Source organism: Pteropus medius, unplaced genomic scaffold (assembly GCF_902729225.1).
Source record: "Pteropus medius unplaced genomic scaffold, Ma_sr-lr_union100, whole genome shotgun sequence".
NCBI classification, from domain to species: Eukaryota; Metazoa; Chordata; class Mammalia; order Chiroptera; family Pteropodidae; genus Pteropus; species Pteropus medius.
Window position 1 is genome coordinate 1,183,541 of NW_024340848.1, and position 72,089 is coordinate 1,255,629.

General features: G+C 30.6%; 1 pseudogene; it reads right to left on the bottom strand.

The window, feature by feature from the left end:
- Positions 1 to 19,533: 19,533 nt before the first annotated feature.
- On the bottom strand, positions 19,534 to 33,294 carry LOC120582563 (40S ribosomal protein S8-like; annotated as a pseudogene).
- Positions 33,295 to 72,089: the final 38,795 nt, after the last annotated feature.

The following is a 72,089-nucleotide window of genomic DNA, read 5'->3' on the forward strand; positions in this document are numbered from 1 at the left end:
TTCATAATTAGAATGTAACATAAAAGCAACAAGACACACCCCATTTCTTTGGCTTCATATATACTCTCACCCTATTCATTATTTAGTAGCTATTCTAGTTTTTCATGAAAATTAGGGTCAATTTTTGTATCAGCACACTGACATATCCACTGGCATGAGGAATCCAAAGTTGCTAGTTTAACATCACAGCTTCACTTCCACATCAGTAAAGTCTTAACTTTTTTACATGGACAGAAACACCCTGTGCTCCTCAAGGGACCAAGAAACATAATCTTAGTTTTCTAGGATGAGAAGCAAAATTTTTATAAGTAGGTCTCTGGGCATAATGGTGAGGAAAAAAAAAACTTTCTTTAACACCTTATTTCTAGACCTTGTATATTGTGGTACTTAAAACTCAACACCATATAGTGACTGATAATTCAGGACATATGTTGTAATTTGTAGCATCTGAATTTTCAAAGTATATTCTCTTTAATGAGCTATTATATATGCCTAGGTTCAATAGGCCTTTTGCTTTTTATTAGTATGATAAAAAGAAAGATCAGTGAACCACATAACTCTGATCTCACTCTTGTTCATTCTTTATGGTAAAATAGATCTTTTGATCTGAATAAAGCATTCTGTAAACTCTCAGATTGTGTTGCTTAAGAAGGCTTTCTGTGCTATTATTCTGTAAATTAGTGTCATGCTTAGAGCTCAGGAATAGTAATGTGATAAATTTAGTATTTATTAGTGGCATTGTTAAATAAGCTCGGATAAAATAGAGTGTATGTTAAGAAAATACATTGCCAACACCCATGCTATTATAGCCAATCTCTTCATTTGCGTATAGTCCAAACATTTGGGATATGGAGGAGAAAGGCTGGCTAACCTTATTAGGTCACTCATGCTGTCTACCTGATAGCATTCCCTATACAATGGTCTCTCGTATACATTAATGTGAAATACACATACCACAAGATTTTCATCATTCTCATCGGTCCATTCACATCTCTTTCCAAGTCCCTTTCCACCAAAATTCCAGGATTGTACCATCCAAGTCCTATGCTATCCAGGTCAAGCCATTATTTCCCCTCTAGTGAGATATAAAAGCTAAAGCATTCATTAGGCCACCTCTCCATCAAATTTGGGTGGGATAATGAGTATATTGCTCACAGCTCTGCCCATCAAGATTTTTTTTTATATACTACACTTTTTCAAAGGCTTAACCTTATGGAATGGAATGCAACTGCAATACACTTTGGGCTACCATTATTATATTTGATGATCTATATGTGAATTAGGTCCAAGTCTCTTCCTCCCCGTAGTCATAGAGAATATGCCATAAAGCAATAGATAAGAATTGAAGGACAGGACTTGGTACAAAAGAAATGTGACATGGAAGTCTGAGTCTCATTTTTCTACATCTGCTTAAGGCTAGTTTCCAATATGTCATTTTTATAATATAGTGGATTTCCACAATGCTTACCTAAAATTATATCACTGTATTCAATTATACCCAGTGTGCCTCATGGAAAGCTATAGTTACATACTCAGTAGGTGTCCTATGATCAAACACATAGTCTCAACCATTGTCATCCTAGAAGCTGCTTCTAAAGAGGACATTTGTTTTCTCCTACGGTGAGCATGATCTTGTTGCAACACACTAGGAACTTGTGAAACTACTCTCCTAATGGTCTATAACACAAAACCGCACAACTTACATATAAACAACATACATCTATTTCACCTTGGTTTTGATGGATCTATTGTCTAAAGCAAAAGAGCATGCTCTACGGCCTGTTCTTACTGTAAAAAACTTCTTGTTACAGAAATTCTACTGTAAAGAATTTCTACTCACTTATTAAATAGGTCAGAATAATAGCTCCATGTATGTCATATATTTTCCCCAAAATCCAAAGTGGTGCATCAAATATCTATTTCTCCATGATAGAAGTCAGTCTTTGCGGGATAGAAGGAGATTTACATGGTTGAGATTATTCAAATTCTGTACCCATAAAAACTTCACCAATTTTTAATCTTTTTAAATATCTGAGAGATTATCTTGACACTCGGGTAAGCATTTTTTTTTACTAGAGAATTTGGTGTTTTTACCACTTTCTACTCATCAGATCAAAAATTGCACAATATCATTAACACAGCATATCAGAATGATGAAGAACCCTACAGAATATGTTATGTCCCAGAGTAGAAGATGAAACAGCCCTGCAGCAGGACATTAAAGATGCAATACTGAATTTTGTCTTATAAAGATGAACTTTTTTTTTTATCTTCTTTCGTGTTAAGAAAAAAAAAAAATCAGCAAACTAAAAACTACATACAAAATGTCAGAAGCTGCATTGATCTGCTGTACCCGTTGATTAATGTTATGGTACTCTTCTGCTTTCCATACAAGTTCAGATAGTAAATTAAAAGGAGCAATAATAGATACAAGTCTCACTGAATCTTTAAAATGCTTGATTTTAATGTTTTCTCTGTAAATCTGTCAAGAATATGGTTTTGCTTTGGATATAGTGTCTTGGCCAGAGGATCTGTAGTTTCAGAGGCTTCCTTTTAGGGCTTCCTAACACAAAGGTACAATGTGAGAACCAATAGGAGGCTTTTTCCACATGCTAAGTATACATGTCTCATGTAGATATTAGAGAATTTTAAATAAACATAATGCGTCCAAGGACACATTAGATATCCTATGTGATAAACTTATCCCAAAACCTTTTATCACCTGGTGTTTATATATTAGTGGATTCAAATTATTTTAGCATTCGGGTGCAGTGTCAACTCAGACATTATATCGGAAAATAATCAAAAAGTTCTAGTGACTCCTTTCTCTGGTGCACAGTTGCATTGGCAAATTACAAAAGCCCCATCTGAAGAAGAATCAAAGGCATATAGAGTAGCACAAACAGATTCTTCCTCAAGAGGATCTTTCCACACTTCAAGCAATGGGAAATAACCTGGGTTGGGTAGCCATTGAAGCAGTATTATTTATCACATTGCAGCTTTGATCAGTCTTCTGTTTACCAGTTTTTCTAAGTTTCCATCTCACTGCTCAGAATACAGTTTTCTATTAGATACCTTTGGAACAAAGCATGCTGATTGCCACTCCTGCCTTGATAGCCATTATGGAAATATTCACTTTCCTTTGACAGTTATGTGCTGTTATCTGGACTTTGAAATTCCAGAATCCTGTCGCTCTCATTGTTTCATACGATATCTCTTAGTATTATTTAAAACTTATAGTAGAAAATTAGCATATAACTTCTCAAAGATGCTATATTATACCACAATTTACAGTATATTCCTTGTTGTCTTAATGAAGAAAATAACTTCTAGACTCTTCTAGAAAACACAGATTAGTAATGATCACATGTTATGAGGTGAATTGTCTCTCCTGAAAATTCATATATTAAAGTCTTAGCGTTTAATATCTCAGAATGTGACTGTATTTAGATATAGGGTCTTTAAAAGAGAAATAAATGAGATGATTAGGGTGGGCTTTAATCCAATATGACTTGTTTCTTTATAAAAAGAAGAAGTTTGAATACAAACAGTTAAAGAAGGAAGATCATGTAAAAACATAGGTAGAGGATGGTTATGTGCAATCCAAGGAAAAAGGCCTTTGAAAAATCGCCCTTCCAAAACCTTAACCTAAGACTTCTACCCTCCAAAACTATGAGAAAATAAATTTCTGTTGTTTAAGCCACCTAGTCTGTGGTACTTCATTATTGCAACCCTAAAAACTAATATGGCAGCCATATTTTAGTTAGAAATCTATTCTAAGAGGACCATTTATATTATATCTATATATGTATTTGAGCACCATTATCTCTCCACTCAGTTCCCGAGTCATATATCCACAGACCCATATGCAAACTCAGTATTTCCATTTAAAGGTTTAGATTTTCTTAAATTTAACATGTGACAAACTGAGCTCCTTATATATTACAAAAATGACATTATTGTGGTCTCCTGTTCTAAACTGTTGATGAATCAACCCTTCTAATTGTTCCAGAAAAAATCTCTCTGTCAAACTTGACTTCACTTTGGTAGGAGTAAAGTGAAGAAGGGGGAGTAAAATGGAAGATCAAGTCACTGAAATAGGAAATAGCATGAAACCAAATTTGTTGTGTAGTTTATAGGTCACCGTAATAACTACAGCGTGAAATGAGATGGGAAGACAGTAGATAATTACAAGCACAGGAGTGATATAATCTGCCTTAAATTTAAGAGGATTATACTAGCTACTGCATTAAGAAATGAAAGGGGAACAACCCAGAAGAAGAGTTACACTAAGAGGATTATTACAAAGTTACAGGATAAAAATGATGATGTGTTGGTGCAGGGTGGTAGTATTGAAAGTGATGTTGTTTAGATATTTTTAGATATATACCAACTGCTTTTCTTAACTTCTGCATTAATTATTACATACTATCAACAATATATTGAGAAGAATAATATTTAAATAATTTTATTAATTTTTATTTCCCTAAGTTCTTATGGAAATCATTATCAGTTTAACCACAATTAACACTAGAAGATAAATTATATGTACTTCATATATTTATACTCTTGGAATGAAAAGCTAGAATGCTATAAATAGCACAATCCAATTTCCTTAATATTAGTTTATGTGGGAATCTTACAGATCTAATGTCCAGATACATTTATTTTCACTGCTGACTTGTGAAATGTTATTTTTAATTATATTTTAATGCTTTTGAACTTTAATAATGTGAGTTTATTGATGCAAAATGGATGTCTATATATATATGATGTCCAAAATGTCTATATACATAATAGTTATTTTTCAGTTTCTTCATAGGAAAATATTTTTAAAGTTACGGATGTCATTAATACACATTTTGTTCAAAGTTTCTGGTAATTAAATAATTGTTTCTATATAGGTGAGTTTACTGTATAATAGAAACATGTTTCAGATACTCAGATTATATTCTAATAGCAATTGAACAAATTTCTAATTCCTTTGAAAACATATTAAAATGTATATGTAGATTTACTTATTTTTTTGATCACATTTGGAATCTCCATGTAAATTCAATAGTAATTCAGTAGATTTAGATTTTCATTTATTCTGCCTTTGTGTGTGTGTATGTGTGTGTGTTTGTATGTGTGTGTAAACATTTATATATAAATAAAATATTGTAAAATCCTCAATTTGCTATTTGTTCCAGCCTGCTAGTCATATAATATCCTATCCAGATGAGAAATTATCATTTAAATAGTCCAGTAGAAAATCTTAAACAAATTTTCCAGATCTGCTAAAAAAAGCCTTTGATAGTGGAGATGATTTAAATTAGTGGTTATTTAGAACACTTCCGAGAATATTTGCCTGTCAGCTCAGTCTTTAACATGAAGCTAACTAGAGCTATTTTGCCCATAAATGATGCCTGCTAAGTCCAGCAACAATATATACTGAATGATTATAGTGCTTCGAAAGCAAAAATAAAAATGCAGTTTTCATTAGGGGATTTTTTTTTTTCTGCTTTTGATTGCATAGATTAGGTTTTTTAAAGAATACTTCACCTCTTATTAAAGATCCTGGGTGGTATAAAATAACTGAATTGACTTCTAGAACTCAGATAATAATTGTGTATAGATGATATACACAATTATATAGATTATATATTTCTTAAATCATATACATTTGTATTTTATTGATAATTTATCATTGACATTTTAAGGGGAATGTAGCGATTACTTACTTTTTTTAACCACCTTGAATTTTTGTAACTCAGGTGAAATTCACATAATACACAATGAGTCATTTTAAAAAGGACGAATTAATGGTGTGTAGTACATTTGCAGTGTTATGCAATCACCATGTCCCTCTAGTTTCAGAACCTTTTCATCAATCCAGAAGAACATCTAGAACCATTAAGTAATCTTCAAAATGACTTTCTACATCCTAAGCTGAAGCTGCTATCTTTTGGATTTTTTAATTAGTGTTGTTTGCAAGAAATGGAGAACTTCTGTTAGTCGAAATGGACCTCATTTTTTTTGGTCCAGAATACAAAACAGAGTTATTCCTGGAGCTAAGGAAGAGCTTGGACTTTTGACAATTGCAAATCTGTGAATTTCTCATCTGTCTTGTGCTGCTTCTTTCTCTGTGCAGAAAAATTGTACCCCTTTTGTGTTCAGTTATATGCAGCAACATTTTCCTCTTGAATTACACATTCTTAAAGTTTTAGGAATTTTATACCATCAAGGTTTATTTGGATTAAGAAGGAATTTCAAATTGTATTAGTCCTATTTAGAAAACCTAGATTGAGATTCTGAGGCATATCTAAAAGAAGATAAATAGCCACATTTCTTATTTCTATGCCACCTCTGTGCCACTTCCTCTGCCACCTTTGACAATCGTAAATTTGGCTTCGAAATATTGCTTCACTTACCAATCCTGGAATATACAGCAAATTGAAGCTGCCAGTTTCTTCATTTAAAATAGGTTCCCACTTGCTATTTAGCTTTCTTTCTTCCCTTCGTTTTGACTTCAGTTTTCCATTCTTAAGCCTGCCCTTCAGGCTTCTACTTACTATATAGCTTCTTCACTTTTTATGTTATTTTACAGGATGAGAAATGGTATCTTATAATAATTGAAAGTTTTCAATTTTAGTTAAATCTAATTATGAATAAATTTTACTGTTAGTGCTTTTGTTTTATTCAATAAACCTTTCCCTATATGAGGTAATGGAGATATTTATTTGAATATAGTCACTTAAAACTATACATTACTAAATTCTTTATCTCCTAATTGAGAAGCAGTAAACATTAGAAGTGCTCACTGAAGAAACAGATTAATTTGTGATTCTTTTTCACTCAAGATAAGTAGACTGTATAAACTTTGTTGGATTCAGTTGAATAACCTGCAAAGCAGGTATAAAAACAAAATCAACTTATGAATTCATTGTGTATATTTAGTGGTTTAATGCATGTAAAATGCTTAGAACAATTAGTAGCACAACATGCCATTTTTATTACTAGAAAGATTCAACTTATTTTTCCTCATTGGAAGAAATGGTTGATTTATTTTAATGGCAATTATTTGCCTTGTGCACCTACTATACTTATTTAACTACTGACTACCATTAAATGTTTACATATATAATGCCTATACTTGTATAGCAAGATGAACCTATCTCTACTAAGATGCAATCTTTCTTATAATATACGTAATTTGTAAACAAAACTAGAGTTTTGTTTAATAATTCTGGTGCCAGGCCATAGTTAGTTTCCTTTTCCCTCCTTTCCTTATTATACATCCTTCTTAATATAAGAAAATCAAAATTCTCTTATGGATTATAAGATTAGATTTTATCATGAAGTTTCTTATAATACAGAATACAGCTATATATTTTAATACTTTATTTCAGTTATTGTTGAGCATATGTAGTATAATATTAACTGTTGCCTCTTTTAATGTAATATTTTTGTAGACTTTGAAAAAAGTAGCATTCTTTATTGAACAATTATTTTTATTTTACTTTTATTCAACAGTATTTTTACCAAATTTTATGATTTAAATAAAAAAGTTGAATGACTGAGAAAAATGAATTTTTATAGCTAATAGTGCATGCAATTTTTCTATTAAAATAGTTTTTATAAGATGAAGCACTATTAAATGGATACATTAAATTTTATGTGCACCAATTTATTCATCAGGAGCAAGTCATGCACTATATTTTTTAATTATTTAAGATGGCAATGTTAATGGAGTCATTCTTTTATCAAGATCATTCTATAAATACTTATTGACTAACCTTTATGTATAAAGATCTACACTAGATAAAAGCTTACATATTAGAAAACGCAAGCCTTTAATAACTAGAAACCTACATGCATATCGAATAATATGGGGGTGGAGTACAGGGTGGAAGAAATAGCAAAAGGCAAATTAATGTGAATGTGGCTATAATTTGCTTTTGGAAAACAAGATACTTTGTTAAACTTTTTATATTGCTCAGCTAGGTCTTAAGCATAGACCACTATGTAAACCAAGAAATACAGATGGGTAGATTGTGTATATGTTTGTATGTGTGTTGTTACTGTTGTCACTGTTGTTCTTATGGTTTTCTTTCAATCATTTCATAACATTCTTGGTGCATGTGCAACAATTTTATCTATAAATTGTGTAATTTTACTGAGAGTGAATATAATTTAGAAAAGTTCCCTCTTTCTATGAGAGATGCAGAGATAAAAAATTTGTTGATGAAAAAAAGCTGATTATGGTTGAACAAGGAATTCTATTTTACTACTGTCCTAGTGCTACTAACATGTGAATTGCAAATGGATGCAAATTTTACTCTCATTCAGTGTTTCTGTTTTAAATACTTACTTACATTTTTGAGTTATACATTTGCCCTGGCTTGTTGTACTTTTTCTAAATTTTTTCTATCACAAATGATAGTTATTAAAATATATGATTCTTGCTAAGCCAATTAATTCACCAGTGAGTTAAGATTAATAGCAAATAAGAGTGATGACAGTGGGTACTATTTCAAAAATTATTTTATTTAGCATTGTTATTTTTGGTGGTCATCTACATTTAGCGTAAACTATAGAAACTATTTTTAGTATATAGCCTATTTTCATTTTGTCAAGAAATGATCCCAGGCATGAGCAAGAAATTATTTCAAGGTCTGCCATTCCCTCGCTCCTTACCTCCGTTTCAAAACTGAGTGTTAACCACAGACTTATGCTTTGATTTTGTTTTTTTATATTAATTGTTGATTTCATATTCTCAATCATGTTTGGAGCTGTTTGAATGTTTTGATTTATAAATCTGTTTCATAATACACAGTTTATGTTGTACTCCAAGGGTGGAAATGCATACATTGGTAATGAAAAATATAATATTAATTGTATAACATAATTACTTTTCTAATTATAGTCATTAAGTTATGATTATTATTATTTTGCTAAATATACAAGGTTGATAAATTAGGGACAATACTGTGAGTTTTAATTTTCATGTGTTTTGATTCTCCATCTATAAAAATGTGTCCCTTCATTTGATCATTTATTTCACTGTGTTTTTTCTCAACAGTATATTTACTAGCTTCTTCACACTGAAACAATAATTATGTTGATGACCAACAGTATGTGAATGTGAGATGTTCAGACAATTTTTACACTTTCGCTTTTAAAAAAAGCACATAAGATTGCTTACTTTTGGTGTTACTGTACAAATGAAAATGAAAATAGCAAGCATATGTAGAAAACATTGTATTCCAGCCTCTTTTGAAAATACTTTTCAAATATTAGCTCAATAAATCCTCATAAAAATACAATATAATTTACCTCATGGTATTTATTTTAAATATTTTAAAAAAATGGGATAGAGAGGTCAAGTGTGTTGTTAAAATTCACACAATCAATGGCAGAATTGGAAGTAGAACCTTGAAAATCTGGCAAAAGAATTTTGAGCTAGTAACACTAAGCAATTGAGATAGCCAGCCTCCAAGATGGTCCAAATAATCATCGCCTTACATAGTAATAGCATTTTGTAGACTTTTCCTATACTGCATCATGGCTGGTGGTCCTGTTTGATCAATGTAGTATGAGGCTAGGTTATTAAAGCATTGAGACTTCCATTTTGGTTGCTTGAATCTCTTGCTCTGGAGATTGTTGGCTTCCATTCTGAGATGACACTCAATTAGTCCCATAAAGAGGCCCACATAAAGATGAAATAAGGCTCCTAGTCATTTGCCAGCACTAACTTGCCAAGTAGGTAAAGTTACTCTTGTGCGACTTCTGTGGAAATTAAATCTTCAGATGCATATATGCCTTAAGTAGACTGCAGTCCAGCTGATATCTACAGTCTCATGGATAACTGTAGCCAGAACCTCTTAGTAAGCCAAAACTAAAATTTCCTACCCATAGAAACTATATCAGACAATAAATAATTCTTGGTGTTTTAAGCCAGCATGTTTTGAGGTGCTTTGTTATACAACAATAAATATATAATGTACTCACTTCTTCTGAACCTTTCTTTTCAAACTCATTATGTTTTTAATTACATAGTAGGTATGTTTCTGCTGATACAATGGTAAAAGGCTGGAGACAAGTCTTCAGAAAATTTAATTCTCTTCTAATGACACAACTCACCTCCAGTTAGGAATGCATGCACTTCTTTCAAATAATTAGAACTCTAGGAATTTCAGTTTGAAAACCTCAGTTTTAACCAATTTATCTAACCAGCTTTAGTTAAATTGTAAAATATAACAGGAGTAAAATATGTACTAGATGAACATTATTGCATTTGCTTAATAGAAGTTACACAAAATGGTAAGAATGGCTACCTTTGATTTCTAAGACATTTAAATTGTGAATGCAAATTAAAGCGTTGTATGGAAAGTCCAAAATTAATAAAACAAAAATTATCAGAGAATGGAATCATGCATATTGCTTTTAGCTTAGTGGTAAGAGAAAAAAAGTTGCTATACTTGGACCATTTCTGCTGTTACTTTTTTAAATGTTATATTTATTTAAAAATATTGCATAACCATAAGCTGAAAAATATAAGTAATGGATCAAAATTCTATTGAAGTAAAACACAAAAACAACATTTTTGGAAGTAATCAGATTGTTCTACATAAAGCATGCTTAATTAAGGAGTACTCTTAATTGGGACTTTCCCATCTTATCAAACTGAGCTTAATATAACTCAACTGTAAAGACAGGTGCTTAATTGGGATAGTAATTCTAGATAATTGGGGTGCCTGTGGGTGATCAAAGGTTGCTTATATGTATCTGATTTCAGGATACTATGTCTTTTTAAGTATCTCCTGCTGTGCCTCTTTATATGCTCTCTAAGAATGACCTCTCTACTGTTTAAAAAATGTCTTTTAGCACTAGCTGCTACAATTTTTGGTTCCTATCTGTTTTTAATTACATTGTCATTCCAAAATTTTCTTTCTACTACAAAATAATATTTTAAATAGAATCACTTTATTATTACTTAGACTTTCCAACTGAATATTAAAGCAAATGATTAGTACATAAAAACTCATGAAATTTAAAATCACAAATTAAATATTCTCTAACACACTAAACTATGAGATAATTATCATCTCTGAATATCTGAAATGTAATAATTCATTATGTGTAAATAAATCACTTACCCTGAAAACCTTTTTTTATTTCTTTCTTAAAGAATCATTTTGAAATTGTCTAAATTTGAAAATATACAATTTATTATATTTAATTATTTGATTCTAATCAAATTATCACATCAATGCTAAATATAGAATTGCATTTTCCTTAGACAAAGAATAGAACTCATAGGACAAAATAACTTTTTCATAATTGAACTTCTACTTAAAGAAGATGTATTTCTTTACATCTTAGATTCTTTAGAATATATTTTTAATTGATATCCATGCTTTTCCTTTTAAATCAAGAGATACTTTCCAACTAAACTTGAAAATTTTTAAGTCTCATAGGAAAGACATACTGATTTATGGTAAATAAAAGTCCTGTACAATTAAAGCCCCTGGAATCTTTGTAGATAAATATTTATTATGCTATATTTAAATAAAAATTTTAATAAATTTCCAAAAGAAATTTTAGGTAGTACATTGTCTTAAGTAAGAACTATAATTAAAATAATAGCAACAACAACAACAACAATAACTTTAATAGCAGGCCATGGAACCCAACACAAATCCCTCTCAACTGCAGACCCCAGCATCAGCTCCCCCACCAATAGACCTGAAAATAAGCACCTCCAGAATCTCTACCTATGCTGGTGAAAGGCTTTTCCTACTGAAGTCAGTCTGTGAAGACTAGAAAAATTGACCACTTCTTCAAAAGCATAGACACCAGTGCAAGACTACAAGGAGCATGAAGATTCAGGAAAATACAAAACCATCAAAGGAACAAAATAAAGTTCCAGTAAATGAGCCTAAAGAAATGTAGATCTGTGACCTGCCTGGAAAATAATTCAAACAATCATATTAAATGAGCTCAGTGAGGTACAAGAGAAAACATTTAGATATCTAAAAATAATCAGAAAAAAAATACAGGTATAAAATAAGAACTTCCACAGAAAGAATCAAACAAATTCTGGAGCTGAAGAATGCAACGACTGAACTAAAATTTTAAATAGAAAGCTTCAACAGCAGACCTGAATAAAACAAAATCACTATCTGTAAGAGATATATGCACTCTAGTGTTTACTGCAGCATTATACGCAATAGCCAAGGCATGGAAGCAACCTAAGTGTCCATTGATGGATAAATGGATAAATGGATAAGAGAGTACAGTATATAAATACAATGGAATATTACTAAATCTTAAACAATAAGTAAATTCTGCCATTTTCAATGACATAGATGAACCTGGAGGATACTACGCTAAGTAAAATAAGTCAGACACAGAAGGACAAACTCTTTGTGGTACTATATATGTGTGTGTGTGTGTGTGTGTGTGTGTGTGTATACACTAAAATAGTCAAACTCATAGAAGCAAAAAGTGAAATTGTGATTGCTAGGGGCTAGAGAAAGAAAGAAATGGAGGAGGTATTAGTCAAGGGGTCCAAAGTTTTGGTTACAAGATGAATAAGTCATAAAGATTTACTGTCCAGCATAATTCCTACAGTTAAAAATACTCACTCTGTATTTAAAAATTTGTTACAAGAATAGATCTTATGTTATGTTCTTAAACACACACACAAAAGAGGGCCGAAGGAAACTTTTGGAAGTAATGGATATGTTTATGGTATAGATTGTAGTCGTTATTTCACAGGTATAAACTCATATCCAAGCTCATCAAGCTGTATACATTACATATGGACAGCTTTTTGTATGTCAATCATATCTCGAAAATAATTTAAAATTGTATCTGTATGTAATATGGTCAAAGTCATATAAAAATAAAACATTCTAGTAGAGAGCAATCTCCTACTGAGCTAAACTTAATTTATAATTTAAATATTATTTCAATTTTAATATTTGGGACTTTTTCTTTTTATTTTTAAGTTTAAAAAGTGAAGGTTTGATTCCAATGAAAATTAACCAGACAGCAACATGGAATTCTGGCAAGAATGTGGAGCAAAAGCAACCCTCATTCATTGCTGATAGAAATGCAAAGTGGTACAAACCACTTTGGAATATAGTTGGGTAGTTTGTTAGAAAATTAATCATAGTTTTTTAATAAGATTCATTTACCAGACTCAATAATGTATACCCATTTGAGTTGAAACTTTGTAAACTATGTTGGCATAAAAATGTGCACGTGAATGTTCATAGAAACTTTTCTTCATGATTGTCAAAAAATGGAAACAACTAAGATGCCCTCTTATAAGTGAGTGGATAAGCAAACTGTTGACATTCTTACAATCAAATTTTATTCGGTAATAAAAAATCTATCGACTCATGAAAATACATGCAAATATTTTAAATACACTTTCTTGTCTTATTAATTAGCAAGGACTTTCCAGTAAGATGTTGAAAAGGAGTGGTGAGAGGGTACATCTATCCTTGTCTTATACTTGAACTTAGTGGGAAAGCCTTGAGTTTTGCATTGCAAATATTTAGTTCTAGACTTATCATAAAAGAACTTACTAGTAAAATTCTTGACTAAGATTTTTTAAAGGTCTTTCCGGAATATATGAGAATTTCATTTTAATAAAAAACTAATTCAAATAAAATACATTCTTTTGTTCAATTAAAAGGCATGCAAAATATCAGTAATCCATGATGAGTAAACATTAAACAAAAAATGGCTAACTGGAAGTTGGAATAATGAAAGATAATGAAATTTTGATGTTTATGATATAACATATGGTATAAGAAAATTCTACATGAATGTTAAAATCAGATAATAAGAAATGAATGTTTTAAGCAGAATTTATACATAAAACTCTCAATCTCAAGTTTCACAAAGAATGTTAAGAAAATAATTTTAAAAGTCAATGCATAGACATATCCTAAAGGGACTTCAAACACACACATACATACAAACAAGCAAAAAAAACAGAAAAAATTAACTGTAGTCAAAGAGAAAAGTCTGAGTACCTAAGAAAGAAAAAAAAAATTTGACTGATAACTGATATTTTAGTCGCAAGAAGTCAAACACTTCTTTGAAGTGAGAAAAATAAAGCATATTATCAACCTATAACTTTATACTGAGGTAAATACAATTCGAATATTAACGAAGAACTTTATCAGATGAGAATTAATAAAATTATATTTTAGTATGTTATTAAAGTTATTATATTGGTTATATGCAACTTTGCAGAATTATAAAACTACTATTTTTGAGGAGCTGGAGCTTTGAGCCTGATTTTAAATTACGTAAAGAAAAAATTTGAAGGTTTTCTTCAGAAATTGAAATATCATATAAATATTCCTGCCAGACTAGGGTGTCACTTTAAGTTGAGACAATAAAGAAAGTTGTGGATGAGAATGAAGAACAATGATTCTTTAGGCTAATAAAAGTAGAGCTCATGATGGAGCAGTAGAATACTTATTTTATACGTAACTACATAATCCTCATGCTTTAGAAATTTGATTTTGACTTGACAATAGAACAACCAACATGCACTGAGAAAAATGTAGAAAATTATGTTTCTTCTAATTTTGTTTGAAAATAAATTATCTATATAATGTGAATAAACATTGACCTTATTATAAAGACAACAACTTATATATAAAGGTAGTGAGATTCAATATTAAGACTGGTTATTTCATATCTAAAATTGTCTGCTAAAGGCTTACCGGATTTATTTGTGCTACCTATTGATAGATGTATCATCCCTATAAGAGTAAATTGCTTAGAGTCTAGCCCAAATATTAAATAATTTATATATATATTAGTTTTGACTGTCATTGTACTAGGAATGTAAAACTTCTTCAGCTCAATTTGATAATTATTCGAAAGGAAGAAGGAAGAACAGAAGGAAGGAAAGCAGTAAGGAAATAAAGATGAGAAATAAGTAGAAAAGTAAGAATTGAAACATTGCTAGTGTTTGAAATGGTGAGATATTACAAATTGTTTGAAATGATCTGGCTTGTAAAGGATTTGAAGATTGGTACATTAAATTATTAAATAATAACTGAACAGTTATGTTAAATTTCAAAATATAATTTCAAGAATTTAACTTAATATATAGCTAAATCGAATAAAAGAAGAATTTAATAAAGATAACGAAGACTGGAAAGAAGGTAGGGAAAAGAAAAATGGTAGAAGGAAGAATAAAAAATGAAAGGATGGATGGATATATGCAACATTAAATCACATTACAATTTTGTTTTAATATAGTGACAGTTAATAAATGTTTGCATTTTTATTTAAAAGAAGTGTGTGTTTAGAAAAAAGATATGTTCCATGAGGTCTTTTAATCACTGTTGGCCAGATGACTAAATAACTGTTAGCACTTCTTTATATCATCCTCAAAAATACCAGAAAGAGAAACAAACATTCCTTCGAATGGATACTAGCAGTTTGGGTTTACTGTATAGAGACAAAAGAGGGGAAAGAGGAGAGAGGAAGGGGAGAAAAGGAGAGAAACAGGAAGTGGCGGGGAAGAGGGGCAGGGGGAAAGGGGAAGGTGGGAGAGAGACATAGAGAGATTGGTTCCTAGGCAGCTGTACCTGTCACAGCTAGCGGAGCTCATGCACCACACGTGTGAATGAAGAGGCCATCTTGCCTATCAGGCTGAATTATACCTTCAGGTGACTAGCTGCAACTGACATTTGATTGCAAGTTTGTGAGATCCCAAGAGAGAACTGTTCAACTGTGAATTGTCAACAATTTAACCCACTATGTTCTGTGGCAGTTTGTTACATGAAACTAGATACCAGAACAGTCTTCGAAGGGATGTCTAAGGTTAGGAAACTATAATAGTAAAATCCGTCAGCAAATATTTGTGATTTTTTTTATTAATAATCAGTAACTAAGGACAAGGAAAACAGGACATAAGATGTACTCTTTATACAAAAGGAAAACACTAAGAAAAATGTTTCAAACAGAAACTTAAACAATAGATAATATACTAAAGTTTTTCAGGGAAAGTCATTAATTTTGTTAGTGTGACAGGCAATTGAAAAGTACAAGAATCATAAAATATTTGAAGTATATAAAACAATTATGAGTTGAAAATAAAGGTAGGTAATTTTCAAATCATGCAATGAAAATACTCTTGTATTTTTCATGTTACGTGAATTGCTCAAAAATTGTAAATGTTTTCTTAAATATTCAGGTGATATTCATGAAAAGTCATGACAAATAATGCATGACTTCTGTGTTTCTAATACCCAGTTTAAAAAGAATTGGGAATCACAATATTTTACTTACAATTAAGGAATAATATGACTTCAAATCAAATATATGGATAGTAGAAATAAAACAAGTACATTTTTACATATTCTTGAGTCTTAAAATTAAATTCAAAATAATAAGCAATGACTGTTTTAAACCTTATTTGTTTTATACATTGTTTTAACAATGTTATAACATAATGTTTTTGAAATCACAGTGGAAAGGTTAGTGGAATTGTCAACATTATAAAATATTTTATTAAGTAGACTTAGAATTATAAAAGTTTTTTTTTATTGATACCTTTCAAGTATTTTAAGTCTTTGAAATCTTGAAAATATATTTAGCTTTTCAACATGCATATTCATATCTCTTTTAATAATTACTAATTTGGGTATGACTCATTTTCATGCCTAAATCAACCTTATTGGATTGGATCATGTGACTTGCAACATGTCAAATTTTATTCTCACACTTTCCTCAAAAAAGAAGTAGCATCTGCTAAGGATACATTAATAATTCCTTGGGTAGGAGTTTAACAATCATATATGCAAAATCTGTTTCAATATGTTTGTGCATATTGACTTGAAAAATTATTTGACACTTGAATTTTTCTACTGATACTAATTGAATTTCATGCATATAAAAATGGTTACATATAACAATAGCAGTTTTTATTTTTAAAAAGTACATTCTAACCAATAGAAAAAAGTCTTATATCTCATTTTACCTTTCAATAAATATCTTATTCTAAAACTTTGTATACTAATTGCATTTAATAGTAAAAGTATTAAATGTTATAAATCAGCGTATGAATTGCTGAATTAGAATAGCCTTGGTTGTTTTTTCTTTCCATCAAATTTCTATATTACTATGAAGGTAAATGTCTTCATTTGTATGATAGTTATTGTTAACATAAATTTTCTTAACATCTATTTAAGATGAAATTTACTCTTATTTAAACCTTGTAATAAAGTTATTATGTGTTACAGGTACTAGGATCCTTCTCACTAGTCCTTCCCTTATTTTTGCTCATAGTTTCCCAAGATAAAATGTACAGCTATTGAAATTTCCTTTTGTAAGTGATAATTCTAATTAGCTACACTATTTTGATGATACTGTTGAAGTCAGGGAACCTGCCAATCTAAACTAGACAGAAAAACAAAATCTTGACAAAGACACTTATATTATCTTTCTATTACAACATCTTTGAATTCTACAAAACTCATATTAACGTTAAAATACACATAGCAAGATGCAAGAAGAGGTAGAGTCAAATAATCCTTGTAATTTTGAGTTTAGGCAGATTATTTTGAATATTAAATATATCTACAAATCATTTGGCATCTGTAGGTTCAGGATTCTGAAATATAAATGTTATTTCTCATCAGTTCTAGTAATTAGTTTGAAAACTAATAAAAACTGAAATCAATACTCTTTATTTTTATTTTTTAAATGTCATTGTGTTCCTGGCCTTGCAGTAAAAAAAAAAAAAATGTAGCCATGTTGTTGGCTGATGTTTATGTTAACCATATACTTTGGATACTACTTAGACGACTAAAAACACTAAAATTAACACCTTCAAAAAAACAAGTACATGAGACTAGAACCAGCTAGTTTGTGAGGTAGCTAATACCAAACACGATGGTTATACACTGATATTTTTTATAAATAGCAAAGTATATTTTATACAACATTCTGAATGTTGCAAACTTTAATTAAAGTAATCTTCATAATTATCAATTTGAGAAAGAAAACATATAAATTGAAAAAAAATGTAGCTTTTCAGACATGACACAATTCTAATCAGTGACAGAATAAGAAATCCTAAGTGAATTTTATAATATAGACATTCATATGTTTCTTTTAACTAAGCTTGGAAATAATTTATTGTTAAAATAACCCTGGTAAGCCTATTATACATTATTAATCACTTTGATTTTGTTCAGTTATAAAGTGTATATTCACTGGCTTCAAGTTATATCTGGAATATATATTGATTCTAGAGGGCAGTTATAAAAGTTATTATTCAATTCAAAACATACATTAAGCACAGATTATATGATATGCTTATGTGAATGTAATGTTGATAAAGACATGAACTGGTTTTACAATGTTAAATCCCAGAGGCAGAAATAATCTAGTTGACAATGTTATGTGCAAATAACAATGGGAAAGAATAATTCCAATCTGATTAAATATATTGAGCTATTGGATGGTAGAGAATGGAGAAATCACATCCTTTTATTGGGAGAATTAACAGACAGCTTAAAAACTCGGCTTTAAATTTCATGGATTAAACAATTTTGCTTTTTTTAAATTACTTTTTTAATGTGTGCAAGAGGGATTTCCTATTTACTTATTTTGATAGCTACTACATGTATAAATCTACAGATATTTATTAGGACCTCACCTTGCACCAGACATAAATTATTCATTGGGTATTCTTTGAAAATCAAAACTTCAATTTTAAGAACTGACCTGCAAATATCAGTATATTTAAATAGTAAATTAAAAATTAAATTTTTCTATATGTACACCTAGATGCTTCTTTTAATCTGCAAGTCAAGCATAATTATCCCAAATAACCTAAGCACATTATATCACTTACCATGTCTCTTTTGTAATATACCTACAAATATGCACACACATAAGGATATATATGTATATACATATATATAGTTTTCTTTTAGTAACAGCATTTTCACAATTTTCTCTGTAGTTACAGGAGTAAAATTAATCACTGCTTAACATAATGTATGGTATTTTTTCCAAAAAGTAATTATTTATATATTCAAGCTTTATAATTATGGTTGTATTAGTTTCCCAGGACTCCCATAATAAATTACAACAAATGTGGTACCTTAAAACAACAGAAATTTATTGCTCACATTTCTGTAGGCAAGAATTCAGAAATCAGGTTGTCAGCAGAGTCATGCTCTCTGAAGGCTCTGGAGGAGAATATTACTTTGTCACTTTTAGGCTTCTGGTTGTTTCCAGCAGTCCTTAGTGTTCTTTGGTTTGTCATTGCATCACAATTCACCCCAATGCAGTTGTCAAAAGTTATATAAATACATGTGACAAAAGTTATAAAGTTATGTAAAAGACCCAGAACTCTCTCTAAATATTTCTCATATCATGGTAGTTTCTTACAACATGTATATATTTATATTGACCTAATTATCTATTGAAAATTATTATTTTTTCACCAATAAACATCTTTATTACATGAGCTAAGATGGGAGGCGGGAGGATTTATTTGCTTTTCTGGGCCTTGATTTTCCTCAGATAGAACTCCAGTTACTTGCCTCCTAGTACAAGTACATAGCCATCTGCTCGGCCGCACTGTCCTTGTCTTGAAGTGGTGCATGTAAGAGGCTTGCCCTGCCATAACTGCTCCCATAGAAGACTGTTAATTTGGGCATTCTTTTTTCCTTTCATCATATTTCTTCTGAATTTTCTTCATCATTTTTTGTTTAAATCCCTTCCTCCTCAAGAGTCAGCTTGGCTCGCTTCTTGGGGCCTGGGAACAGTGTATAGTGAGATGCTAGCACTGTCGGTAGGGCACGCTGTCAATGAGAATGATGTAGTTCTTTACTAGGGTCTTGGTGCAAGCCAGTTTGTTCTTGGATGCATTGTAGACAATGTCAATAATTCATATTTTGAGCATACAGCAATCAGAGCCCAGGTAGAAATTCTCCACCTTCAGCCTCAAGGCTGGGCACTTCTTCTGGCCTCCCCAAACATGAACTGTCTGTATGCAGTAGGGGCCAATCCATAGTTCCACGCCAGCTGCACAGAGGAAAAGATTATTTTTCTTAAGTAGTAGATTTCTGGTTAAACATAACAATGTATTCTGTTGTACTACCTTTCTTCAGTTTGATTTTATTTATTTTTTGACTATCATAAGTATCTGTTTTCTTATATATATATATATACACACATATATACATATATATGGTATGTAAACATTATTTATTACAGCATTTCCATGTAAAGTAAAATCAACTTTTAAAATAAGCTATTTAGAAATTGATTTTTTATGAAATTACTTTCATAATATTCAATATATAATTAATACTTGACTTTATAAAAGCCACAATGCACAGGAACTCAGAGATTGTAAAAAAAATTCTAGTTTTCTGGTTATCTATAAAAATATAGAACAACACCATGGTATATTTCATGAGTCACAGTTTATCCCATTGGTAAGCCATTACCAGTAACCTAAAGGAAAAGTTAAGGTTCAGTGAGTGCATAAAACCATGGATTTTTAAAGAGGAATTTTAATGAAAAGAGTAGACCATCTCTTTACTGAGCACTATGTTGCAAACTGAGCAGTTTACAAAATAAACCAAATCTAAACCATAATTCAACAGGGTCATTCAGCTTTATTCACGTTGCATCATAAAAAAGGATTCTTTTCTCTTGAAATTTTGAAAGTTATTATAGGGTAAAATCACAGATAAGTGGGGTACTTTTTCATTGTCCCAATTCCACAAAAAGGCCCAAACTCTTTAGACATCAGTAGAAACTATAAATATATCAGAAGTAGGTTTCAAAACAAAATTTTCTCTCTGAATGTATTACAATAAAACTGGTAAAGCAAAGGGCAGATATGCTTCTGTAAGATAAAATGGTTTATTTTTATCTATTTATTTTTGCTACAACATCCATCCATCTTCACTCTTCCACTCTCTCCACACCAAACATAAAATTATTTATGCCGCCAAGGCATTTATAGATAATTGAATCAGTGCTCTAAATGTTTGCATGTGCAAAATACTGAAAACTTGGAATTATAGTGGATCAGAGAGCAATTTTCCTAAATTTAAAACATTTTATTTTAGAGAAAATATATACTGATCATATTTCCCCATCTTTAATTCTTTGTTGAATGTTTCTGTTAACTCTATCAACTCTCCATTTTTCTGAGAGTAGAATTATCTCTTCTTTTAAGAACTACTACTCCCCTTTCCAACCCACTTCTCTATTCCAACCATAAATTTCTAACAGCGGCTTCTCAGTAGCTTACTAGGGGTCTCTGTCTATAGCAGATCATCCCAGAAGCAATTCTTAAAGGCATTCCCTTCTAAAAACTACTCGTGTCTGTCTGTGTTCAAACTATGTAAAAATAACTTGTCTGAAAAAAATAAATAAAGCTAACAGAACAAAAAAGACAAACTAAATCCTTTTTAATAGTTTTCTCTATTTGAATAAGGAGTTAAGACATTCTTAAAATGTTGTTTAGATTAATATGCATTAGGTGACAAATATAATGAGAGGGGTTTGTGAGCAATTAATTTTACTGGAAGTAGTTTCTTAACTGTTACTATCTCATTTAAAAGCAAATCAATGATAAACCAGTGCCCCTTACTTCAAATTATCAATGTTATTTTGATAATTCGATAATACATTTTGACCTTAATTAATATGAAAGTAAATTATAAATAGTAACTTATTGGTTATTTATAAACAATTAGTTTTCCTTAAGAGAGAGAGAGTGTTAGTATTGTATTATTGTATTGTATGTGTATTGTGTGTGTATTATTGTGTGTATTTTTTTTTTAACCAAAGGACTTGTTGAAAATATTCCTTGATTTAAGAAAACTATAATTTGCCTAGTTTTATTTGCTTCATTAATCAATATATAAAGTAATTATGAAATGCTTATTTTGTAAGGAAGCCAGAAAACCAATTCACTAAACTATTTCCTTTCCTTTTCTAATTTTCTCATTGGTTAACACCAAACTGGAGTCAAAAGATATGGGAACATATTGATGTGGTTCATACAAGTCAGTCTTTCAGGGAAGAGAGCAGAATCGAGAAGAATGAAAAGTGGATAAAAAAAGTCAAATGAAAAATATCTAGCATAATCATTCTCTTTTTTCTTTATTATCCACCTGTTTTTAGTTTAGGTTAATATAATGTATTCCCAATGAAAAGTAGTCACAAAGATAGGTGACTCCAAAGAGAGGTGAATAATAATCAAGTTTTGCTCTAATTTAAAAACTAACATATTAGCCATTACTGTATTCTTCAATAAGGTTAAATGAATGAATTAATGAATGAATGAATAGGAAAAATAAATAAATAAAGATAATTAAAGACGTAAAATGTGTTACATACCCATCTCAAAGCTTGTCACAACCCCCCCATGTTGATAATTACAACTGACTTCTTTCACCAGCCATTTTTATATTCTCCTGTTTTCGCTTGGCCCATCAAAAGAATCCACCTGCCACTAACAAAGTAACTTATCATCCTGGGGTATGGTGTCATACCAACAGCTTAGGATTTGACTCTGTTGTTAATGTGGTGAACATGCTGCTGTGACAGAAGTCCAATTTGCTTTGTTGATGGAAAGAGAATGTTTATCCATTTATGCTTTTTCCTTCACTATGGCTTTTTTTTGGTCTGGGCCCAATGATCAAGAATGGGGTAGTTAGGGAAGAAGTCTCATATATATCCACAGGGGAGGTTACTTTGTCTACTTAAGTATTCAAAAGCTATTCTGACATGTATGACAAGTTTGGGGCATTTACTTTAAATTGAATATCTTCATTTTGTGCTCATTCTCAGAGCCTCTTCCCCAAAACTTCTTGTAAAAAAAAAAAAATAGTTTTGTTCTTTCCTGCTCTCTGGAAAACTAGCTAATCCATAATTTCATGTGGATCTTAAACTCAGATAATTTCTCCAATCACACAAAGTAGAGAACCAGTAAAGTCAACTATCTGCTAGCTGGAGAATTCCTCTTTAACACTCATTTCAAAAACATTATTGAGATATTAGTTCAGCGACTATCCACAAGAAGCTGCTAACCAGCATACTTATTTGATCTATCTCTGAATCAGGATCATGAATTTTTTCCTACTTTATCTGTTAGTAGGGCCCTACCCCTTGAAGCCAAAGATTTCAATTAAGGGAGAGGTGAAGAATCAGCAAGAGAAACTAGTAAGGTAGTTTGAGACAATCCCAGGATCCTACTCAGGTGTTCTATTTTTTCAGTCCATTTCTGGTACCAGTAACTGTACTGCTTAGGTTCCTGATAAAAAAAAAAAATAGGTTTTCCTACTTAAGAGAAGGAAAATTGAGCAGAGTTTATTTAAAACAGATAATTTACAAAAACGTGGGTATAAATATTTCAGAGACAGGACAGTAATCCAAGAGGGTATTAGCAAAAGATCTGTTATAACCTCTATGTCCTGCAATGAAAGAAGAAGAATATTTTTTGAAGAATTCAGAGAAAATTTTCGGGTCGTCTTGGAAGAGCCATGACTCACCCAATTGACATAAACATCTCATGTGACCTTCCTGCGAGGGACATGTGAGGAAAATACACTGCTTTTATTTTTCCACTACTTTGTAAATTACTGCTAGTCCTCTCCATTATTATGGAAAAGCACAGAGAATAGGAAACAACAAATTTGGTTTCATAAAAGTTGTTTTTAATGTCAATACCATACGTACATGTGTGTGTATACAGGAACAGATAAAGATGCACAAAATACTATTCATGTGTACATAATTTTGTATGGCAAAGCCTCAAAAAAGAGAGTTGGTCATTTGCAATAATTTTCAGTTCAAAGAAAACTTTTCAAATATCTCATTCATGGCTTCTCAGAATTAAAATGTTTAGAGTAACATTTTTTGACCCCCAAATTGTAATTCAATTATTTTTCTATTATTGAAGATATTTTCTAAGTAAATAGCTACTACACTAAATAGACTTGATTTAAAAAACAATTTATATACAATCAGTATTAATGCAGCTATGTACTTATTTGACTATTGTAAAGTTTTAGATATGTATTGAATCAGAGATCTCATATTATGGCTTCCGTAATTCCAACCAGTTCTTGGCAATTTGTTATTATAAAAAGTATTAACAACTGAAACACCTTCCCAGTCCCATCAAAATATAATCTTAGAAACAGGATTCTTAAAGTAATATAGTTAAAGTCATATGTGTATGTGGAAGATGAATATGGACTACATATTTACATTTGATTTTCCTGTTTAGGAGCATATGACGTTTCACGATGGATTCTGATTTTATTATAAGTAATTCCCTCAATTTCTGTAGTTTATTATGTTTAGTTTCATATTCTTAGATGTACATTTTTGAGTGATGAATTATATTTTTTCTACCTGTGGTAACTACATATTTCATTCTATTTCCCATTAAAATATGAATATTTTACATTAATCTGCATATATTACTCTATGTTGAGACTCAATTTAAATAAATTAAAATAATACCATGAAGTATATTTTTTCATATGCATTTTTTCAATACATTTTCTGAATAATATACTGGTTAAATAATTAATAGATATTGTAACATTGAACTTTGTATTAAAAACTTTAACCTTCTATTTTATAAAATATAATTTTAAAGCATTAGATTTGGTTTATGTGTAGCTAATATTAGTATAAATATTTTTATGCTATTTTTCTAGGTCATTAGTTCTATGCTAGACAACTGCTTTCTTGTTTTGTATGTGTGTGTGTGCGTGTGTGTGTGTGTGTTTTAATTACTGAATCATCTGATACTGGCAGCTTTATTTTTGACAATTTTACCAATTTTTTTTCCCTATACTTATTTTTACACTAATTTATCTACAAATTACTAAAACTATATTAGTAATTTCTTCCCAGGAAATCATCACCTCAATAATTTTACTTAATAATTTGCCATGTAATTATTCTTGATTTTTTTCTTGTAAATTTTGGTAAACCTTTTTTTATTCATGCTTATATTCTCATTAGAACAATTCAGACTGAATTTCATGCTCCTAAAAATGAAATCCAATTTGAAAAATATATTTTAGATCACGTATTTATGAAAACATATTTCAGAGCATATTTATTTCCTACTTGGAAAAGAGAATGAATAAGGCCACTAGAGAAATATTATAGCTAAGTAGAGAAGTATCTGTACTGTATTACACTGAATTGTCCACATCCTTAAGATTTGTATTTAATCAAAATTCATTATTTATGTTATAGTAATAAAATTAAAAAGAATAAAATAAGTATATTCTTTGTTCATATACAAGTTCCACCTTAACAATTACATCATATTTGTTCTCTAAGTATGAGAGATATCCTTAAGAGACAATTAAAGCATCTTAAAATATATTTATACACTATTTTTCTCTATTAATGCTGCCATTTAAATTTTTAAAGATATTCTCTTTTTATGTGTATTTATTGGCATATAAAGTTCTTATGAAAAATATTTCCAATTTCAATACAATTATATTTTCAACATTCTTTATAAAAGATGTGTAGCAAGTAAATTCATTTTTAACACATGAGAGGGCACAGACTGTGTATACTGCAGGTAATGAGTCTTTTTCTGTATGAATATATGTATGAATTTGCCATTACTCAAGATTGAAAATTTTCTTTCAAATTATTGCTGGAAACTAGCAGACCATATAAGAATTAAGAAATAAATGTGTTTATTTTATGCATTTCCACATCAGCTATGTGCTAATAATGCTCTCTTTTCAAATGTGTTCATTTCCTACTTTATCTCTCACTTTTCTTTCTATCTATAGGTATGTTTTCATTTTTAATGTGAATGAATAATTATATAGGTAATAATGGAATACATGAGAAATTACATAGCAGTTGTAAAAAATGCTATTGATAAGGCTTAATATTTTTTTTTATAATACATAAGTTTTAATGTTATACTAGAAATGAAATTTAGTTTAGAGGATTTTTATTTTAGTATTTTAGGCTTTATTGTAAAACTATTCCTGGAAGAAAGATATTAACTATCCCATTTGCATAACATCTTTAATATTTTATCAATAACTGTATAAATTATGTCAGAATTTTCCAAATGTTCACCATGGGGTACTAGTCCTCTTTAAAAAACTCTGTTCTAATATTTATGCTAAAAAAATAGAGATTCTGACTATAATAATTTCATTCTTTCAAATTAACTCCCTACGTAGTTAAATGATCAAGATATCTTAATGTTTCTCGCAGATTAACTAAAGCTTAGTTAGGTTTCCTCCTGATTGTAGGCCTCTGACATTCCTTTTCTTAGAACTTTTACTTTAGAAAACTTGCAATTTACCATTGTCCCATTGGGTTGTAAATATTCTCTCAACCACTTGGCGGCTTTACACCTGAAGAATGTCTTTGTCCAGAACCTGGGAGACATGTTTTTGAAATGTATGTATCAAAAAAGTTGGGCCACTATCTCTCAATCTCTCTGGGAGAATAGGAGCCTGAATTGGTAAATGCTAATTTGCAAAGGCAGATGGTAGTCACATTGGCCAATCTTCCCACTTATATCTTTCTGTATTTTTTCACAAGCTCACCCTGATCTAAAAATCTCACGGCTGTCCTTTCGTTTCTAAGGAGTTCAGATCAACCTCTTCTTCCTATTGCAATAGTCTTCATTATAGTCTTCTTTGCCTGTTTATCTTGTTCAGTGCAATTTTTCTTGTTCAGTGCAAATGTGATATCTGGGAGGAACTATAAGAAATACATTTATTTAAGTCATATTTCTCAAAACATTAACACTGCGAAACTTGGGCTTTGTGAAAAATAATATCTGAAATTCAGATCGACGTATATATAAATTATATCTAATATGTGTTAAAAAAATTTTAACTGAGTAAATCTGAAGATCTAGTTGGTTTTATTAAGCAATTCATGAATCAAGCAGCATCCCATCTTGCAATTAGAAGGGTGATCTTAATTGTACAAAATGGAAAGTTTTTATAGGAATAAGGGGAGGGCAAGGGAGCTACTAACTAAAAAAAAGTCTTGTTTTTAAATCAGGACATCTTATGGGGGAGTGGGAAAGGTTTTTATCAGGCAGATTGCCTCTTCTTTCTATTGGGGTGGGGGAAGGAGGTGAAACAGGCCCACATGACGGATCACCTCACTGGTGTTGATCAGAAAATGTCAGACTGATTAAGATTATATTACAAAGAGAAGCTGAAATAGCAATTAGCTCAGGTATTTATTTAATCTAGATTATGGGCTTTAGCACAAGTGACACCATTTGGGGCCTGTAGTTTTCTCTTTAATGTATATAATACATCATTAAATACTGAGCACTCACTGTGGGCAAAACCTAGTTTCTAGTATCGGAATAATGCAAAAATAAACAAGACATTCTCTCTAACACAAATTATTGCACATTAGAAATTGAGATAAATACCTACATTTAAAAATTATAAAGTAAGACATAAAAATACACCTTGAAAAAATTATGAAATGTGTCTCAAATGAAATAGTCTAACAATATTCCAGGGAAAATGTCAATTCCGAAAACACCATTTCCTCCCCTTGTCCCTTCAGGTCTAAGGGTGTTACTGAATCTCCTGATGTTATTTGTTTTTGGAGTTTCACCATCTCTTTCACCTGTGGATCAATGCATATTTCTAGCAATTGTGCCTGAATGGATTAGAGGCTTTTGATAAGATCTGATGTATCAGAGTCCAATATGCTACAATGCAGTTGTTGTGATTGCCAAATAATAATTTATAATTTGCGTAGTAAATATAAAATAAAACGCTAAGAAGCTTACAGTGATGTCATAGGTAGTGCTTAGTTTCAGAAGACTTTTATTTTCTCCATTCAGTTATTAAGTAATTGATTTGGGGCAGATCTATTCTACTCTGTGGGTCTTATCATTTAAGATACAAAGAAATTGTTAGATTAAGTAACTTCTTAGTTCTCTTGTTACTAGTCCAAAGTCCATGTGCCTGACACTTCGATAGGCAAAAACTCAAAATATCAGAGTTTGGAGTAAAGAAAGTGTCGGGGCCGGTTGGAATTTGATGTCACCCCAACAGTAGAGGGGAGGAAGAGGGATAACAATGGCGCAGACGTGTAGTTAACATTTTTCCTCTGTTCTTCCTCAAATGACACTGATGAATCACAGATCGTTGAGATTTAATAGTTTTATTAAAAGTATATTTTAGAAAGACAAAGAATATCCCAAGGAGGCACGTGATCTCAGCACTGTAACCAACACAAAGGGGCCAAAATGGCTACAGAAGGGCAAAAAGGCCACAAAAGGTCACCAAAGAGGGAGGAGAGCCCCAAAGAGCAAAAAGAACCCAGACATAGGAAAGTCCACCTTATATTTTGGCTATGATGAGTGGTTCCAAAGGCATTCCTAGAGGATTGACAAGTGAGGTCATTTTGACTGACACCTGATTGACACTAGGCAATAACTTTGCCTAGTGCACATGTGTGCACCCAGATTTCAATCTGCTATAATTAAATTCATGAACTTCTAGGCATAGTCATGAAATTATAATGATGGTATAACGAAGCTGAAGTTATGGGCAGTACTTTCTGGGCATGCGTTTGTAACTGGTTTAAGCCAGCAGCTTTTATGGCCTTTTGTGCTCTAGAATTTGGAGTAATTTATAACTCTAAAAGAGAGGTATTTCTGGGAAGTCCTTAAGGAAGGTCTTCAAGGGAAGTTTCTATGGTTACTGAGCTGAGCCCCTATTTCTTTGTTCCTCTGTCACTCATGTCTGACTAGCTACCTAACAAAAGGTTTATTGATCAAGAATTTGACAACTGAAAAGATGGGAGTCTTACTAGTTCCTTAAATTCATCTTAGGAAAGTACAGAATACAGAATTAAAAAAAAATGAAAAAAAAAAAGACCTACAGAGTTCAGGTTTCTTTTATGTCAAGGGAAGGGTAAATGAGAAAGGTGCTTTTTGTAAAACTCAAGCCACAAGCAGAATTTCTTTAATGGTTAGCATGTCTGCATGCAAGACTAAGCAGAAGCTATTAGATGGAAGATGATGGGAACAATGCAGGATTGAACAAGATGAAGTCAAAGAGAAACCTAGCATTTCACTCTGTCACACTGTATTTCTTTGCATTATACATTTTATGATTGCATATGCTTTGACAAATTTTATAAGATACTTAATTAATATATATTAGAATTAGATATACTTAAGTTTTATTCTTAGATTCTTATACATTTTCTATTCTGCTTATTCTGTTCCAATAATTTTAATATCTTAGGCCATTCCAATACCACATTTTATATTACTATATTTGTATAGGCCAAGACATTTTAATGAGTCTTCATTAAAAAGAAAAAAAAATTAGTCTTTCCCAATATAAATGTTCTAATATGTTTTATAACCCAGAAAAGTAGCTTGTCTACATAGTTATCCATCTCTTATTTTATATACAATAGGAAAATATCACTAATTTACTCAAGCGATAAAACGTTTCTTGGTAATTTTCTTCTATGTACTTTATGTGCTTACCTTTTACTCAATTTGATTTTTCTTTGTGTAGCTGCTGGAGCTAAAAAAAATAATTCATTTCTTCCCATCTTGTACATTCTTATTAGGCTAATAATTAAATTAACAGAGACAGATTAACAGGGGAAAATCACAAGTTTAATACATGTTCATGGAAATTCACATAAGCATGAACATTCCAAAGACAGTGAGGCAATATTGGGTATATATGACAATTTTGATAAAGGAGAAAAGGAGGCAAGATGAGTCTTAGATTTTAGACATAAAAATGGATGATTTACAGGTAGTTGAGGGAAAGCAGGATACATGTAGCAAATTCTTACTGGTGAACTCTGAAACAATGGGACAGAAAGTGGGTATCCAGCTAGCAGGCCCTCACCTGAAGCCCTCCTATTCACCATACTTAATTCAAATTAGGCTAAAGAAACTTCCCAAGATTCCCTTTCTAGAGTAGGCCTCTGTATCTGAATGTCTTAGGGAAGAAGGGGAAGGATTAAAAGTTCTTTTTGAGTCTTATTTTTTAACAAATAGCTTAAAATCATTATCTGAAAAGGCAGCTTCAGGGTGGCAAAACTTTGGTTTTCTTCAAAGCAAAGGAAATAATAAAATAATAAATTCAGAAAAAAAAAATTCTTGTTTGCTTATTCTGGTGGTACATAACTAGAATTTTTTATCACAGTCATTTGTGGAGAACTATAAAATTATACTCATATATACCCTATTAAATAATGATTCTTAATAAATAGTTCTGAAATTAAGAAAGGTACACCACAATTCTACAGGAGTCTTTGTGTTTATCCTCTGTTTAAATAAACTGATGAATATAATAAAAATCCCAACAGCTAATATTTAAATGGAAGAACTGAGACTCAGTTGTACTTAAGCATTTCAAGACAGTATAAAGTTAGCAATTGCTTTCAGCTATGTGTAGCCAAAAATTTTACATGATAAAATATGAGGCCATAAATCTATGAATTCTAAAGAATTAGTGTTCTATAAACTCTTTCCTCACTGTAAAGTACAAGTAATTTAGAAGTAAATAATTATGAATTACTGGTAAATCATATTTCGAGATAGCTACAGTATTATAGACCATATTGCAGTTGGAAAGTTTAAAAATAAAATAAATGACTTTTAACATATCGAAATATGTTGCTGCTACAAGAATAACTGGGGAAAATATTACTAGCTTTAAATATTCCTAGAAAAGGAAAAATCTGAAGATACACAGAATAGTCGCCTTCCCTCTCGGACTGGTGAATACTGGGGTTTTACCTCCAAGGTGGTTCCACAGGGAATTAGCCAGATCATGACCAAAGGGATTTGACACCTGGTGAGTCTAGTACTAGTGGATTTCCACAGCTGCTAGGCATGGAGTGGCAGGAGAAAGCCATCACCTTTCACCTATACTAACTGTCCCTATAGTATGGGCACCAGTGAATGGAGCACAAGAATTTGGTAGTGGAGGATAGACGCCTATACCTGAGATTACACAGTGTAATTGTATTTTGTGCCCCCTTCCAACATCATCAGTACTTTAATATGATCTTCACTTAACAAGTACACATGTATATATTGATTATATTTTTGGTAGTAAATCAAGAGTTGAGGATTAATAGATTAGCATAGATTAACAAATTACAGAAGAAATGATAATCTAATATATATAGGAATGATGTTAAAAGATTATTAATACCTGTTTATAAAAAAACTCAGCAAACAAGAATAGAAAAGAATCACACGATTCATTAAATGCAATTATCAGAATGTTTTTTAATTAATAATTAGAATAATCAAGCAGAGTAATTATATCATGGAATCTTCACTGTATTGACAAGTTTAATAAGTTGTTTCATTAAGCAGAGTAAGTGATTTGAAAAATTAGCAAAAATAAGAATAAATAAATATTTTATAGATATAAATTATTAGAGTACCAAATAATGCCTCTACCGAAAAGTAAATACGTCTAAAAATGATGTAATATTATTGAGACCAAGAAAAAACAAAATAGTATGATTTTTTTATAAGGCTCACCTCATATAGAGTCTTACAACTTTTTTGTTGCTGTTGTTTTTTACAAAAAAAAAAAAGCAATAGCAGGCGGACTTTTAAAAGGAAAAATATTTAATCTGTTATAGAAAAACTATTCAGGCCACTTGAATATTCATCTCTTCTTTAGAACTCTATATTTTCTGACTGCAATATGTTTTATTATTTGTAGATCAAAAGATATTACATTTGAAATGCGTATCATTTTTATTGTTTATTTTTTCCTGTTTATATAACCAAAAACTTATTTTAAATTTTACTCTCTATTCAAAAATGGATAAGCTACACTATCCAATAATGTTAAAGAACCAAGGCAATCACATAAAACAAATCACACAAATCAGTACATTAGAGAACTGATTACATATCTTTGTTTGTTAAACATATGACTCCAGGGATCTAAGCATCACAATTATTTGACACATTAGTCATCTGGAGTTGTCATAAGATAACAAAATAAAAATTACCCGAGTTAATTTTATAAGCCTCAATAGTTTGGGAAATCTTGTCTTGTCATATTTTTATGCTTTTAACATTTATCACAGAATAAAATTATACCTGTTTATTCATTCAGGTAAAGTAGAACTTTAGAAGTTATGACCTGTAAAATTAAGAAACAAATGGTGTTTTGAATAAATTGACATGAGAATTTGATTTGCCTCAGTACCCACAGAGCATTTTTTAATCCATAAGCAACAACTGAGAATATAATAATTTTTCAACAGTTGCTACCCAGAAAGAATATCAAAGATTAAGAACACATAGAAAATAAAAATCTAAAACAAACGAGTATATACAAATTTGAATATTGTATAATACATAATAGACATGATGTTAATAAATAATATATCTCATGCAAAGTATTAAATATCTCTTTTGAAGGTAGGTTTTCTTGTAATCTTTTTTAGTAGGCAATAGACAATAGATATTTATATCATATTCATATAGCATGAAAATATAAAGGAGCAGAATACTGAATTCCTGTCATTTTCATTCTCATTCTCTTTCCTCCTTCTCTATTTTCCTTTTTCTAGCTAGATTTGATAATTTTAGTAAGATATCAAGTTGAGATTGAAATTTATATATTTACAGAAACCAGAACTTTCATTTGAAGGGATACTTTGATAAATAGATTGTAAAAGAAAGTAGATTATAAAGATATGATTGAAACAGCGAGAATGGTTGGGAAATCATTCTGATTATACAAGGGTAGCAAACAAATCAAACAAGAGCAACAAATAAGATAAAGTTTTCTTCTAAGAGGGAGAAAAAAGTACGAAGAGAGAGTGGAAAAAAAAAGCAAAAAAAAAAAATGGAGGCAGAAATGACGCAGAAACCACATAATTGACTATATACAAATCTCTCTAAAATTTCTGTAAATTTTAGTTATACCTGAATAGTTATTTAAATCAATGTGTAATTGAGTGTGTCAGTTTGTGTGGGTGTGTATGCTTGGCATTATTTCTATTTTAAACCTTTGCTGGAATTCAATAAAGTCATTTAGGCCTGATAGTTTACTGGAAAAATTTAACTACAAATTCAATTTCTTAAAAACTATAGGGCATCGTAAAAAAATAATTAATTAATTGATTAATTAAAAAAAGAAAAACTATAGGGCTATTCAGATTACCTGTTACTTCTTGGGAGAACTTGAGTAGCTTTTGTCCTTCAAGAAATTTGTCCATGTCACCTAAGTTCTTGAATTCATTTGTATGCATTAGTTAATATTATTTTAATAATACTTTTAATGTCTACAGGATTTGTATTGATGTTCACTCACTCAGTCCTGATGTTGGTAAAGTGTGTCTTCTCTCTTTTTCCTTCACAAGTCTGGCTAGAATGTGTGAAGTTTATCAATTTTCTCTAAGAACTTGCTTTTTGATTCATTGATCTTTTTCTATTAGATTTTTAAAAAATTTTCTATTTCATGTATTGTGTTCTTAATCATTTCTTTATTCTATTTGCTATGAATTTAATTTGTTCTTTTTATGTTTCTTAAGGAGGATGCTTATGTTATTGGCTTTGCATAATTTTTTATTTCCTAACATAGGAGTTTTGCACTATATCCTGTAAGAACTTTTTAGCTGCATCCCACAAACATTCATATGTGTTTGTCATTGATTTTTAGTTAAAAATTTATTCTAACTTGTTCTTATAATAATTTCCTTAATTTCTTATTTAACACATGTCATTTAGAAGTTGTTATTTTGCTTCTAAATATTTGAGAATTTTCTAGGTAACTTTCTGTTATTTATTTCTGATTAAATTTTATTGTAGAGAATACACTCTTAAAATGTGAAATATTTTATAATTATTGATATTTGATTAATGGCCGGAGTATAGTATATCTGGGTAAATATTTTTTATACATTGGAAAAGAATGCTTAGTTTTCTGTTCTTGAGTAGAGACATATATTAATTTCAATTAGAACAATTTGGCTAATATTATGGTTAATCTCTCCGATATTTTTTCTAACTTTCTTTTGAATATTGAGAGAGAGATTTTAAAGGAACTGACCAATGTCAACCAGATATTGCTTAATATAATATAAATACTATTAATGGTCTAAATGTTTATTATCATCATCTCTTCTTAATAATAATTTCCTTTATAGCTATATAACACTTATATTTTCTTTTTTTTTTCTGGAAATTATTTTGCTAGGCATATGAGTCTACATGAACAGATTTTTTTTTTAATTTTAAATATGTTGATCCACTATTTCCTAGATTGTAGTTTCCTGTAAAATTCATTGTTAATATTAATTTTGTTCTTTATATATCATATTTTTCCTTTGATTTTAAAACTTTCTCTATAGCAGTAGTTTTAAGCATTTTGATTGTAAAGTCCTTTTACCACCATTTGTTTGCTTGTTTTCACTTTTCTTTTGCTTAGAGTTTATTGAAATGATTTGACTTGTAGGTTTATGATTTTCACAGAATTTGAATTTTTAAAAATTATTTTCTGCACCTATTTTTCTGTTCCATCTCCTTTTACTTAGAGACCTCAATTACACACATATTTGGTTGCTTGAAATTATATCACAGCTTATAGATGCTCTATCCATTATTTCAGGCTTTTTTTGGTCACTATTATTTCATTATGGATTTCCTTTGGTTTATCTTTAAGTTCACTAAATTTTTCTTCTGTAACGTAATCTACTATTAACCCCACCTGCTAAAAATATTTATCTCAAACATCGTAGTTTTATTTTTAGAGGTTTTTTGTTTGTTTTTTGTTTGTTTGTTTGTTTGTTGTTTTTATTTGTTTTTGTTTTTTTTTTTGAGGGAGGCATGGGGCAGCAGTCTTTTTATTACTTTCTATATCTACCTAGGTCTTCCTATTTCTTGGAGTATAGCTATAACAACTGTTTTAATTTCCTTAGTCTACTAATTCTACCTTCTATGTCAGTTATAAGTCAGTTTTAATTGAATGCTATTTTTCTTATTATGACTGATATTTTTCTACTTTAAACATGCAGGATAATTTTTGACTGAATGTCAAACATTATAAATTTTCTCCTTATTAGGTTCTGGATATCTGTATATCTAGCTATCTACCTATCTAGCTATATCTATTTATATCTTATCTTTTTTTTTTTTTTTTTGACATACTCATGAGATTTTTCTTTGACTTGGTTAAGTTATTGGACAAACTTTGATTCTCATGGGATTGCTTTATGGATTTGCTACACAGAACAATCTTTCAGTAATAATTTTTCCCCATGAATAACACATTTTTTTCTGAGTATTTACTTGAAGGTCCTTGTATTATGAGGTTTTTCTGCTTGACTTGGTGAGAACATTATTTTATTCCTATGTGGACACCAGAATTGTTTCACCTACTTTTTTGTGTTATTCTTTTCATGAATTTGGCAATTTTTCTCACATACATATGCTGATCTCAAATGAATACTCAAGAAGGTCTTCTGAAAATCTCTATAAGACTCTTTTTTTGTGCATCCTTCTACCTTCTGGTTCTCTATTCTGTGAATTCTAGTCAACTTGGCCTCTCCAAAGCCTAACTGTTACTCTATAATACAAAAATACCACTGAGCTATGCCTTTTTTCTCTCTTCCCTGCCCCGCAACCTGTATTAATTTTAACAAGGTAGTATTTTGGTGATCATAAGGCTTACCTTGTTTATTTACCCATCTCAGTTAATTACTGCCCTGTGCTGCCTGTCATCCAATGTCTGGAAATGTTGATTATATATGAAAAATAAATATAAAATCAGCAGTTTGATATAGCTATATCTATATTCATACCTATATATTTCTGAAAGATTCTCCTCAGTGTTGATATTTGAACTGGGAGTAACTTTCAAAAAGTTTGAGTTCATAGGGCCCAGAGGCCTCACATATTTACTGCTTCTTCTGTCCCTGACCCATGAATTAACTCTCTCTCTCTCCAGTCAGCTGCTATTTTGTTTGGTTTTTCCATACTTACTAGAAGGAGCAATTATTTTCAATAGATGAAAATTGGTAGAAGCTAGGTTTTTCACTGTAGGAAAAAGAAAAGAGTAGATACTAAAATAATCTATTTAATCATGGATTAAAGTTTGATACATTAGTATATACTTCTCTTTAGGTTAATATATAGATGGTTATATAAATAATATTAATATGTGTATATACACAAGTTAAATTGTATACAAATTCCATAGCTCTGTCAGTTGAGAGTCTAGAAGCAACAACAATGCAATGGCAAAGAACACACCTAGCACCCAGATCTTAGGTTTTCATATCATTCTTTGTTCAGCCAACTGAAAAGGCTCATAGATCAGAAGCCACAGCTAGAGCAACAAAGTAAAAAAAGGTATTGGATTATATCCCAAAGTATAAAATAAGTAACAAAGTATAAAATAAATATCACAGTATCATTCATACTGCTATATCAGATGCATGTCTCACATTTCAAATAAATGTGTGTTTGTGGGGAAAAATAATTTAATGCAATTTAAATCAACATTGATTACAAATGTAAATAACACTATCAATGGGAAAGTACAAGAATTAGTCAAAATACTGTCATGTTTTCTAGGTAATTAATAAAACCACTAAAGAATTAATTGCTACCAATAGGCTTTTAAAATAAAACTTATTCTCATAATTCCTTTCACATGAATAATTAATATACCTGAGGAAACAAAGTCATCAAAGCTGCCATAAGCAAATTATGTTAATTTTAAAGAAAATATTCTTCTAGGTATCATAATACATTAAATATTTTATCAAAGTAACAATTGTTATGAATATGATTAATACTCAGTATAATTAAAAAAAATTACAGAGAATTTTATTTTTTGAAAAACTGAACAAAGAGAATATGATAATTTCTCATTACGTCAGTGTAGTAATTTAGGCATTTAGCTTTGTGCATTTAAAATTTTTTTACTGTTTTCTTCCATCAAGCTTCAAACAAATAAAAATATTTTCTTGGTGTGTATATATCCTCAGGAAGAGAGTAATAAATCTCTCTACCTCAAAAATTAGTATTTTCCTCTAAGTAGAGGCTACATATTTAAATATAAAATTAGTTAAGCAGAAAAAAAGAGATGGGGGAGTATTATAGAGAATGAAGTTCTGTTTAGTTTACTGTTAGTCAATTGCATTGTATGCACTATAAATACTCCATGTTATTTTTTACTTTTTTCATTTTTTAATATTTTTTAATTACAGTTGGCATACAATATTATGTTAGTTTCAGGTGTACAACATGTGAGTAGACATTTATATAACTTACGAAGTGATCACTCTAATAAATTTCGTACCTATCTGACATCACACATAGTTATTATAATATTATTGACTATATTCCTTATGCTGTACTTTACATCACCACGATTGTTTTTTAACTACCAATTTGTACTTCTTAATTTCTTCCCCTTTTCACCCACCTCCAAACCCCTTTCCATCTGGCAACCATCAGAATGTTCTCTGTATCTATGAGTTTGTTTCTGTTTTTTGTGTTAATTTTGTTCTTTAGATTCAACATGTAAGTGAAATCATATGGCATCTGTCTTTCTGAGCCTGACTTACTCCACTCAGGACCATAACCTCTAGATCCATCCATGCTGTTTCAGATGGCAAACTTTCATTCTTTTTTTTGACTGAGGAATATCTCATTGCGCGCGTGTGTGTGTGTGTGTACACACTTCTTTATCCATTCATACATTGATGAACACCCAGGTTGCCTCTATATCTCGACTATTGTAAATAATGCTGTAATGACATATGAATTCACATGTCCCTTCAAAGTATTCGAGGTTTGTTCAGATAAATACCCAGAAGTGGGATAACTGGGTCCTTCTTTGTCTCTTGTTACAGACTTTGTTTTAAAGTCTATTTTATCTGGTATGATTTTTGCTACCCTAGCTTTTTTTTTCTATTTTTAATGAAATATATTTTTCCATCCCTTTACTTTCAGTCTGTGTGTGTCTTTTGATCTGATGTCTCTTGTAGACAGCATATGTAAAAGTCTTGTTTTCTTACGCATTCGGCCACCCTACTTTTTGATTAAAGCATTTAATTCATTTATATTTTAGGTAATTCTTGATAGATAGGTAGTTATTGTCATTTTATTTTTCATATTTTTTATCTTTTTTTTTTTTTTTCTTCTTCTTTAAAAAGTCCCTCCAACATTTCCTGTAATACTGGCTTGGTGCTGATGAACTTCTTTAACATTTTTTACCTGGGCGGCTCTTTATCTATCCTTCAATTCTAAGTGATAGCTTTGCTGGGTAATCTCAGTTGTAAGTCTTTGCTTTTCATCACTTTGAGTATTTCATGTCAAACTTTTCTGGCTTTCAAAGTTTCTGTTAAGAAATCAGCTGACAGACTTATGGGAGCTCCCTTATAGGTAACTAACTAGATATTTTTCTCTTGTTGCTTTTAAGGTGCTCTCTTTGTCTTTATTTAAATAAAAGTTTTTATTAAATAAAATACATATATGAATTTCAACTTTGTTTTTAAAAGGTGTGGCATGCTTATTGATAACATTAAAATGTTGAAAGAAAAAAAAAAATGTTACCACAAAGTAATATCCTTGGAAGAAGAAAACACTGTTTTAGAAAACTGTTTTATTTCTGAATAAGTACTCCACTACAACAGCTAAATTATGTTGAAAATTGTAAAAATTATTGAAATCTTTTATACATTTAAGTTTCAGGTAACAGATTTTGTCACAAAGAGAAAAGAATTTGAACTTCTCTAGGATTCAATACCTCAAGTAGAATCAAAGATTTATACCTAAGAAAATAACACAATAAGACCAAAAGTGATATCTGTAAATATTTTAGAGTATAGAAATTGTAGTATCCAGCAAATCTCAACTCCCATTTCTACCTCTATAAAAGTTTGTCTTTTTTGAGGAAATGTTGAAATGTTAGACAGTATTCGATTTTTCAATTTACCTTGATTATTTCCAAGTTTCAATGAAGTAAAAAAAAAAAAAGAGATTAAGCATGATAAAATGACACCAAGAAAAAGAGAAATTTAAAATTAGATTTAAACCATTAGCTCTCACAATAATGTAGTTTCTAGTATTTGAGTAAAAGTGCAGATTTAGACTATGAAACAATTGTTTCAATACTATTTGAGATTGAGTTTGTTTTTTACTTAAGGGATTTGAAATATCTTATTAGTCTTGGTTTCATTAACTAAAATATATATGCATTTTACTATTAAAGATAACTGATAAAGAGGTAAAGCAGGCTCAAATTCATGAAAAGAGGCAGTGTGAAATGTATAATGGTTATTAAAATAACCTCCTTCAGGATTAGTTATTCTCCTTTCCCTTCTTATTGAGTTTAATGCCTCTAAATACTTTAAATATTGAACATCAGGTTATGCTGTAAAATAAGCAAACTCAATTTCTATAATACATTTAGTGCATTCAAATATAAGATTTCTTTGATAATAGGTTTATGTAGCAAATAATTTTCAGTGAATTCTCAGAAATAATTAATGCCTATTTTTGTTTTACCTTCTCTCTTTTCGCTACATACACTGTAGTAATAACAAAAGTATGACAAGAACATAGGAGAAAAATTTGTAATGAGTATTTAGAAATACGTTATAATTATTGCCAGACCTTAATGTAAACAAAAAATAACAAAGCAAAGACTGAGACACACTCAGAATAATAGATTAAGCTGTTGGAGAGAGTAAACACTTCTATCAGGTAACTAACATGAAATTGATTGTAATATCAAGAAGCAAATTGTAAATTCATTAATCAATCTAGGAATATAATTTAAACAAGAGTATCAGAGAGGCTAAAAGGAATTCATAAATATATTTTAAAATTAAACCAAATTTATATAAAATGAACAGGAAAGACTTATGAGAGAATAATATTTCAAAGAGTTGTAAGTGGGAGCCCAGATTAAGTCACTCAAAGATCTATATAAAAGTGATTTGATTATGATCATCTGTTTGGATATACAGCTCATGTTGCTCTTGATGGCATAAATAGTAGCTCAGGTTTATTCCCATTAAGTGGGTAGTTTTTTAGAGTATAATTTAATTATTCAATAGAAAGCTATAAAGCAATGAATACAAACAAGCAGCATCTTCAAACCAAAAAGTTCATTTCCATACATTCTACTAATAATAAATAAATTATACAGAAAAGATTAGTTACACATAATTTTATCTATAATAAACAGAAATACATGCATTTTTAAAGATAAATACATGCAAAATAGTCATAGGAACAATAGTCCTAATAACTCCAAGGTATAAAGACATCAATGCGCCCAAGGTTTTTAGATTTTTAGATTAAATATTAACCCAACCAATTTCTCAGGAGAAATTTTTGTGGAAAATAGGAAAGTCAATATAGTATTTATATGAAATTCAAAGGAACACTGATAGCCAGAAATGTCAAGTTGAAGAATGATTTAGAATATGTGTTATACCAACATATAATTTCAAGGAAAAAGAAAATCTAATTATGACAATATAGAAATTAAGAGATTGTGATATTGTGCAAGGATTGTCAAATTAACCAATGGAAATAATGCATGCATAAGAGAACTCTTTGATTTTTACTGTTGATACTGAAAAACAGTGATGAAATGAAAAACCATCAAATAAATTGTGTTGGGTCAATTGGGTTAGTATCAGAGAAATGAGCAACATGATGATAGCATTGTTCCCTAAAACAATCAATTTCAGGTAAATTGTAGATCAAAATGTAAAAGGTTAAAGAATAAAGATTCTGGAAATTAATATAGGAAAATATCTTCCTTATTTTACCATTTGATGAAATCGCCTAAATAGGGAATATAAAGTAATAACTACAAAAGTTAAAGAACACCTGTTTATTAAGAGATACCATTAAGATAATGACAGCACAACATATAATGTGGCTGAAGATATCTTTGAATATGTGAATAACGTAAAGGCAAAGAGCTTATATAAGAAAATATAATGTAATCCTAAAATAAATAGAAAAAATACAAACCTGTAGAAATGTCAAAGGAATCTTAAAATGATACTAAAATTTTAAAAAATACATTAAGTGCCAAATAAGCATAGGAATTAAAAAGGAAATCTATGTCACCAAAGACATAAAATTGTGATATAGGTAGAAAAAATGATACAGAAATGTGATGGTTAATTTTATGTGTCCACTTGACTAGGCTTTGGCACTTGGTTGAACACTAGTCTAGATGCTCCTATGAAGGTACATTTTACAATCAGTTGACTTTAAAACAGTTTACTCCTCATAATATAGGTAGATCTCATTCAATCTTTTGAAGGCCTTAAAAACAAAATGAAACAAAAACAGAAAAAATAGGATTTTCAAATAAAATAATCTGCCTAAAGGCTAATATAGAAACCCAGATTTCCAGCCTTCTATGCCTGTTCTACAGCTTTTTGGATCGCCAGTCCTTATAGCCATGTGACCTACTTTTTTAAAGTTTCTCTCTCTTTCTCTCTCTCTATATATATACTCTTTATCTCTCTCTCTCTCTCTCTCCTCTCTCTTTCTCTCTCTCTCTCTCTCTCTCTATATATATATACACACACACACACACATATATATACATACATCCATATATATATACATATACATATACATATACATATACATATACACACAGAGATAATTTCATTTTAAAAGTTCAGTGTCTGTAAGTGTTTACTTCCAGAATAGTCACGTGAGGAGCTACACAGACTACTCCCAGGAAAAAAAATCAGTTACCTTAAATTTTCATTACTCCCTGAAATGTATCAATCTATAATCCTTCACCTCATCATCATTCATCATCATCATTACATACATTATCTATCATTACCCATAGAAATGTTTTTCTATGTTCACATAAAAAAAAAAACAGTACAAAATGTAATTTCTAAACTGTTTCAAAATTACCATGTCTTTTTAATGAAATGGGGTGATTTTTTCTAAGCTGAGCTCTTTCCAAGCAAAAAAAAAATGTTAATTTTTTTGAAATGAAACCATAGATCTACTTGTTCTAGGCATTGGTGGTAATTCAATATAATTTTAAAATGTCAAACTGTTTTTGAGAATGGAATAAACATTATACTTACAATTTAAATGAAAGATTCTAAGGATCCAAACTCAGAAATCAAGTTTATTTATTAAAAGGTGCCATTTCAGCAGGTGGCATGGAATTCTCTTTGAGTCATTTGCTTCACTGGTGAAGCACTGGTGTTACATTAACAATCATCATCAAGACATGAAAAGTAAATGTATTCTTTATAGAGTTTTTTTTTTTAATTAACATAGAGTAAATTACTCCAGTTTTATTTAAAATAAACAGAATAAAAGTGTGATAGAAAAATGAAATGTTGTCACTAAAATGTATACTTCTGTTTCATCATGTTAGCTTTTCACTTTGATGCTTAGATTGAACTGTTTCACAAGTAAATATAACTGGTTAGCTCATATTTATTCATGGAGAGAAAACAACCCCCACTGAGTAGCTCCAAACAAGAATATTCCCCTAAACCTAAACCACTCTGAATCTTGAAGCCCAGAATTGAATAAAGCTCAGAGTGAGCCATGTGCAGAGATGGAGGGAATCGAAACCCACACTGGATGTTGTTTGTTCCTTTACAATCTGTAACTGCTGTAACTGCCTACTAATTCTCCCTGCCTAAGAGATTAAACTCAGTTACAACCCAAAACCTGTGTGATTTGCAAAAAATTTTTTTCATATTGACCTAGAAGTTTCTCTTTTATTTTGTTATTTTTCTATTATTTTTTTCAAAAACCTTCTAATGGTCATTGGTTACTGTTGTAGATTAAAAGCAGTTATAGAATAGCACTATTATTAAACTAAAATAGATAACACAATACTAATAATAAGGTCCATGCAACAAGGTAATTATTTTATTTGCTTTTGTTAATTAATCCACCGAAGAGGTAGTTAGTTATTTGTTACAGACACTGTTGTAAATGGTGATCATGTAGGCATAAAACCTAACATAGCTCTACTTTTCTTAACTTATGTACTAATAATGAACAAATTGTAATATTAAAAATGAAAGCAGCTTTAAATTGATGCTATTCATTCCATGATATTGAGAAAAATATTAAAATAAAGGATGGTAGTTTAAATTATAATGCTGAGCAAGGCTATAATATATTTCTTGTGTTTTATAAATTACTCAAAATTAAAGGATGGCATATAATTTATAAATTTTCATAAAAACGCATATTTAATTTTGTATGAAATAGATACGATATTCCTTCTTTTTATATGTAACCTTAAGGTAGATTTATTTAGGTAGATACATGTCTCAACATACATTTTTTTTCTCTTCTGTAATTGCACACACTTTCCTTCATCCCAATCTCTTTCTCTTTTAATCTCCTTAAATCTCTTGCTTCTGAGTAGGCCATTACATCTTAATGAGGCCATGGAAGAGCTTCAGAGAAGTTTCTGTTGCATTATAAAAGGGACAGACTTGAGCAGAAAGTGAGTTCTTGCTGCAATCACCTTCTTCTTCCTGTTTTTACTATAAATGAGATACTTAGAACAGGGGAAGATATCTCATGAAGACAAAGTTATGCAAAAAAAGAAAAAATACAGCCAACATTCAATGGATAAACAGAGAAAAATTTCCCAGACTTTTTTAAAGAAGTAACTGTTCTTTTTTTCAAGTTACTATTTACCAGACTCATCTAATTCATACAATTATACATTAGAATGTCCACATGATCCTTGTTCAAAATTTTTATTTACATTCTTTATTTTATTGGCATCTACATTTTACCACTTCTAGCTCCCATTACATTTTATGCTCAAAATAAAATATTGTCAATCTATTTGTTAGAGATGCAAACACTGCCTGCTATGTACTGGACACTAAATACATATCGATAATAATTTGAATAAATGAAATCTAATATGCATATTTTCTATGTGAGTACTCCTCAAAATATACATACATGTGACTATATAACCATTTGCATCAGACATTTAAATATACTTTGTAGAATTTATTCTCTGAAATAAGTAAGTAATAAAATAGATCAAATTTTCTTTTCAAAGTGAATTATGCTTATCCCAGCAAAATTTATGACTGATTACATATTTATGTACTTGAAATAATAAAAAATTAACAAAATATTTAAATAAACATTGGAATTGGTATAATTTGTGGTTTTTACCCTCAGAGTTGTGTGCCAATTTATCTTTTGTTTCTCTACTCGATGATTGTTACTTGATCATTGAATTTAATTTATTTAATAAAAAACAGCATCATTTTTATTTTAGATTAAATAAATTTGGAAAATATAGAATAAAAAGATGAAGTGTAAATTTACCAAATATTTGAGTAAAATAAAATGATTTGGCTACAAGTCCTTTTATGAGAGACCAGAGAATTAACAAGATAGAGATTATTTTTACCAACTAAAGTTTTACTATATTAAATGATTTTTAGTAGTCTCTGTCATATAGGTAAAATTAAGGCCATTTTTTTTTTCTGTGGAAATTCAATACATACTATTTAGAGTCGATATAATTCCATCGTATTATAGTTATGAATTGTATTGTACTTTTGGATATAGAATTTGTTTCCAATTTTTTGACATTACAAAAATTTAAACAAATTAATTGCATGATAGTTTCTAAGAAATGTTATCTTCTACTTATATAATAATCAATTGAATATGGTTATTTCTATGCATCTATGACACATAGAAATTTCTTCCATCTTCATTTTAATATATTTTTTTCTCATTATCTCTTTATGGAGCTTAGGTTTCATGAGTTTTTTTTTCTTTATTTTTCTAAAGTAGAGAATTTTAAAGCATAGTATGTAGATATCTATGGCATGACATTTATGCATTCTAATCATGATACAGGACAATTGACATTAACAAAAAAAGTATTTGTGTGTGTGTGTGTGTGTGTGTGTGTGTATTTAACTCAGCAGAATGTCATATCCCTTCTAATTATACATTAGGCCTGAAAGTTCTAAGGTCTCTCATGGTTGAAAGAGAGACAAAAGTGAGGTCTGATATGCGGTAGAAACCAAAGAACTAATTGAAGAGGACAAAGGGAGAAGAGACACGTTGATGTTCATTAAGTGGGGAAACTTTGTGACCTGAAAAGTTAGTCAGTAGAAGAACTCAATGAATGTTTGTAACATTTGAACTCTGTGTCTTACCTTGATATCCAATGTCTCACATCTAAACTGTACATCATGAAGAAAAGTCATCTGAGGAGAACATGGCCAGCCATTTAGTTGTTAACTGTAATCACATAAGTTACTATGTGTTTAACATAATTGCTATTACCCAGTTATCAACGAAATTGTATCACCTATTTCATGAGAAACATTTGGAGTTGCATTAGTAGTGAATACAATATCAAAGAAATAAGTAAAGATAGCAATATTGGAAATAATGACATCAGCAAAATGAGCTTTTCTGTTGTAGATGTGAGCTTTCTCCAAAGGCGTTTTTGAAATATTTCAAAAATATCAGGAATATTCACTAATTAACAGGTAACATATAGGATTCCATAGTGTCTCATAAATAAGTTGTTGTAGCATTTTGCCTCAGAAATACTTTTTGCATGTTCTAAAGTTGTTATTATGATATTTGAGGACCAACTAAGTTCTTTTAATGATCCAGGATACCTGTGGACACTCAGGGAAAAAATACAGAAAATCATTGCTCATTGTATTGATCTAATTAGAAATACTTTTGTGCAGCAAAACCTAGAAGAAGTATACTTTATATGTTTTCAATAGAAAGTGACAATACAAACAAAATTCTGCTAATAACATTATTTCACTCATTATATCTAGAACCAACTGGATGTAACATCGAATATGGTATGGCTCATGTGAAAAGCTAATTTTTCATATATTTCATGTAAAGTTCCATTATGAGGAATAGAACTATTTGAAAGCCTGTTTTAAAGCAAGTGTTTTAAGTAGGAAGAAACGAAGTGTCATCAAATAACCCCTTCATTCCCAATGGGAATTCCTTTCTGAGTGAGTTAACTCCATGAAACATGCTGATAACCTTCTGCTTGGAACAGAAAGACTGTTACACTCTATGTGGCCTTCCTGGCCCATGCATATAGATCAGTTTATTGAATGAGCTGAACTACATAGGGGACCAGCATAAAGCAACTTTATCGTCCTCCAAAATTGTCTTGCCACCTACTCTTTCATCTTGTTTTTCTCATCTAGGATAAACTATCTGTTTTTGTCAGTCAATAGAAGATGATTGTTTATTGTTCACATAACAAAATAGAGTACAAAAAAATATGAAAGCACTGAACTCAATTTAATTTAAATAAAGTTCAAGGCTATCCCTAGCAAGAAAAATCACCATGGGAAGAAAACATATTTAGTCTTTTCTCTTTCCTCACTTAAGCTCATCCTTTTTCCTCATTCTGACTGTTGTTTTAGGCTTCAGCACATTTTGGACAAAAGAACCAAGATAGGTAAGGGACATAACTTACAGAGATAGTCGACTCTTCACTGGTTATTTCTAGCTATGGCATGCTTCAAATAATGAATTATTTTTCTTTTGTGGATTATTTGCTATAGGTATTTCAGAGAACCTCCAACAGTATGACATCTCATAATTTCCTTGATATTAGTAATGGCCCACACAAATGGGTAACTTTTTTAAGAGGCATGTACTACAGTTTCTTGTCACAGTTTCTCATATGGCCCACTGGGAACATATAATCTCTGCTCTGTTGCAATCTAGGATGACCAGAAGGCTAACATGCACTTTCATTTTAACATTCTAGATTTCTCATTTATGAATAAATCGTACAGAACAAAATAGTAAAAAAACTTTATTGAACAGATAAATTGATTTATCTTTATTAAAAACTTTATTCAACAAATATATTACTGATAAAGCCAAATAAAAATATTTTGAAAGATGATAATTGAAACTCATCTAAAGAGAATAGCATAGGTATGCAGAAACTCATCTATATCTATCACCTATCATCTATCATCATCATCTATCTCATCATCATCTACTTATCAATAAAGTGGGTATAACATAAAGAATGAGTAGTAGGAGTTATGAATTGACAATATGGAGAAGAAAAATAAAATAAATATAATCTACTTTATTTCAATGGAATAAAAATTCCAGTGTATAGTTTTAAACTCAAAACTAAAGTAAATTAAAAAATCAATTAATGACATTGAAAAATAGAATTCATTAGATGAAGCCACCTTATTCATTGTGAAACATATTACTCTTTGACTTATTCATTTATGAACTATTTAATTTAAATTGTATAGCTAGTTTTAACTAAACTATTTCTATAATATAATTTCAAAACATTTGTTTAATTTATTAATACATAAATTGTATACATTTATTAATAATGCTTCTTTTGAAAGTTCTAATTATTTTCTTTATAAAAAGATAACTTTATTCTAAGGACAAAATGAATACACAATAATATAAATACCTGCTTGAGAAAAATTACTGAATAAAAATAAACAATAAATATGGACACATAAGTTCCAGCCTTTACTTTTATTATCCACATAGAAATCTGATTAGATTTATCCTTTGGTCATCATTTATTGTCAAATTTGTAGCAACTATTTTATTTTATTTTGGTCTTACACAATTAATTTTATGTCTTACCAAGTATATTAATTCAAATAATGAACTAAACTGGTATGTAGAAATAGGACGATTTATGTGCTTTTTTTTAACTTTGTTATATGTTGGGGGCCTAATTTACATTACTGAATAATTATATGTATCTAATGTACCCTTTTAGTTCCACAGTCATTCAGAATAAATTTCATAGAAATTTTTTTTCAAATTTTAATATTTTTAAAAATTGCATTACCCATGCCATTAATGACTAATATATGCAATATACTTATATATATTAATATTTATATATTTTACAATTTGAAATGGAATCGTTTTACTTTCTGGTAAAAAATATTGCTCATATAGAATATATGTTCATCACTTAAGAAAATAAATTAGTGAGAAATGAAGATTAAATTACTGCTGTAACTGAGATTCAGTTCAACCTCACCTGTGCCACAAGCGCAGATTTAAATCTGTTATCCTACTAAAACAAACTCGTTTAAGAACTAAAACTTTGAAGCAGGATAGTAAGAATTTACTATAGATTGTGGGTTTTTCCAATTGCATTTCTAGTAATTGATCAATAATTCACTGAGTCTGATCTCATCGCAAAAGGACAAATTTGGTTTCCTCAAGCATCAAACAAAGAGTAAATAATTACAGTACATCTATTAATGTTTTATGGGAAAACAGATAAATATTAAATACTTCTTTAAAAATAAGCAACACAAAATAATAAACTTAGGTGATAAACTTTTTAAAAAGAGAATTAACAATCTGTAATGTTAATGGATCTTAGAAGTTGCATTTATTCCTAGACACAACAGAATATATCCACACTTTGAATAAATTAGTATAAAAATGTTTATAGCATATTATTTCTTCCTACAGTGTAAAAAAATTCATTTTGATATAAAGAAGCATTATAAAATGAATTATTTTATATTATGAATAATTATATATAATAAAATTTCATAGTACATTTTTCATAAATTATGAATACATTGAGTTTAGCTTTGAGAGACAAAGATGTAACATTTTGCTTTTAAACACAAAGGAAAACAGAGAAGCAAAAATTAAAGAAGTACACTTAGATTTAGAGGTAAAAATTACAGTTATAGGGTATATTAACATTTTTAAAGGATGAAGTCATTCTGTAATTCTTCAAAATCCCATGGCAAATATTTGCAAAACTAGGTTTAAATTCATGTTTATTGGTTTATGTTGAGACCTACATTTTTTATAGTTTATAAAATAATTTGAGATTATTTTAAAATACCATAACAACCAAAATAAGAACTTATTTTGAGGCAATGCAAAGAGATTTTTTTTTTCTTTTGGTATGTCAATGAAGGAGACTGCAAATTTACTTTTTGACCTAACCTCCTGATCAGGAGTAGGCAAATTATGTGCTGCTAGCCAAATCCAATATGCCACCTGTTTGGTGAGCTAAGAATGTTTTGTTTTATTTTAACGTTTTAAATGACTCAGTTTAAATGGCTATATAAGTACCTACAAAATATTTTCAATTTTGCCCTTGGGTCTACAAGCTTGATGAATTTGCTATTTGGCTCTTTACAGAAAACGATTGTCAACCTCTGAGATCCGAAGCTTAAACTGATGCACTTTGTAAAGTGCATCAGTTTTGAAATCCGTATGTTGACATGTCTACAACATGTTTTTTAGTTCCTATAAAACAATTGCAAACAAGTATTTTCATCTATCTTTTGTTGTTGCTCTTTACTATTATCATTATCTAAAAGCAATATATATTTTCATCTGCTAGGCAGAAAACTGCTAGACGGGTAACAATGAAATTATCTTTATAAAAGTAATTAAATGATACAAAAATATAGAATGATTAGATTCACATATTTCTTTTTAGGAACTAAAAGTTTTTAGTGGCATCTAGGGAAAAAAAAGGGAGGCACAAGCCATGTAAACATATAACAGCCCATACAGTAAGATAAAACAAGGCATAATAAAATGATGTACTGATATAGTCAATGATAATATATCATACCTAAGAAATTCATCAATGTAGAGTAGGCTTCATTATCTCAATACATACCTGAAGACCTTGGAAAAAATGTATATACTTTATAAAATTAGGTTAACTCATCGATGCCTTAAAATTTGTCCCTGAAAAATAAAAATATAACACAGTACTTCAATATATCAAAATTTGACACAAAAACATGAAAATATATATAACATAATATTCCAATATATAATTTTTCCTAAATACATTGGGTATGACAAAAAAATGATTTTATTCTTGTTCTCAAAGCTACTTTCAAACATTAAGATTTCACATGCTTTGTAACAAATAAAAATTTGTTACACAAATAAAGCTGTTATCTTATTTTTAAAAGATTATTGTAGAATAATCAAATGAAAATATTTTGCTGTTTTAAGCTCAGTACAGAATCTTATTTCTTTTTACTCTAGCAGATGTACTAAACCCTCTTTCTGTGCCTTTTGTACACTGATCTGCTTTTATGCAATTTCAGTTATTGGCAATGCACAGTGGTGAAGTGATGATTCTTTCAGACTTTATGTTTGGATCCAAATCCAGGCTCCAAAATTTCTTATCTGTATGCACTTGGAGAAGTTATTTAGCCACTTTGTGCCTCAGTTTTCTCATCTGTAAAATTGGATTGCTGTACTATATATCTGATAGGTTGATGCATGGATTGAAGAATTGCTATACATTAATTACTTACAACAGGGTCCTACTCAGAACATTACTCAGAAATCACAAATTGGATTTTTAACAGGTGTGTATGTGTATGTGTGTGTATTATTGTAAAATTATCGTATATCATTTGGAATTTCTCTTAAATAGTAATAGCTATACTACTAACAACATAGTCACTTAATTTATGATTATCTTCATGGAAAGGAAACTTCCTTGAAAGTCATAACCATTATTTAAATTAAATATATTATAATACAATATTGATTTTTTGACAAATATTTAGCAATATGAAAGCATATAAAATAATTTAAAGTTGATTTCACTTTTAATTTCTTGATTTATTATGAAACTTGAGATCTTAGCAAAACAACTGCATCTAAGAATAGAAAATACTTGTATATATTATTTTTTCCCATTAATGCCATCTTCTTAAGGTGGAGAGGAGAGGGGTGGTAGATGGGATTAAAGGGGTCAAATATAAGGGGTATGGGGAGAGTGAAGTGGGTAAAGAGGATCAAATATATGGTAGCTGAAGGAAACTGGACTTTAGGTGGTGAAAGCATAATAGAATATACAGATGTTAAATGATATAATTATATAATTGTATTAACCAATGTTACCCCAATAAACTTAATTTAATAAATAAATAAATACTAAAGAAAAAACACCAGTAGGAAAATTAAAATATCAAAGTATCTCACTCTGAAATTATTTGATATATTTCATTGCTTGAACAATAATTTGTCTATAAAATTAGCATTTTTTTACATTACATTTCAATTATCCCAATTAAGACAAAATCATTACTTTCCTTTTAAATACTAATTCAGTAGTAAAAGTCTAAAACAAGTTATTAAAATTACCCATGTACTGTTACAGTAAAGACATATTTTGAATACTTGGGGCAACATGATGTATTAGTATATTGAGAGTTAGTAAGTTAGCATCATGGTGATATTTTCTTTCATAATAACCCTCTTGTGCCTACCTAAATTGGAATGCAATATTTGTTAAAGAGAAGATTGAATTTATTAATGAATTAATTATACTGTTTAGAATTTAGTTTTCTGTGTGTTAAAGTACAATACAAAATGAAGGCTGAATTTGCAAATTCCCTGAGCAGACAAAACCATTTAAGACACATAAGCAAAACCTAATTTAGCTTATTCTGCAAAAAAGGGAAACTTAACTTGAGCTGCTTCTTATATATGACTCTGAAAATCATAAAAGAAGCAATCTGTTCCCCAAATTGGCATGAAATAACCACTTTAACCAATCCCCTATCACAACAAAAACTCTAATGATATAACCAATCATTATAGAGGATAAATAGCCTCTGTATTTTCACTACGTAAGCTGTCTTAGAACAGTACACCTCTCAATCCACTGTTGATTTGAGAGCTCTCAATGTGTCAACTCTTTTTATATACACAATAAACTCATACTAAATACCATTTTACTGATCTCATTGTGGGGGCCCTTTGAGTCTAGTTCTGTGACAATGGACTAATCCCATACTTATGAAGCCAAATCTGACTACTGAGTACTTCAAATGCATAATATGAAAGAACAAAGATCTGAGTTCTATGGTGTCATTTTTCAGCTTTGGAAATGTTTGTCATTAAAAGAAATATGCTAATAAGCAATCAGAGGGAATCCAATAAAATTTGTTACCCAGATTTCTATTGACTTAGACATAAATTTCATGCATTACAACACTGATGAATTATTTTGGTAATGTCTGTGCTCTAGGATTTTTTTTTGCATCCTCAAAATATTTTATTAGCATGTTAACCTGTGAAATAACTTTAAAAAAATAGATTTTTATTGTTATTGCTTATATAAATCTTCAAAAATAGGTAACCAACATATAACATGACATAATTATAAAAACTAGAACATATCAGAAAAGTATTATTTAATAAGTGACTAATTTGAGTTTTGATAAACCTTTAACAAATTAATGTAATAAAAAATAAGTTATCAAAATCTACTATGTAGCACAGTGACTGGAATGCAAAAGGCATTTCAAAAATATTTGATAAAAAAAGCAGGAAAAGATTAATCTGAAAATAAAGAATAGAAAAATATCAAAATATATAAATGGAGATCACTATGCATATAAAAGTTCATTTTCTTCAGATTTTTTTACAAAAAATATTCAATAATAAATTTCAGTACAAGAACATTTTCCATTAAATTTAAAATATATCCAGTTTCCAAAAATAGCTTAGAGGTAAGTTATTATTGTTATTACCATTATCATTATTTTAAATATGAAATGTAATTGAGTAGTGGAAAGAATGTGAGATTCGGAGTCTGAGAGATAAGTCTGAATCTCTATTCTGTCGTGAATTTTTTTCTATGGTATTTAAAGTTGCGTACTCTGAGATTTAACAACTTCATCAGTCAAAAAGTATTAAACTATATAACATTCAAGGTTGTTATAAAAATTGAATGATACATGTTTTTAGATTTTCAGATACATATCATTGAATTATTATACAGTTTTCAGGTATGTGTCATTGAATTATTATACAGTTTTCTCAAATTAGTGTGGGTACCCATAAAAAATAGTGCTTATAAAAATAAAAATCAGTAGCTACATAAGCTTAGAAGAAAATAATCATGAAATTCTTAAATTTTACCTAACCATCTTTCATAAAACTATTTGAAACATATCTCAAAGATGAATATCTTGTTTTAAGTACATATTTTCCTGGGACATGAAAAAAGGGTAGTCAACAAATGATTTAGTATATTTTCTTCACACAGTATCATAGCCTATGCTACAAGGAAAACTTAGAAACAAAATTACTAAATCATATTTTGAATTCGTTCTTGTACATGCCTCATAACAAAAAGCATTTACTGTTTGGCACTAATCCTCAAAATAGTCATTTTGGGAGTTTTAAATCTCACGGAAATTCAATATCCATCTCTAGTGAATAAGGAAATTAATAATTGATAAATGAAGATCTGTCCTTATCTTTACTTTTTATTTTAATGCATTATTATAATCATGCTCTAAAATTCCTTAACTTATAAATGGAAATCAGCTAGGTCTCTGTCTGTTCTAAGTCAAGTAAAATGTATCTAAATTATTAAATATTTTTATATATGTTTAAACCTTTATTTACAATTAAATATTACAGAGATTTTTCTATTATTACCTATTTTCCTTACCTTTCTGATTTCTATCTCCTAATATGACCAAAATGAAGTATTTGTTATCCTCCAAATTTGCATTTCTTCTATTGTTCCAAAATCAGTAAAAAACAAAGCAAAGGAAAATAAAAAGCTCCACATACTCAGTTGATAATGCCATAACACCAGTGATTCTTGATTTTTACTCTCAAACACCAAATATAAATAAATAAATAAGAATATTAATTCTAACTCAAAACATAGTTTTTGATTCAGCTAATCCCCCCCTTTTTTTTTTTGCCACTTATCTAAGAAACCAACAAACCTCCTGAAGTAATGAAAAATAAACTTATATTTAGCCATCTCTACTTCTAATTTTGCCTTGCATCACAGTAATGCACTTTCCACAAACAGTTGGAATAACTTTTAAAATGACAAACTTAAATATGAAGCTTTCCTACTTAAAAGCCATTCACAAATTTCCATTGCTCTTAGAATACTTCCCAAACATCTTTATCCTTTAAGTGAACAGCATCTGCACATTGATCTCTGCCATTCTAATTTTCCTCTTGCTTAGCTATTACCTGATTAACAGCTTCCAGTATTACTAGCCTTCTTTTATTTCATTCAGTAAATGATTTTTTCTTTTCCTCCACCTCCTCCTCTTCATCCTCATCTTTTTCTTCTTTTTCTTTTTCTTCTTATTATTTTGGCTCAGTAATTTATAATCTTTTTTCTCCTTCTAGAATCCAGTGCCCTACCCCAACTCTTCCCCTCTTATTCCAACATAATCTTCATCTATCATCATAAGAATTGAGGATTCTGACTCCTGGTTAAAAGGATGTGATTTTGCAGATCTGACCACGGGCATTACAAAGGCTTCACCTGACAACCCTCATGGGAAAGATGCTCTCCCCACTAGATTTGTGTACAGCCTATGTACCACTGTCCCTGAAGAGAGCTGCAGTCAAGCTCTCAGACCTCCTAACAAGTCATACACTTTCACATATTTTACTTCCTGGCCCAAGTACCTTCATTGCTAGTTCTTTTATTCTAAGTCCTCAGGCAGAGGTCTTCAGGCACCTCTACTGAGGCCTCCTTATGATGGAGGGAGAGGAAAAATGAAGACACTTTTCCTGACTCTGACTCGATATCCAAAATATACAGCACTTTTCCTCTCCTAGCTCTCCCTGCTTGTCCTTCTTGAAAACTTATGGTCCCTAAAACTGCTTGGGCTATGAGATTCCTCAGCAGTGAGAAGACTCCCCTGTCTTCACTGACCAGCTGACCCTCAACCTGTGCATGGGTCCATGGAGGAAAATGGAACAAAGAGAATCAATTACTTCTCTAGTTTTAGTCTCTTGCTTTTACCATTACAGTAAGAGTTAAGAAAGGCTTAACACTTTAATTTTGTGTTTGTTGCTTTAATTGGCTACTGTGGCACTGGGTAACTTAGCACTCTCTCTTTGGTGAAATGTCTGCTTATTACTTTCCCAATTTTTAATTAAATTGTGTGTTTAACTGATGAGTATGGAGAGTTCTTTGTATATTATAGGTTTAATTTTGTTGCTCAACATGTGATTTGTAAATATTTTTCCCAGTCAGTAGCTTTTCCTTTTATAACTGGTTTTCACAAAACAGTTATTTCATTTTGATAGAGTACAACTTATCAAAATTTTCTTTTATAAATCATATTTTTGGTGTCAAGTCTAAAAACTCTTTGCCTAGCCTGAGATACAAATTTTTCTCCTATTTTTTTAAAAATAAATTAGCTTCAAATTTTATGCATGTGATCGTTTTTGAATTATTTTATTTATAAGGTTTAAGATTTAGATTAGGTTCACTTTTCCCCATTGATATCCAGTTGCTCCAGAACCATTTATTAGAAAAGTTATCTTTCTTCTATTGAATTATCATGAAAAAGTACATTTTAAGTTAAAAAGACAAATATTTTTTTCTCCAAATTTAGAGGGAGGAAGAAGGAAAATATGCTGGTACCTCACCTACTGGCCTATGCAGAATCGAATCTTTATCTGAACACTTGAATGTCCATAAGTCTACCCTCCACAAGAAGGTAAAGGGCACCCCTCACAGTAATCTGTAGACAGACTGCTTATTGTAGGTGATTGTGGAGCTGCTAGTTAACAACTGCTCACAATGACAATTATGGATAAGTACTCAGTAAGAAGCTCACTTTTGGTGGCAGCTTAGAAAAATGAGAAGCAAGAAACAACTAATTGGAGTAAAAGCTGCATAAAATAATAAGCACCCCAAATCTCTCCTTCACCTGGAGCAGTTAATTATTCTACAAATGTAGTGCATATTTTTAAAACAAAGTTATAGCAGGAGTATGTGTATATGCATGTGTACATGTGTATTTGTGTGTTTCTTTTTTAGGGCAAATAAGTATACACGAGGGCTATAGCAGCATAGTTAAATGTCTGTGATAACAATATATGCACTATGAAAATAGGAACAGAGACTGTTTGATTTCAAGTGAGTCCCTAGTACCTATAACAATGGTGTATATTCAGTGCTTAATGAATATGTATTGTTGAAATAATTAAAATAAATTGTATATTTAGAAAGGGACATACTTCTTTTTTGGTTTTCTTATGCTTCATGGCAATGCAAGTAAGACTCTTGATTATCACACACAGATTAATTTTCTTAAAGATATTCCATTGTCCTACTTTGAATTTTTCAAGGCAGTCCATATTGTCTAAACTTTCAGAGCAGGATTATGTTTTATTTAATGTAAAGACTAAATGTGTAAATGTAAAATTATCATCAGAAAGCTCTATTTTATAAGGCCATAATTAATCATAACTAATAAAACATAAACAGTCATTCTTTTTCTGGATTTCCAATAACCTCAAGGATTTTATTTAAAGCTTGACTTCTGGAATGATTATTTTTTGAAAATTTGCAGCCTAGGTATGGGGGAAATTTGGTCTGCTAACTTTTCTTCTGGTTTTCTTATTTTCTCTGTTTCTTTCTCATTTCTTTTGCTTCCAGAAGCAAGTGCAGTACTTAACACCTTCAAACCCATTCCAACATTTTGGGTCACAAAATACATACTTTTATTTTTCTTCATGGTAGTCCAACAAATGATATCTGATAACTTTTTTGCTGAATGTGTTTTTTTTTTAAATTATAGGACAAGGTGAAGGTATTTTCTAATAATAATGAGTGTAACTAAAATATTTATTAGTATCTGTGTGTGTATCCACACTTACATCTTTGTATGCGTGTGTGTGTGTGTGTTTACAGAGAGTGAGTTGGCAGGCAAACAGGGGCACAAGAATGAGGTAAGAAAAGTTTGGCCTTGTCAGTTTATATCACAGGATAATTAAACGAATCTTCTTGTCTTATATCTTGCATCAAAAATCTCATTAGCTTTTAAGATCCCTTGGAAGATTTTAAAAGATAATCTGAAGTAATGATAGATGTGACTTAAGACAGAGTGAACAGATTTGCAAAATTACATCATTCCTTTGAAAATTCACTTTCATAGTTGGCACAAAAATAGAGTTCACGTTAGTTTTAGTTATACTATGTTTTAAAAGAATAATATTTAATAGCTATTAGGTATATCCCAAATAAAAGAATTTTCAACTAGGGTAAAGGAAAAAGGGTTGAAAATAAACTGTCTAACATAGAAGGTAAGCTTTCATATAGGCAAATCATTGATAATTTGAATGCTTTTATTGAACACATGAAGTGATAAATCAAGAAAATTATCTAAAAAATATAGGCTTTAAAATGTTTAATAAAATCTTTTATTTAAAAATATCATAGGACTACTAGAATGTTAGCTGCCCAACACTCTCTCTCTTTCTCTACACACACACACACACACACACACACACACACATTTATGTCCCAGGAAATGCTGAAAATTAGTGGATCGGAATTTTCACTAATGCAAGATTTCTCCCCTCAAGGTAGAAACACACAGAGGCAGGTAACTAGAAAATTTTCACTAATGCAAGATTTCTCCCCTCAAGGTATAGAAACACACAGAGGCAGGTAACTAGAAAAATAAATGTGAGGGTGAGAAATTAAATCTTGCTACTTATTATAAAGGCTATCGATATCTCTAGAGTCCTACTTATAACTAGATTCATGCATTATCATCCCCTGTTTTTTTAGTCACAGAGTTATCTAAGCCCTGCCAGCTTTCAGATGTGGACCCGTCCACTACTTTCACCTGAAATGAGTATGTGGTTGGTGATGTGAGGCCGGGATACCGAAACCGTAGGGAGCACATGCAGTAATCTGCTTCTGCTCTCTGGGCTCCTCCTACACACTCTCATCAAATCCCAACACTCTGACCTGAATTTGTCTCATTTAAAATTCTTATGACTACCTGAAATATATTCTCATTACATTTTCTATTGTTTGTTATTGTCATGAAAGGAAAATTGTTGTTTCTGTCGTGTTTATCGTTTATCTCGCCAATTTCCCAAGCATAATTATTTGTTTTATTATTATTTTGGTTGATTTTCCTAGACATTTTAGGTAGAAAAAACATAAACACTGTGAAATTGTGTTTTTTTAATACTAAAAATATTAAAGTCAGAAAAGAAGATAATGCTTACAATCACAGCTAATTTTCAACTTCTTTTGGAGATTTTGTTCTAATGCAATATTGAGCATCAGGTAGAAATCCCTTTACCATAGGTGTCCCAAGGTCACCAAATACCACTGCTGCAAGAAACCATCTCCCTACAGGTGAACTTCAATTCACATTGGTTGCTTCCATCCTTCCTGTCTTTCTCTTGCATTTCTGTTCAGCAAAACCTAGATCATGTAAATTGAAGCTACAAGGTATTTATTCAATTTAGATAGTTGGGATCTACACTAAGCAAGCCAATTTGTAATAATCAGTAATAGGTGAAATATTTGCCTCTGAAACCTCCATAGACAGACTTCTTCTTACTTACAGTCTCCCGCTGTAGATATCAAAAAATAGCATGCTCCTACATAGTATAACATCTGTTCTTTCAAGTAATCATATTACTTAAAAATAAGCATATTAACTTCTTAAGCATGAAAACGCAAGTATCACCACATTAATCTTTAGTCAATGTTCATATCATATCTATTAAAAACTATAATCTAACCTGTAATCTATGAACTAAATTACAGTGTTTACCAGCAAGCCCTGTATAAAAGAGTAAGGGAAATGTAGCATGGAATCACAAAATTGAATGTAGTTATGTTTCCAGTAAAGCTCAAAGACCATCAAGCTCTGTCTTGGGGACATGAGGTTTGTCTAGTTTACTTACTTTTTGAGAAGGCATCCTGATATTCTCTAGACAACTAGATCCTCCACAGAGGTGGATAATGGCGGTGGAAAGACCCTAAATTTAAAACAAAGATGTTTTACAGAGGCACCCTGTGTAGCTTATTCTTCCTGCCTAGCTGATTCTATAAACATCATTTCATCACTCTATGGACCAGCATGATTTCTCAAAGTCTCTGTAAGTAAATTATGTACCTACTAAGAGAGCTATTTTGGCACTGAGACAAAACAAGGTATACTTTCTATACTATTAGGTAAAATTAAACATATTTTATTGTTTGAAAAAGCATTTGACACTCAATAACTGCAAAGCATAACCTAGGGAACTGTTTTGATTTGTCCAGCAAAGAGAACACAACTAGAATGGCAGCTACTATATTGGATATGCCTTCTGATTAAGATTATAATAATAAATTGCTTTACTCTAAAGGTCATCAGCTATCAGAATAGGACAAATTGAGGCAAAGTAATTGGGTAAGGATAGAAACCGCTACTTCTGAGTCCTTCATGTTTTTAATAGTAATGCTTATATTGGCAGTATCTTCAAGGATATGATGTTTCTTTCACAGAAGCAAAGATTTGGATGTGATCCTGCTTAAACTAACATTTTGAAAACAGACTGTAAAGGATATGTACACATTTATAAATTGTGAATACTCTAAATTTATTTCTCTAATTTAGTTTTGTTAATGAAAATTATAAAAATGTTGAAGTTTTAGAATCTTAGGACTTTTAGTTCTGAGTTTTGCTTGATCATTAATTCTCTGTATTAGGCTGATATCTTCTTCTTTTAGTGGGTCTGCAGGAATGAGGGTGGTGAGGTTGTAAAAATGGCGTTAACTATCTCAGGTGAGGTAGCTAATGATTCTTTAAGCAAGATAGAAATTATGTCATAAGAGAAGAGAAGACCAATTAGTCCTCAAGTGAATCTTTTTAATGTTAAGGGAGTTCTGGGTAATCGAAAAACCCTAATTTTAATAAATTTCTTTATTCTAATATTTGGGATTTTAAATTTCCTCAAATTAATGTTCCAAATTTCACTTACTAGCAACCTGAAACTTGGGAAAATTATTCAAAGTTTTTACTTATAATCTCTCCACTTCTAAAATAAAAGTAATAATAATAATTACCCTATCAGTGTGTTATTAGGATTTGATGAAATAATCTGAATAAAACATATTATCTGGAACATAGTAAATGCCAGGGGAGTGGGTACACACACATATGTGCTCTTTTTATGCTATTATAGATATTAGCTATTTTCTGTAGAAGTTTTTTTTAAACAATATTCAACAAAGACCTCACAATATATTGATCTAGTTTATAAGATACTTGAAGATAACTATGTGACTATCTCTGTGACTGATGTCTGGGACACAGTGACTAGAAGAGTTTTCTGCAGGCTACCTTCCACTCACTTCCTTGGCCTCAAGCTCTCATCCTGAAACCTGACCTCTTAGCTGCTACAGAAATCTTGGGGTTCCAAGCTGGACATGAAGAACTTGTCTTATATTAGTGACTTAAATTTCGTTTTTTTTTTTTTCAGCTTCAGCTCTTGATGTCTCTTCAACTTCTGCTTCTCTCAGCCCATTCTCTTCTACATGTTTTACAATGTGACTTTCCCAACTTTTAAGGGGAATAGATGTCCATAACATCTTTCATATAGAATTTAACAAAGGTATGTACTATGTGTAAAGACTTGTGAGGACTTTTCCACTACATAACCTCAGTATATTCACCCTCACCTTTTGCATCTGCCTGATTCATATTTGCATCTAACAGGAAGTACCATAAATGATTGTTACTAACTCTACTAGTGCTCATTTAAATTTTTATGTCACCTTGTAGTACATTAAGTACTTCCACACAAAACCACCTATTTCTCATAAAATCCATCTGAGTTTGTTAGAGCAGGGATTATTGATAACCAGTTTTACAAATGAGGCCACATTAAGACTCGGATTTAGCGGACTATGTGAGTTTTCAGTACAGATGTAAAAACTAAATCCACAGTTCCAATTTCTAATTACATTTCTTTATCGTGTATATAATTAATAAGCAAATTCATGCTATGTAGTAGCATAGTTCCTAACTCATGCAATTATTTTTATAATGACTTAGATAGTATTCACTACCATTCCTATTACTATTTTCCCATTCTCGCAAAATGCAAACATTTTCTCGCGTAATGGTTATACATGACAGAACACTATACCACTATTTCCAGCTCACAATATTAACTGCTTATAAATATGGAATTACACCCTATCACATCATTCTCTCTGTATATCATTGGTAACAATAAATAATTACTGATATATGCCAGGGATTAATATATGCCAGGGATTCTAACTGCTCTGATTTCCTAACTAGATTTTAAAAAACATGTTACATTACAAAAAATAGTAAGACTGAGCAATTAAAGAGTAGCAGGTGTATACCTCTTTGTTTCCTGGGGGTACAATTGGAAAATGAGAGAAAAGTTGAATTTCTTTTTTTTTCTCCTGTCCCAGTGCATTAATTTTACATGTTGAAAGGATGAAATTGTATTGATAAATATCTCAGGCTAACGATCAGTGAAAGAGTCTCCGAATTATATTAAAAATATCAACTTAAATGAAAATACTTATAAAAAAGACCAACTATCAGAAAATAATAAAAGATCCCTAAGGAAAAATTAAAATGATCACAGTATTCCATTTAATTGTATGTCTGATTATTAAAGGTTTTAAAATAACATTACAAAGATAACTTTCTTTCACTTTTATTTTTTTTATTTTTTTAAGCTTAAATATGTTCCTAACCAGCTGGGACAGTAAAAAACTGTTGGATAGTAACTGCTGAGCAAATTAATGCTTTGTTTTTAGAATAACAAGTCAGAAATTTCGCCCCACGGTAGTAGAGCTATGGGTGTTCATTCAAAAAGGGGCAGGCTGTGTCACAGAAGTGAGTAGAAATTGGACTCATTGTGTGCCTCTGGCAAATCATGAAAAGATATGAAATGCTCTTAGATCCTTAGATGAAAGGCCATATGAAGTGAAGATGGGTGCTTTGAAAATGAATCTTAAATTGTATTGTAATTTTATAGTTTAAAAAATACTTCAAGAAAAAAAGTGAAATCTGAAATAGATACTTTGCAAATGAATTTTAACTTACTTGGTTTCACTAATTAAAATGAAATATCAGTCCATTTTTAGAAAATCTTAAAATATTCTTTATTTTATATATGTGAGACATACTAAAAGTAATTTACATAATTTTAGAGCATGGTTTATTTTTATTGATCTAAATGGGATAGCCATTGTTTAAAAGTATGGCGGCATTTAAAGAATATCACAGCTAATTTTATCTATTCCTTGTGTTTATAGATTGGGAAGTCAATATTCAGAATGTTTCTCGTATTCAATTACATACTTAGTCGCATACTGATAACCTCTTTGCTAATCCATTACTTGCTCCCCTACCCCTTGGATATTTTCACAAATGAGTATAATGCAATGATGACTATAATGATTGGTGGGCAATGTATTTGTCCTCACAGATCCTGGCATATTTTTCTCCTAGGGTATATTTACCCCACTTAGTAAGGAGAGAGATCCCTTACATTCATGATTTAAGCATGATTTATTTTTTTTATTTTTATATTTTAAATTTATTTTAATTAGTTTCAAATATACAGTGCATTGGTTAGACATTTATATAGTTTATGAGATGATGCCCCTAATTGCTCCTTCTCTGGTTTTCCACCTAGCCAATATATTCATGCTAACTGCATTCCCTATGCTGTGCTCCCTATGCCTTCTTTGTAAATTTCACCTGGATCTCATCTCCTTTGCTAACTGGAGATGTTTGCTAACAGTGAGTTCAGGTGAAGTTTTTGTTTCCCATCGAGGAAAGCCAATGCATTATGGAATACCCCCCAACCATCTAGTACGTGTTTATGACCCTTTATGCATTGAATACTTACCACTTTTTTGTAAGATGTTGAAGTACTATTAGTCCAGATCATTCAGTTCTTAAGCTATTTTGATTAAAGTGTTAGTCTTCTGTCGGTCTCTATATTGAATCTCCATCAATGCAAGTGTTCAAGCCAGCTGTACTCTTGATACTTCTTTCCCAGACAACACTTTTCTTGAACTGTTGTTGGATAATAGGACTTGGGAAGACTATCTAAAATTTACTTAATTATAACAGCTCTATATCTAAATATGTAATGATTATATATACTTCTCTCCATTTCTACAGCTATCATCCTAGCAAAAATTATTAATTACCTCAAAAATCTAGTTTATATATGCAACCCAAATGATCTACATAGCACCTGCACATTAACACACACGCGCACACACACACACACGCACACACGCACGCACGCAACACACACTACAGCTTAACCAGAACGTTTAAATGCTCATTTTATTTGGCTTTAACTTTGTAGATGTTAAAATGCACAGATTGGATTTGAGGGTTATTACCGTCATATAGGAATATATATTGTTTTTCTATCACTTCCACAGTAAATTACTGCAAACTTAGTGTCTTAAAACAACACAAATACATTATTTTACAGTTCTGGAAGTCAGAACTCTGAAATAGGCCTCACCATGCAAGAGTCACAGAACTGATGGGACTACACTTTTCTGAAGACTCTATGGAAGAATTCATTTTCTTGCATTTCCTAGTTTTTACGGGCAGCCCACATCATGTCCCCTTTCGTCTTCAAAGTCGGCAATGATCAGCCAATTAAGTCTTTCTTTCATTGCAATTTTCTGCAACCCACTTCCACATTTAAGGACTCTTCATTTCATTGGATTCACCCAGGCAATCCAGAATATTCTATCTATTTAAGGTCATACGGTAACAACCTTAATTCCATCTGCTACCTTTGCCATGTGATGTACCATATTCACAGATTCCAGGGCACCTTTGGGAGGCCATTATTCTGTGTATCACAGCATATATAATTAAAACTCATGAACCTCAGAATATGAAAATATATTATTAATCTCAGTGCCCCCTCCCCATCTATCTATGTAGCTTTGTTCCATGCCCCTCCAAATTTTACCTACTTATTAAAATATAGGAAAAAGTGAGGTAAATATTTACATTGTGATAGTAATTTATAGGTTAGTTGATAAGAGTAGAATGGCAATAACACATAAAGTCGATGAAAAAAATGTTGATGCTGAAGTCAGACTTCTTTTTACCTAGAAAGATGGATAAGAGAACTGTCAAGAACAGTGAAGTGTCTGAGGCATATTCAAGTATAAAAGCAACAACAAAATTATATTCAATTAGCCAATAGGAAATAACTCACAGGTCACCTCAATCTACCTCTCCAACTGTGAATCTTATCAGTTAAAGTCAAGTACTTTGGATATCAGAGTGTAGAGTCACTTACACTAAATTTTGATCTACTTTGCATGCTAGATTGGAGATTGTGCCAAGTAAATGAAAAGTGATATTCATCCTCGGTTGCCAGTAATGTGACAAAAAAGATGCTGACAATGTCCAAAAAAACAAGTACCTTCGATTTTTGCAATAGTTCAGTTATAGCCGCAGGTACTAGAACAATCAGGGTTATAATAGAAACACATACATTTAATAGGAGACAATCTACCGTAAACCTCCAGTTTCTATTAACCTTTCTCACTAGCAATGGAATACTTTTATAACCCTACATATTTTAAATTCTGAGTTAAGCCTGTGATTTTTCTTTTTTCTTATGAGATTTTATACTAATGTTGTTTGGCCATTTGAGTAGGGACATGGAAAAAGTTGGGGAGCAATCCATGTGTTTTACCAGCATTTATCTACATAGGATTCTTCCCAGTTAGGAGAATTCCCTATGGCAATTATGGGACTAGGAAGTCCACACATATAACACATCAATTCCAACTATACATTAAGATATAAAAGAAAAAAAAAAGTACATGAAATTGTCCTAAAGGCCTTCACTTTCAAGTTCTCCCTAACTTTATCTCCCTACTGTGAACTCTGCTCAAAGTCTATCAGCTTAATTTAGTTACTTATTCCTTCCATAGTCCTGATTTTTATGCTCATATCCAGTGGAGCCATATGTTTGATTTTGTCTCCTTATATTTCCTCACATACTCAGAGAAGTCTATATAATTTTTAGTCTTCCTTGAGCACAGAGAGACCTCAGCCACACTTCTAATTATCTTTGCCCTTAAAGTGGCTGAAATCAGAACAGAGGGGGAAGAAAAAAATCAGTAAGCGCAAAAGAAAAGAGTAGCCCCATACCCTTAAACAAGGCTTTTTATTGCAGCTGTGTGATGGAAGTTCATAACTTAAGCAAACAAACTTCCAAATGTTTTTGACCCTCCATTCAGTCTTTATTAAATGGTAAGATATTCATGACTCACTGTCCATTTCTGCTTTGGGAAACTTGTGAAACAGTAGCCGTAGCTACTTTGCTTTCTGGCTGGAGCTACAAGGTAGTGCTCTGTAACTTACATGAACTTGGCTCATACTGCAGGAATTTTCTTAGTGATTGATAAATCCAGGGTATTTGCAGTCTCATTACTAAAATTGTCTCTCTTAAATTCTTGCCTGGTGACAAAATAATGACAATGTGGGGTGGGGAGGAAGAGAGGGAGTTCAGGGCAGGATGACTGACTGTAAGATTTTATTCAGATTTCTTTGTGTCAGTTTCTCATTATTCAGTGGGTCAACTTAATCAGTATAGTAAATCCTATCTGGGGCAATAGGAGCACAGTTACTTGTCAATACCTCATCTATATTACCTCATGGGAGTTTGTTTGTCTCAGAGGGATCTCCCAGAGAAGACAAAATGTCTTTTGTAACAACTAGGTCTACTGGGCTTGAGGAGGGGGGGACACAGAAAAAAATCTCAAGGAAACAAAGAAAAGAAACCCTCTGAGATATTCATTCTTGCCTTTCAGTTGATATATTGTAGGTGTGATGGACTGCAGGAGATATTAACAGTAACACTTGCCAATTGTTGCATTTTTCTTTTACATTACACTTTCTGCCCCTTCATTTCCCAAATAACCCATCCAAAATTCTAACAATTAGCCTGATTTCTGCTCATAGCAGTCATGAAGTTTATTTCTTTTTCATGTAATGTAGGTGTGTATCTATAATTTGATTTAAAATAGGTCAGAAACTTCTTCACATCCAGTCTAAATTTTTGTCCTATTTGGTAAAATAAGTGGCCCTGAGACTGACCACCAGAAGGACTTCCACCCCCAAGGAGCATTAGCACAGCCAGAGAAACATTTTTGCAACATTTGTGTTGAACCTTCTCTCTAGTAAATTACCCCATCCATCTCCCCAATCTCTCCTCATTAGAAGACAGTAAATTCAAGGACAGTTTATTGCCTGGATGAGCATATGATTTGATCAACAAATTCTTGTTTCCATGGCCTTCTCTTAAATCTCACTAATTGGTCTGTAGGGACTTCAAACTTACTTTTTCAAAAAGTCACGTTTTTTTCAGCATCCAATCGTTGTTAGCAAAACTGTGAAGGACTATGAAGTGTCTGAGATTTGATTTGCAACCTAACAACTGAGCCTGCCACAGAGGAGTAACAGCATTTAGCCTGAAATTTCCTCAGCCCAAATTCCCACATAGCTATGAGAGGTGAGTCAGATGATAGTTGCAAACACTCAGTTCTGTTACAGGTGAGGTAGCCTGAATTTAGGGAACTTGAATTTTTTATAGGGGCAGTGCACGTGTCTGTCTTTTCCCCTGTCCAGACACATTACCTTTATCATACTGGACAGTTAACATGCCAGCCATTTACTCTGGAGGAAGATACTCTCTTTTTTCTCCAAAGCCTTTTGCTCCAAAAACATCTTTGAAAATTTATTCTGGAGCAAAGGGCAGTCATTGCCTCACTTGCATAATATGAAGAAATGTAAAAATCCTATGGAGAATTTTCTCCCATGGACTCACTCATGTAAAATCACAGAGTAGGAGGAAGCTTCACTGGTGATGGCAATTTGATACTATGAATATGGTAGTGATTACCCAAATATATATAATTGTCAAAAATTATAAAATAGCACTCTTAAAATTGATTCATTTTATTATATGAAAATTATACTTTAAGAGTTACATTTAAAACCTATCCAGTAGGTGAACTACATAACTGTATGTAATAAAACTTTTAAAGTGAGAACTCAAAACGGAGTCCAGGTATCACCATTGCAAATGTACACAGTATTGACTTAAGTGATTATTAATGAAAATGTACATCAAATATTTCTAAAGTAGAAGATTCTGATAATTTATGTATTGAATTTAAATCTCGACAATCTGGTACTTCCAATACTTTTGTTATTGTTTTAGGCTCTGCTTCATGACTATCACATAGAATGGCTCCCATTCTCTCTCATCTCCTCTAATGTAATTTATGTTCAGCATGTAGGAAGCAAGTTACATAGTACTTTACAGTAGAAGATTTCTCTTATAATTTTATTGCATCTCTCTTAAGGCTATCTTAGGAAAATTATCAGGAATCACTCAACATCTCTTTTGCATCACTTATTCCAATGGCAACTAATTATTTATTATTATTATTGGCTTTTTAAAAAATCATCTTCACCTCAAATCATGCCTGAATCATACTAAGGACTCAACAAAGTTTTAAAATAATAAATTGATGCACCTTTAAGCTTTTTCTGATTTATATTTTTGCTCTTCTTATGATTGTTTTCTCCTAGGAAAGTATCGAACCTTTTATGGCCATTGTCTCCTCAACCCTTACTTTGCAGGACTTATTTACTTTAAATGACCTACTAAAAGTTCATGTTTTAGTAAGAAGTGCCATTTACATCAGAACGTGGAAACTTGAAGACATTTATGAGGTCATTTCTAAAAAAGGAAACGAAAATTCTCTCTCAGCGATGACCTTATTCATGTAGAATTCCAAATGACACATTTACGATATGACATTTCCTTGTCAAAAGAACATTATAGTCATTATCATTGTCTGCATAATCTCTCAGATTCTTCAGGGAATATTACCATTATCTAATAGATGAATGAATACTTTACACTTGAAAGTGGATTTTAAAGGAACTTAGTATCTATGTAAACAAAATATCCCAAACACCTGATAATATAAGTGTATGTATAAAATGTAATGTATAAACTGCTTTAAGACAACTAATTAAACAACCCTTACAAGCATAATAAAATATAACAGATAATTTTTTTTTCTTTCTAAAAATCTAGAAAATATTTCTAAAAGTTGCATTCTTATGAGACTGGCAGAAAACATTTTATTCACACTTCTATTTAAAGCATTACAATAACAGTCATGTTGTTTAAAACAAGTAAGTTACCTTATCTCTTGCCAATTTTATCATTCACTTGTTGATAAATTACTTAAGATTGATAATTTCTACTGATAGTTCATTGAACAACAAAGATATTTTATGTCAATATGAACCAGCAGATTGATAACTTTTTATTTGGAATTGATGCTGCTTAATAATTTGAACATTACACCAACAAATGACAAAAAATTATGTCTATTTTACAACCATTTTATTAACTAATCTTAAAATGTAAAATGTAATCTTAAAATGTAATCTTAAAATGTAAACTTAAAAAAATTTATGATTACAATTGGGAATGTTTCTGGTTTAAATGTATTTTAATTAATTCCATATTACAGAGTAGGGAATTTGAAAAAAATAATAAGACAGAATTAAAGAAGAGAAATAATTACTACTTAAAAATTTACATTTTAGTTTATAGTTTACATTAATTTCTTTTCATTTAAAAAATGTATTGAATGCCAAGATGTTCATTCTGATTATAGAGTGGTAATGACATATGATATAATCTTTGCCCTAAAGGTGCTTGTTATTTTCCACAGATAAATTATAAATAAGGTGACAGCTAAAAAAAAAAAAAACCTTAGTTGAGAATAATTAAAATAATATATTTTATTATGTAAATTATGTAAATTCAATCAATAATATATACAATGAAGCAAGAAAAATGATTTAAAAACTAAACATTTTTCTTATGTATTTGGTTGTCTAGAAAGGAGACCTCATTATAAGGTGACTGTCAGCCATTTCACATAAATAAAATTTAGATGTTTCAGGTATGGGGAGAGCAGATTTAAAATAATAGCATTGCTTTAGAAGGGATTAAAACAAGGCACTACATATTTTTAAAGAACAAATTAAGACGGTCTAATTTATAATTTAAAATAGATATTTTTTTGCTACGTGGAGAGGAGTTTGGAGAGTGGAATAACGAAAATAGAGAGACTCCTAAGTATAATATGTATAAACTATAGCATACATATTATTATTTTATAGTTTGATGAGTTGAAAATATGTATTCACCCGTGTAACCACAACCACAATCAAAATATAGAATATTTCTATCACCTCAAAATATTTCCTTGTGCCCTTTTGTAATCAACCCCCACTTCCATCCCCAACCCTAACAACTTATGATCTTATCTGATTTCTATCATTATAAATAAGTTCTCCATGTACTCGAATTTCTTATAAATGGAATCATATGGTACGCACTTTTGTTTCGAGTTCCTTTCACTTAGCATGATGTTGCTGAGATTCATCTCTTTTGTTGTTGGTGTCAGTAGATGTTTCCTTTTCATTGCTGAGTATTATTTCTTTTGGTGATTATTCTTCTTTTAAGGATGTTTGCATTTATGTTTGTTTTATCACATTCCATTTGATTTTATTTTAGGATTGGAAATACCCTTCAACCTTAGTAGCGTTAAACAACACAAATTTACTGTTTCAGAGTTCTATCAGTCAGAAGTCCAGTTTGGCCTGACTAATTTCTCTGTTCAATGATTCACAGGACAAAACTAAATTGTCAGGTGGCTGGGTTGGAAAAATTCCCTTTCAAGCACACTTATATTGCAGAAACTGGTTCCTTGAAACTCCCTGCTCCTTGCTGGCTGTCACCCAATGGCTTCCTTTAGCTCTAAAAGACTCTAGTTCTTACACCTAGACCTCTATTTTAGATTCAGCAATGATGCATCAACTCCTTTTTCACAAATGGAATTTTTCTGACTTGACTTTATGCCACATGTCTCATGACTCCAGTTATCTGCCTATAAGAGCAGATAGGGCCCACCTAGATAATCCAGGGTTATTCTTATATTTAAAGGTCTATTAAAGGACTTTAAATCTGCAAAGTCCTTTTTTCTCTATAACATATATACTTAGAGGCATCATGGGTTAGGGCATAGACATCTCTAGGGATCATTATTGGGCCTACCACACGTTCCTTGTCTGTGCCATTTAGTGTATGATAATGGGGCTTAATCGGTCTTTCTTGAAGCACACATCACTGTATACCTTAGAAACTATGCATAAGGAATTAAAGTGAGCACTAGGAAATGGTTCTAATGGATATAACGATTGCCATATATTTCCTTTCTTGGAAGACTAAAACTTTAAGGTTGTGGCTGTTTTTTTATACTTAATAAAAGTAAAATTTCTTCTTTATGTAATTTCATATATTTATTTTAACTAAATCATATTTCCATTATGTGTAAATTTCTTAGGGCGAAATTTTATGACACATTTTTTTTCGTAAAAAAGCAGATGTTTAATCAATAAATATTTTTTGAAAATTAATTATTTGTTTAAATGATTAAAACATTAATACTTATTACTGGAGTAGAAAATGAAAATGTTATATTTGGGATAATTAGTGATATCTGAGCTATTTTTCTAAATATATGTAAGAGATCCTTAAAAATAAATTTCATTCTTTACAAGAATAAGCTCCTCATCTCTGTACTTAGTTTCACCTCACTCAACTGTTCATTTTTTTATACAATTTTTTTTTATTTCTACTTTTTTTTTTTTTCAGATAAAACATGCCTGTTTTACCCATCCTAAATAATTATTCTACGCAGGGCAATGCCACTACTTATTTTTCGCTCCACAAAGATGCCCATAATGTGCTCCCAGAATCTGTGAATATGTTGTGTTACACGGAAAGAGAATTAAGATTGCAAATGGAATTTAAAATAATGTGATCTTCCTGTATTATTCTGGTAGTTCTAACATTATCACAAGGGTTCTTAAATGTGGAAATGAGGGCAGAGGTGACATTTAGTTTTTCCAGATTCTTTATTGATGCTTTCCTATTAATACCTTTTATTATAACTCCATGTCTATGCACATAGATTTTCTTGTTTAATTATTTGTTTTATTATTTGCTTTACTGATTCATTTTATCTTTTCTCTTTATGTCTCTATTAAAAGTGCAGGTTGTATTTGATTACTTATTAGAATCTGTGTGGATTGTGCTTTTGTCTTTAAAGAATCATTTCATGTTTAACAAACTGTATAGCCTCAATTTCCATTCTTTTCTGAGATGTATTGACTTATGAAAAATGTTTTTTTATTGTGTCAATTACCCTCCCTTTCATAGTTTCAAGGTTGCAGTTCCAAGGCTTTCTGAGATAGCCTAACTATTGTTCTCCCTTTGATTCTAAGTCTTCTCCATATATAGAGTAAACATTTGAAAATTATTCAAATGGAGGAGAAGGTTGTTATATGCCATTGCTCTTAAAATAAGTCTCAACCCTTTACACAAAAAACCTTTTCTTGCATCTCATTTTGCAACACCCTCATACCAACTTCATAAACTTTTTCTTCTCTCAGTCCTTAAATAAGCTATGTTCTCCAGGACAAAAATTTTTAATATTTTCTAAAATTTTACAAAATAAAAAACAGCAAACTTTAAGGACCTATTGATATTTACAAAATAAACTGTTCTTAGGGTAGAAATCTGATTTTTCTAAATATTATACTCACGTTAAAAATATATACATTCTTCTCTTCTAATGACTGTGTTTTTTGTTGTTGGTAAAATAAAATACTTGTGTCTTCAAGATTAAAGTTTTTATTTACCACAACAAATATTCATCTCTGAGTAAATAGTTACTAGACATGAAATATTTCCCCCTTGGTGGCTAGATTTACTGACCTGAGATGATGAATGAACATTTATGTACTGCCTTGATTGACCAGTGATTTTCCCAGATTGAAGTCAAATGACCTTAGCTTCTTCCCCTGATACCGACCATCAATGTCATTAGAAGTGTGAGTGATTGGGTAGTTTATGATGTCTACAAAACATGTCTTTTTTATGGCTTAGTATTCTATAACTGTAATTTATTGTTTGAGTTTAAATTTCACCAAGATCCTAGATAACTCTTATAAAT